At 33.5% G+C, this 57,656-nt stretch overlaps 5 protein-coding genes and 1 long non-coding RNA gene across 6 annotated transcripts; 2 read left to right on the forward strand and 4 right to left on the reverse strand.

Annotated features, from left to right (window-relative positions):
• Window positions 1-1,031: 1,031 nt before the first annotated feature.
• Window positions 1,032-3,962, reverse strand: LOC127245759 (signal peptidase complex subunit 2). Its single transcript, XM_051266781.1, has 5 exons — window positions 3,763-3,962; window positions 3,479-3,630; window positions 3,030-3,111; window positions 1,371-1,513; window positions 1,032-1,287 (listed from the first exon to the last, which is right to left on the reverse strand). The coding sequence occupies exons 1-5, from the start codon at window positions 3,865-3,867 to the stop codon at window positions 1,191-1,193; spliced, it is 579 nt and encodes a 192-aa protein (XP_051122738.1). The 5' UTR covers window positions 3,868-3,962; the 3' UTR covers window positions 1,032-1,190.
• A 1,033-nt stretch (window positions 3,963-4,995) lies between these two features.
• Window positions 4,996-5,740, forward strand: LOC127245908 (uncharacterized). The gene is made up of 2 exons (XR_007837536.1): window positions 4,996-5,048; window positions 5,264-5,740. It is a non-coding gene; the product is annotated as an uncharacterized LOC127245908 (long non-coding RNA).
• A 370-nt stretch (window positions 5,741-6,110) lies between these two features.
• On the reverse strand, window positions 6,111-9,064 carry LOC127245777 (laccase-4-like). The gene is made up of 6 exons (XM_051266811.1): window positions 8,912-9,064; window positions 8,687-8,838; window positions 8,345-8,589; window positions 8,136-8,264; window positions 7,117-8,037; window positions 6,111-6,451 (listed from the first exon to the last, which is right to left on the reverse strand). The coding sequence occupies exons 1-6, from the start codon at window positions 9,008-9,010 to the stop codon at window positions 6,321-6,323; spliced, it is 1,677 nt and encodes a 558-aa protein (XP_051122768.1). The 5' UTR covers window positions 9,011-9,064; the 3' UTR covers window positions 6,111-6,320.
• Window positions 9,065-10,947: 1,883 nt separating this feature from the next.
• Window positions 10,948-12,493, forward strand: LOC127245912 (glucan endo-1,3-beta-glucosidase 13-like). Its single transcript, XM_051267062.1, has one exon. The coding sequence runs from the start codon at window positions 11,104-11,106 to the stop codon at window positions 12,307-12,309; it is 1,206 nt and encodes a 401-aa protein (XP_051123019.1). The 5' UTR covers window positions 10,948-11,103; the 3' UTR covers window positions 12,310-12,493.
• Window positions 12,494-12,932: 439 nt separating this feature from the next.
• LOC127245923 (probable sugar phosphate/phosphate translocator At3g11320) lies at window positions 12,933-15,956 on the reverse strand. The gene is made up of 4 exons (XM_051267080.1): window positions 15,001-15,956; window positions 14,495-14,598; window positions 14,179-14,407; window positions 12,933-13,437 (listed from the first exon to the last, which is right to left on the reverse strand). The coding sequence occupies exons 1-4, from the start codon at window positions 15,448-15,450 to the stop codon at window positions 13,291-13,293; spliced, it is 930 nt and encodes a 309-aa protein (XP_051123037.1). The 5' UTR covers window positions 15,451-15,956; the 3' UTR covers window positions 12,933-13,290.
• Window positions 15,957-33,680: 17,724 nt separating this feature from the next.
• LOC127245818 (proline transporter 2-like) lies at window positions 33,681-37,574 on the reverse strand. Its single transcript, XM_051266894.1, has 8 exons — window positions 37,485-37,574; window positions 37,184-37,373; window positions 36,423-36,647; window positions 36,242-36,336; window positions 35,690-35,879; window positions 35,484-35,608; window positions 35,195-35,410; window positions 33,681-34,577 (listed from the first exon to the last, which is right to left on the reverse strand). The coding sequence occupies exons 2-8, from the start codon at window positions 37,308-37,310 to the stop codon at window positions 34,200-34,202; spliced, it is 1,356 nt and encodes a 451-aa protein (XP_051122851.1). The 5' UTR covers window positions 37,311-37,373; window positions 37,485-37,574; the 3' UTR covers window positions 33,681-34,199.
• Between the last annotated feature and the right edge of the window lie 20,082 nt (window positions 37,575-57,656).

Genomic DNA, 57,656 nt, shown 5'->3' on the forward strand with positions numbered 1-57,656 from the left:
CAAACCCAACCAAACAAACTACCGTTATTTTTCAATCCTACAGTTATTTTTATACACCAAAGATCTCGTATATTAATATCTAAAGGTTAACATCTCAAACGATTGAAAAAACAAAAAAACTTATTGATTTTAGTATTATTTATTACACTTTTACTTTTTCTCTGAAGAATACTTTCAACTCCCATGTTGAATTAATAAATTTTAATTATATTAATTAGATAATTTAATAATATAAATAAATATAAATAATTTTTATATATTCAATTATGTGCTGAAAATATTTTTTAACACTCCCTACCGTCTGGTAATGCTTCCTAAAATATTGCTGTAATTTATATTTACCCATTTTTATTTCAGTTATTAAAAACATTTTTTTTTAATTATTTTGCATAAAAATACATAATTCGACTAATTCAATTCATTTGCCTACTTACTGAAAGGATGTATTTGTATTCAACCTGCACTCCACACGGTTCTATGTAAAGATATATTATTTTTTTTACAAAGAAATATTATATTCAAATCAAATATTCAATTTTAAATAAAAACCAAACAGATTCAAAGACACCACAACACAAGTAAGAATAATTCCATCATCATTGAGTTTGTTTGATTTTGATTTAAAAGTTTTAAATTTTAGTCCAAATAATATTTTAATGTGATATTTAAAAAAGCCAAAATTTTCTTCCTCCCAAAATTTTCAAAACTCAAAATAACAAACGAACCAAAACACAAATCATGAAAATGTTACGAAATTTCAATTTCAATTTTTTTTGTAATTATTATACAACTATAAAAATACAATATTCTCTCACAAAAAACCCAAAACCAAACACATACTTCACATCAAACAATGGCCTGTAATTTAACCTCCATGCCATTTTAACACAAAACATTAAAATCAGCACTGTAATTTAACCATTATTTTAAAGCCCCCCAAAAAATCAAATTCAAACCAACTCATATCACAAAACATCTCACACACCCACCCAATATGATTCAACCAGTAATAAATCAATTCACCCAAGAAATTGTTAAAATTCAAGAAATTGATTTCAAAATCCATTCAAATTCTCAAGGGGTGTCATTAATCTCTTACAAGGAATAACTAAGTCTTAAGTCCTTTTGTGATTTTGGTTTCTATCAAATGGGAGTGATGCATATATGTGTATGCATTTTATGTTCGATTTCTACTTGCTCTTCTTACCTTCTTTCGCATAGTCATCGACGAGGCGTTGCACGTCCTTCCAGAAGAGACCCTCGACCAAAACTCCATCTTTGGTGAACCTGCAAGAACAGTATGCATGAATAGATAGGATTAGTAACCACAGCGCTGAAGAAGATGATCATCGGGAGAGACAATAGATTACCACTTGGTCACGCTTTTGGTGAATTCAACGGAAGGTTTTGCAGATATAGATTCGGGATCTGCGCTCGCAATTATGAGGGTGTACATGTCGGAGAATCTTGGGAGTTTGGAAGTCACGACCAATCCAGTTGAGTTGAACGATCCCTGTTGAAAGAGTTCGACCAGAATGTGTTAACTCTAGTAGAAGTGGTAAACCATGGTTAACCATCAGTAACACCTAAACATGAGATGCAATATTATCATCAACAAATTTATGTCATGGAAATTTATAGAACTTCTATTTTGTGTTTTTCCGCACTTCCCGACATCTTAAACATGTGACAGTTTTGGTTATGAAAAAATTTGCAATCACTAGAAAAAACACATTTGGGAAGGTAAAAGCTATAAACAGTATGATGAAATCAGCTATGTTAGCAAAAACAATAACACAAATCAGTGGGCTTAAGGAAGAGTAGATTACTAATTTCCGAAAAAGAATGTGACAATCAAACACTTAATAATCAGTGAGCAGAGAAATTCTGATGCAGTACAAACCATGGATAAGTTTATCATTACTTATCGTATTAGATTTATTAACAAAAAATCAATCGATCATCTCTCAACCCTTCCACATTTCATTCAGTTAAGGTGCCATGGCAATAATAAATGATGTAACTGCATAATTATTCAGACATCAAAAGGTAACTATTTCAAGAGACCTCATTCTCAAACATGCAGAATAAGTAGGGACTGTCTTAGCTTTTTTTTTAAAAAAAAAAAACAAAAATTGTATAGCAACGGCTGAACCCAAGAATGGGCACTGTCTCAACGTTTTTTTCACTGTTATGAAATAACAACCAACCAATATTTTAATAACACAAGAGAGACACAAATAATAATAAGCTCAGGCTCTGTTTTTTTTTTAAGGTCGTGCTATTCATCAAAATCCATCACTCCTTTGCAAACTATCAAATCGAACACCTATTTTTCATTTAATATATTAACAAATAAATCAGTTTTTACATTAAAAAAAAATATCACATCAAATGCTTATTTATGTCCCATCAACCACTATTTGAATTCAAACCCAAAACCCAGATCCAAACCTTAAAGGAACATAGTTTCAGAAGGCGTTGAACGTGTGTCTCTTAAACAAAAGCAGGTGAAAATATTTATACCATTAAGTGCATTATATAAATATATATATATGGTATATAAGTTGAGAAGATTCCTACGAGGGATACCATTGTGAAAAGTTCAAGCCCAAACTTACGATCTTATGATCAATCCAACGGAAGTTGCTTCGTAGTGATGAAATAAATCATTTTGAAAAGGAACAGACAAGCCAAGGGATTGATGCCATCATAAATCAAAACAAATAACTGTAGAACATTTTCTCCTAACATATTACATAATTAAGTACTTAAACAATTCACATAAATAAAAAAACCTCATCATTTTAGCGGACACTCTAATTCAATAAAATGCACAACAATGTTATGAAAACATCTACTTTGTCTTATAGGCCAGTAATGAAATAACACAAACCAAACAATCGCAGGAAAGATTGTATGCAGTAAAAGCATCAACAACGCCATTGTATGATTCAAATTTCCAAAGTGTAAGAAAATAGAAAGATTATGAATGCCATATTTGCGAAGAGAAAAGAACAAGAACCCACCAGTGGAGGATAGGTAAACAGGATGGCATTCTTCTCCTTCAAATATACAATCAGCTGCAATACCGCATTCAATACAACATACTTGCCAGCGTCAAGGTAAACAAACAACATACTTTTTAGAACACAAATCATCAAAAATAACACTGATTAGCATCCTTACTATCACAGATTTGTACACAGCTAATAATGAAAAACTAACCCCAGATTTCACTACAGTTGGAAATTCTCCTGCAATTTTCACTGTGCACCAGTTATATATCAATCCATTTTTTATCCATAGTCAAAACATTCATTTCTACAGTTCACTCACATCGTGATTTAACAAATATATACAGATAGATACATATAATTATAATTAAGAAGGTTAAACAATATAGCTTTGAAAACTTTTTCGCTCAAAAGCGTCGTTTCAGATTAAGAACTAAGAAATAAAACAACGAAAAGGATATAAGGCGATGCAACCAATGAGAAAATTCCGATTCTCAGGAAACTTCTTATTATAAAACTGTGCGACCAGTGCAACAACAATGACGATCGTCCCAACCAACAACCGAAAATTGCTCATCCGCACATCTTCCGGATATCCTTTGCTGGTCACGATCTGAGTCCACAGGAAGCACAATTCAACACATAAAACATAAGAGAAATACCAAATCAAAAGGCGAACATTCTGGAAACTAAAATCCCCACGATAACCCCGGGCAAGTGTGAATCCGTGCGAAACGGCACTAACCTCGGTGACTGATTCGTCGAGAGTGTGCTTGATGGAATTGTGATCCAACAGATTTGTCTTCTTCTGGCCCTTCTTTGAATCCACGTCTCCGCTCTTCTCCGCCATTTTCGATTCTCTCTCTATATCGGAAGTTTTCTTTAGGGTTTTCGGTCTGAAAATACGGGATTCCACGGCGAGAGACTCTCTTGATTATATAAATGAAGAAATGAGCGAGGACTTGGGTTGGTTGTCTTGTACGGTCCATGATCCGTTTTAAGACGGGTCGGCCTCCTATCTATTTTATTATTATATTATATTAAAAATTAATTTTTATATTTAAAATATTATATTTATATCAAATTAAATAATTATTTCAATTTAAAATTTTAGTATTTAAAACTAAAATTTAAAATTAAAATTTTCTAAGTAAACACTCCAATTATTTATGAATGTATTTTTATATTTAATATGAATATAATAATATAAAAAAATATTATTTTATATTAAATTATTGATTTTTAGTGAGTGAATAAATTATGTATATTTATAGTGGCAGTTTGTTACAATTGATTTGTCCATTTTGGATGTGTTTGTTTGAGAAATTTGTTTAGATTTCCACTATTCATCCTATTTTTTTTTCAAAAATATCAAATCAAACATCTATTTTTCATTTTTTATATTATACTAAAAATTAATTTTACATTCAAAACATCACATCAACACCTATTTATATCACATCATACAACTATTCAAATTCAAAATTTTTACTATTCAAATCTCAACTCAAAATCCAAATCTTCAAACAAACACACCCTTTATTTTTTTTTATGACTCTGAAAGTACTCCATTTTAATTTTATGTAACATGTAATTAGTAAATAATTAAAAAATATATTTGTAAAAATAATTATAGATTAAAATTAAAATAATTAAATAGTTTAATTTAAATAAAAATAATATATATAAATTATGAATTTTTATAGAACATGGGAGAATATACAATTATTTAGATAATTGTTTTTATATGAATTGATAAATTTATTTTTTTTTATAATAAGATAATGATTAAAAATGATAAATAAAATAGAGATAAAAAAAATAAAATTTATATTTAAAAAAATAAAATAGGACTTTTTAGAATTGCCAAATAAAAAAAAGACATTAATTTATGAACTGATGGATTAATTTGTATGGCGGACGCCTCTCTCAATCAAGGTTCACAGAATTTTTTTTTTTTTTTTTTTTTTAGTTTTTTAAACCTTAATTTACAATTCCGAACGGAGTTTTTCGCCCACTCTCCTTGTCACGGTGAGTTTTTCTGCAACTCGGATTTACTGTAATGGAAAGCTCCGTTACGGTTCTGACTCGGGCGAGAACGTGCAACGGGGGCGGGGTTACTGTTCTCGTGGCCTCTCCCGCCGTCTCTCCAATTCTCTGTCTCAAACTCTCATTCTCATGGCTTATATATTCTTCTCTGCTCTGCCCTCTCTAAAACTTAATTTCTAATTCTGTTTTTGCAACAGTTATGTCGCTGATTCGGAGCACTTTTCGGAGGATCTTCTTCCGGAGTAATGTTTGTGAGGGGAGAAGGAGACGCCTGATGCCTACATGTACATGTACATGGCGGAGGTGCCAGGTGTAGAGGCAGAGGATTTGACAATTGAGGTAAGGGTACTTTTGTGCGGATCTACGGTGAGCAGAGTTGGTGCGATGAAGAGGCTACTACCTGGTATCTTCTAGAAGAGGATAGCAGCAACAGAAAACTTTTCACAGAGTTCTGGCTGCCAATTTGGATGCAGGCTTCCTCAATCTTTCTGTCCCCAGAGGCAAAAGTAATGTGAAGTTTATCGCCATCCCCGTTCATATGGCGTGATTAGGTAACGATTTTGACTTGGAAATTTTCATTTGAATGAACTTCAATTGTTACTTCATTTTTTTGTTATTGGTAACTTGTGCATGATATCTCTCGGATTTGTATATGTTCATATAATGTTTTAGCATCTGTTTATCTAGTCTAGCAAATCGATGAGAAAATGTAGATTTGAAGGTTGCCATGGATTGCAAATGTTATCAACTTCAATGTAACACCATTATTATAGCTTATGGTTTTACCTAATTATTAGTATATCTTACTTCTTAATCTGAATTATTGTTTAGCCTTCTAAATTTTTATTTTTTTTGTATCCAGATGTGTGTTTTACTGTGGGTAAAAATGAATATGACTATCCGTTAAATAACTATGTTAAGCTAATATGTATTTTTGTTGTGCATTTGATTGAATAAATCACATCCTCATTTAAAAGTTTAAGTTATTAGAGATATCTAAAGCAATCTTATAAACTTGCTAGATTATTAAAAGTATATAGCTTCACAATTTTCATAAACAAATCAAGAAAATACATTTCTTTCATAATAATAACAATTATTATTATCTTCTTCGCTCATTAAAGGAAAAAAAAAAAAAAAAAAAAACCTCTTGCCAAATTATATGTAAGCTTCGCTAATAATAATAATAATAATACTGCATTTCTTGAATTGAATTGAATTGAATGGATGGATTGATGATTAATTACTATCTTCTCAACATTTGGGGAGATCAAGAGGAGGATCTATGATAGATTGATTTGGGCCCTCTCCATTTTCCACTAAAAATGCCATTTTCAGACCCCATGTGGTGTGCACCTCCAAATGACAATGTAGAAACCAAACCCCTGCAATACCAACCCAAATCCACATTAATTAATTAATTAATTAGTTAAGAGGATTGATTGGTCCATAATTAGTTATTTCATTGTGCCTAAATAATTTGAAGTAACACTAATCATTTAGAAACCATAAAGTTCCTTGCATGTTTTTTAAAACATTACACAAAATTATATTTTTAGAAGATTTTATGTAATATTTTTTTACTAATACTAAGAGTTACGGGAAATGATGTGAAATCTTTTCCTTATGATTTAAAAATTGTATATGTTTGTTTGTGGCTTTTATTTTTGTATTTAGATTTTTTTTACTAATAAAAGTTTGAATTTAAATAATTGGTTAATATAATATTAATTTGATATCTTTAGGTGTAAAATTGATTTTTAATATAATGTAAAAAAATTGTTTACTATGGTATTTATATATAAAAACAAATAAATAAATAAATAAAAATTCACAGGAGAACACATCTAAAAGTTTATTATGTTCTCCAAGAGTTTTAAGATTTAGAAACTGCATAAAAATTCTTATTTTCAGGAGATTCGATGGCAATGTTTTTTAAAATACTGAGAATCCGCTAATTTTGTTAAATTTTTTCTAAAACATAAAGATATTTTTTTAAAAAAATCTTTTTTGTGCAAAAATTATATTAAATAAATAAGTACAAGTTTACCTGGATTGTCAGCTCTGAATCTGATTGCAGTCCATCCTCCAGTAGGAACACTGATTGTGTTCCTTTCAACAGGATCAACAAGATTGAACTTCTTAGGATCATCAACAGGATCATAGTTTCCCAAACCTTTCCCAACAACATAGAAGTTGAACCCATGGAGATGAGTAGGATGGCTCTCAGGTGCTATAATGGATGTCCCCTGCAACACAATCTGTACTGTAGAATTATACCCCAGCCTGTACACCCTGGTGCCATTCTTCGTCTGCATGTTCGCCGGCTGAGCGGCGCCGGTGTAGTCGAACGGCGTCGGAGGGCGCGGCGGAAAGTCGTCGGTGTAGACACCGCTTATGTTGTAGTAGTGAGCTTGAAGAAGAGCTGTAGTAGGCATAACAAAGCTGACATTGTTGATATCGGCCACGACGCGCGTCCCGTTGGTGCACGTTGCGCAAGGGTTGATCCCGACGCCGATGGCGAACACGAGGGAGTGGTCAACGCTCTCGGGGACGTCGGCGGGGTACTTTCTCGAATCGAGGCTTCTGAGGGAGTCCATGAACTTGGTTGTCACGGGGGTCGCGTTGCGGGGGGGCAGGACGGTGACGTCGGTGGCGGTGAAGGCGAGGGTGCCATTGTAGCGCAACGTGCCGGTGGCTGTCACGTTGTCGGTGGCGACGATGGTGTCCATGAAAGGGGAGATGGCGATGAGGTAGTTCCCGGTTCCTTGGTCTGCCGTCAAAATCGCGTTCGTCGTCTGCCCGGGGGCGATGAATATCGTGTCGGTTTGGAATGGCTTGGTGTACGACGCGTCGACCTCGACCACAGTCAGCTGGTGCCCGGCGATCTTGAAGAAGAGATCTTCGTTCACGGCGGCGTTGATTATGCGCAGCATATACGTTTTGCCATTTTCGACGTGGAGACTGTAGCCTGCATTTCAAGAATCGAACGAATTGTTAAATGACCGTTAAATGATCGTCTGACCTAAAAGAGTTTACTTGAATGACGATTTCTTGCAACTTAAGAACCTTGAGAAGGGCAGTTTTGGACAGGGCCAGGTAGTCCCATGATTGTGTGTGCATCGGACACATTCGGTGGGATGCCGAGCCGCATCGCCTGGTCGATGACTGCTTCGACGTCGGATTTCCACCATTCTCCTGCATAAAAAAATGGTAGAGAAACTCAGATTTTCAGACAGGGGAGATGATTGTTATGATATGAACACAGCAATCCAAACCTAAGACGATTATCTTCTCCTTGTCGGGTTTAGGGAACGGATAAGGCGTGCCGCGCTTCGGAAGAATGACAATGGCACCGTGAACCGTTGCTCGTTGCCAGTTTATATGAGAATGCCAAAGAAGTGTGCCCCTCTGCCCTGTGAGGGTGAATTTGTACACATAGCTCTGCCCTGTCTGAATCGGGCATTGGGTGATATACCCCGGCCCGTCCGCCCAACCTGTTCGTAGCTGCCTAACTCCATGCCTGCATTGTATTCGAGCAAAAAGATTGAAGATAAAAAAGGCTAAGTATACTAAAATTGGACAAGATTTAAGGTTGCGGCGCAATCTTAAATCCAGACCAGTGGATCGTAACATTGTCTTTGACATGGTTGACGACTCTCACTATCACCGTGTCATCCTCCCTCGCATAAATAGTCGGCCCGGGAAACTTCCCGTTCACTGTAATTATCGACTTGCTTGTACATAGCCTCGTTATGTTCTTCTGCACAACCTGCACATCAAGCGAATACTAAATCATGTAAAATCGCCAAGCTAATCAACACGCGCTGTCATTACATACTTACATCGAATTTGTAGTGGCGAACTCTTGACTCAACACATGCCAAATACAAGAAAGTCGTCGATATTAAGATCAAGATCAAGGCAAGAATCCGAAATCCCATCTCTTTTACTATATTTTCTCTTCTTCCTAAATTGCCTCTATAGACAACAATGATGTCCGACCTTTTAAACATATTCCAAAGGAAGAAATCTCTTCGATGTAATGTCGGTTTTCATGGTTAGGTGAGTGAGTGTTCACTAGACATCCATGCAACTTTTTGCTAAGATTTCTTGCATTTTACACAAAGTAGTTATGCGTCCAAGTATATAGTTTGAGGAAGGGTGAGATTATGCTTTCACAGACATTTTTTGACTAATTCGAGCGGGAAGAGCGCCATGATAGATATATCTCCTCTGTATTCTAGAAATTCAATTCAATTCATCTACTAATGTTCAAAGTTGAGTTATTTACTGAATCTGTCATTTTCTAATCATTGATTGAATCTTACATGGAGATCTTCAGAGTTTTCTGCAATAATTTGACCTTTTTTTATCCATGCTGTTAATGATCATATCAGGTTAATTTCTTCATCTTTCCATGAATGTAAGTAAATGTGATCTACATTTATACTGTACACCTTCCTGCCTACCTCTCTATGAAGTTGGTAACTGTTGCTTTAGACTCTATAGTATGTATGCATATTGATTACATTAGTTGAGAAATTGTTTTCATTAATGGAAAAGAAAGAAAACATGCTGTAATTTGAAGATCAAATGTATATTATAAGCAACAGTGCTAAAAAGTATATGGAAATTCTGTCTCTTTTCTCTGTGTTCTAAGAAAAATTACTTCTAACTATAATTGAACTTGTGATCATATTATGCTTTGTGTTTCCCAACATTAACATTTTGAGTTTGTGTCCAGATAAGATTAATAGATTGAAAAAACAAAATGGAAACAGAATAATTAACATAGCTTTACCTGCACAAGAAGCAGGACCGCGTGTTCGCCAACCATTAGTCTCACGTTTGGGCATTCGTTTACGTTTGGAGCTTCGACAGGTTCTTTAATGGCAGCCGTCACACCTACAAGAGCTCGGATTTTTTCGAAAATAAGGAAATGCATCAGATGCCGATCAGTAATGAGCCTAAAGTGTCTATTTTAACCAATCACCATTTTAATTAGTATTTAGTAATATATTCATGGAAAGATAGGTTCATCCATCTATCCTTATTCGATTTCGATTCATTCAGCCCATACTGGATTTAGTATCAAGTTCATTTTGAAGAAAAAACATATTTTCTCATGGACGTAGTAATTAATCAGACGGATTGACAATAGAAAAGGATATTATAGTTAAATGTAGAAAAAACAATCATAGGTAGGAAATTGACGAAGGTCAATAACTAGCCATGGCAGCTCTGCAATTTCAGGAAGAAGAGCATACGATTAATGTCTATTTCAATTTAAGATTAGTTCAGTTCCTCGATGATCGTATATCTATCATAAGTGAGAATATCAATCTGCAGTTCCTCATGACAAACAGGACGGACATTCTCAAGAAGGAATCGTACCTCGGATGGAAGCTTGTTGAAGAGCTCCTTCGATCATACGCGTCTGGAGAGCAAATTCGTCCGGAATCTTCCTACGATCAATGTAACAAAATCCTTCGCCATTTCTGGAGAGCATTTTTCTATCAAAATCAATCAATCATCAAACGATACTCATCGAAATGACGCCAATCTCGCACCTGATTAGCAGAGAAGAATTCTCGACCAAGCATGAAACACCTCTCAAGCCTCAACGCATCTTCAAAAAAACACCAAAAGTTTCACACAACACATACACATAAACAAACAAAAACACTAAATTCAAATCAGACCTTGGAGAGAGCCTCAGACGAGCACAATCCACCATTCCTAATAATAACTAGAACAGTAAAAACACCATCTCCATGCTCACCTCCTATTTCCTTCAGCTACTTACACTTCAGTAACTACTTTTGAACGGACGAGATAAATAGATAACCCAACCAGATATCGACACGTGGCGCCTAGTGTAAAAAAAAATCTACTGCTCCTCCCGCACAGTATAATTTCCTACTTTCTCCTCCAACGCAGAGTAACTGAATTTGGCGCCAAAAATGTCTACCACTAAACCCTTAGTACTGTAACCTAAAACCGCCCATTTTGCAGAGAGAACTTTTCCGGCAAGATGCCTACTCGATTTTTCTGCGCCGCGGCGGCGGCCGCCGCCGCCGCCGTCGTCTTCGCGCACCTCTTCTACTCCATCTCCGCCACCACCGTCGGCGTCACGTACAATCCTTCCGCTCCGAACCTGCCGCCGCCGGAACGCGTGATCTCGACTCTCATGGCTCTCCGAATCTCCGCCGTCCAACTCATCGAGCCGACCCCCGCCGCCGTCCGCGCCTTCTCCTACACCAATATCAGCCTCCTCATCTCCGTCCCTAACCGCCTCATCCCCACCTTCGCCGCCAACCGCTCCTCGGCGGACCTCTGGGTTCGCTCCTTCGTATTACCATTCTACCCTCGCACTCGAATTTCCCTAATCTCCGCCGGCTCCGACGCCATAACCTCCGTTTCGATCACCGATCCGACCGTCGACACCTCGACGGTGCTCCTCCCGGCGCTGCGCAACCTCCGCCGCTCGCTCATCGATTTAGGGATTCGAACCATCCCTGTTTCCACGACCTTCTCTTTTATCGACGTTATGACGACGGCGTTTCCGCCGTCGGCCGCCGAGTTTCAAGAACCGATCGGATCTCTGATCATCCGCCCGCTGCTTCAATTCCTGGACGAAAGCAACTCATCCTTCCTGATCAATTTATATCCGTACAACGTCTACAGAATCAACTCCGAGATTCCGGTCGCCTTCGCCCTGTTTCAGGAACATCCGTTCAATTTCCGGGACGACGTCATCACCGGAGTGCGGTACCGGAACCTGTTCGACATGATGGTGGACGCAGTGATAGCAGCCATGGCAGTTTCCGGTCAGGAGAACATTCCGGTGATCGTGGCTGAGACCGGTTGGCCTAGCGATTCCGAGAGCCAGGCCGGAGGGAATTACGCCGAGATGTACCTGAAAGGTTTGGTTGCGCACCTGAGGTCGGGGATCGGGACGCCGTTGAGTAAAGATGGGGCAGCTGAGGCCTACATTTACGAGCTGTTTGACGATGAAGGCGGAACGAATTCGACGGAAGAGGCGAAGGGTAAAACTGCGGCTGCGATGAGCCGAGGCTCCGGGGCCGGGGCCGGACAGCGGTGGGGGATCTTGTATCCGAATATGACATTGAAGTATGATCTTCCTTTCTCTGGTTCGTTGAGGGCTCTAAGTTTGGGTAGCAAAAGATTGTTGGAGCTGTCTCTGGTGAGTTTTGTGCTGTTCTTGTTTACAGTGTGAAAATTTGTTGGCTTTTTTGCTAAAAACTGCAGAATCGAATAGAATTTCTTAGTGTATTAAGCTGATGGTTTTTTGTGATTCTTTGATTGATTGGATAGTGTCACTGATTGCTGCTGTTGGTAGTGATTTTGTTAGAATTGGGGATTGAATTTTGCAATTTGAGTCTGATTTGACAACTTTTTCATATGAGGAAAGAATGTAGTTTGGTATCAGTTGCTGGATTTGTGTATATATGAATATCATGGTAGATTACTTTTGTTTTTTCATTGCTATTATAATGGAAGTTTGCCCACGATGTTATTCTTGAATATTGTTGATGGGATTGATGAATAATGTGTGTATATATTGTGTATTGAAATGCAGTTTGATAGTTTTTCTAAGTACAAGAAAATTAGAAATGCACTTTATATCTTCAAATTGGATTTGAGTGGTATTGTCACTTCATTTTCAACCATTGTTAAGATTGTTAATTCAAATTCTTGGTAATGTTGATTTTTTCTCATCCATTCAATGAGCTTAAAGGGATCAAGAATGGCAAGCAATTAGTGGGCACAAATCTATCTGCAAATGCACAAAACTACACAACAATTGGAATGACTAATCACAAACATATAGAGGAAATCTGAAGAAAGATGATGGCTTTCACTAGTAGAAAAAACACAAAGCAAAAAATAATTATAATAAGATGGGATACAAACTGGGGATGTTTTTGAGTGATTGGTGAATGAATATGGTGATGATAAACAAAAGAACTTCCACTTTTGTAGTTCAATAACAGAATGTAGTTAAAATCCCTACTAAGTTTGCTAATCAAGTGTTGCTTTACTGGTACAGGTTGAAGCCTTAGTTTCTTGGCTTCTGGACAGGCCAAAATTAAGTCTCATGGAACAAAAAAAATCCTTAAAACGTACAATCGATGAATTTTACCTTCATTACGTATTTATATATATATATGAATCAATCGAACATTGGTCCATGGCCTCACTTACTTCGCTTCTTGGCTTCGCTGTAGAGGATGACACCAAGAACTGTTAAACTATATCCAAGCATTCCCGTAACCGAGACAGGGTTCCGGAAAATCAATATTGAAACCACCACAGCTACAGCGCCTTTTGCGTTCCCTAAAACCTGGAGTGAATATTAGCAACCAAGATTATATTCATAGATCAGCAACAATTCTATTTACCAAGTCATTGAAACAAGTGTCTCAAACACCACGAATCTTTTAGTGCCATTAAAGGTTTACACGAAATGTTACACAAATTTTACTCCATGTTTCCGCAGGCTTCCATCATAACTCTATAGCAAACAGACTAAATTGACTAAGTTATCGCTACGCACTCGACACCTAATATAAAAGCATGTAGCCAAGTAACAGAAATAACATATTTTTTCTCTATGTCCAGTCAGTCTTCAAATATCACATTCTTAATATGGAGTGTGTTGGCATCTGATGTTTTAATACAACGATTCCAAATTAAGTAAAATAATGACAAAGAATGACCAAAGTTAATCGTGGATTTCAGATAAGAACATCAGATATAAAAGCTGGACTAATTCAGACTCAGCACACTTATTGTCCGATTATTGAAAGAAAAAAAAATGTGTGCATTATATGACATCTTCGCTCATCTCCCAACCATACTTAGACAGCAAAATGCGACAATTTTCATTCAAAAAAATCACGTCAATTGTTCCCATCAGCCCGTCAACACCCCCATTAAATACCATTCTTTACCAATAATAAAAGAAGCAGATCAAATTGACATTGATCAAATTAAAATGGATCAAAGCATTTCTCCCCCTCCCTTCGATCCCACAACCTAAACATGGACGGCATATATTTAGTACATTAGCAAGAAATAATACCTGGAGAGTCAGGGCACTGGTGTGCTTTGTGACCAAAAAATTGGTCAGATTTACGAAATACGCAAGCGCAGAGTTGAAAAGCAGCAGCCAAATAATCCTTGTGTCTTCTCTTGCCAAAGCCAATGTGATACCGACAACATTTTCTTCCATCAAAAGTGTTGCAGGTAGTAGAAGTACTACGGCAATGGGAGCCATATAAAGAAGTAGGTTCATAGAATTCAATTTTTCCCTTCAAAGAAAGGAAAAAAGTTTCAGAATCCTTATCTGATCATTTGAAGCCGAATAACAGAAACGCCACAGTTTATAGAATTATTACCCCTCCGAAGAAAGCAAAATACCCTGAACCACCGATTTGAGAGCTCTTGCTGCTGTTGCACCGACACACATGATAAATCCAAATAAATGGAAACTAGGCTCGCCCTGAAAAGGCAAGAGATCGATTAAACAAAGGTTAAAAACTTTTACTGCCTTCTAACATAAGAATCGTAATTACAGAACTACCAAATATAGAGCAATTTACAAAGATAGATGATCGGCTTAGTTAGAAATAAGCTACAATTGCTAAAAATGGTTAATGCCGATAATTCGACATCATCACACCTCACAAAATTCAGACAAATGCAGCCTCTTTTAAGTAGATCATCAAAATTCATCGGTAGATCAATTAACAACAAGAAATTAAATCGTCCAAAACCTCACCAATCAAAACAGCACATTCCATTTTTCTTTGTTGGTTTTCAAGAGCAGAGAACAAATCAATCAAGCAATCAATCAATACAAATTCAAATTCAGATTCCATAACAGAGCAAGAACAACACATACCCCACTGGCAATGACGACTCCAGTAACAACAGGAATCAAGGTCACATAGGTCAACCATGCCTCCCTCTTGAAGGTCATCAAGTAGGCAAACACTGCAGTGAAAAAAGGAGTGGTGGCGCCGATCGCCTGATTGAAGCTGACAGGCAAATACTTGAGCGAAATGTTGCCGCTGACGACGGAGGCGCAGAATATCATGCTCAGAGCTGAAATCTTCATGAACTGAACCCTAGATCTTATCGTCTGCATCGGCACCATCTTCATCCACGTGATCGCGATGTAGCTCAGCAACGAACATGCCGTCATGTGGCACATCGTCAGAAAAATCGGGTACTTGAACCCGTAGTTGCTCAGCAAATACTTGTTCAGAAGCAAAACCCCAATGTTCGATGAATACCACGACGCCACTAGCCCGATCGTGAACAATCGGCTCGAGGGTTTCATCGCTGACATCGCCTACCGAATCAACTCCAAAAAAAATCGAATTCCGCAATCGACAAATGCAGTCGCGAACGGATCTCCGCTAGAATCGACTCCAGGAATCGAGCGAGAGGAGGAAACCGAGGGATCTGAGCTCCTGCTGCTGCATTCGCCAAATCCAACGGCTCAGATCCACCACAATCAAATCCACTAATCCCCAATCACAAAATCGAACCCTAAACCCCCAATCCGGCGCAGAATTTCTTCCGAAGCTCCAAGGAACCGACCTCCGGCCGGCCGACAAAGAATTCCGGTTACGAACAGGATTCAGACTGAGCCAAACTCCGATCAATTATCAACGACAATAATCAAACCTACAGAATTTATGCTCCTCCGTCCGTCCCTCCTCTTTCTGCTGCAGATAGAGTGATTGATTGATTGATTGATTACCCAATGATGAAGACGAAACCCAACCAAATCGAATGGAGTTTTGGAGGATTTGACTTCACATTTGTCTTTATTGCTAAACGGCGTAATTAATTGAACTAAATATATGTATTTCTGAGGGTAATTACCCAAGAAGAATTGCCAGCTGGAATTTTTTGCATAATTTTAATAGGTTAGGGAACGAACACTCCATCACTCCAAATCACTTATAAAATACTCCCTCCTTCACATTCACATAATATGGATGTATGGCCGTAATCACGGCAATTTAGGTAAAGTATAATTAATAAGTAATTATTAATAAAAATAATTATAGATTAAAATTAAGATAATCAAATAATTTAATTAAAATTGAAAAAAAATAAATTTTAAATTTTAAAATATGATTAAAATATATAATTAATTTTTCATAAAAAGAAATGAGAAATTATGTGGACAAGAGAGGTAAATACTTTTTCTATTCGCTTGACAGCGTAGAGGAAAAAAATAATAATAATAAAATTATAGTACAAATATATATTAAAAAAATTAATATTAAATATAAAATAATAAATATAAAGCTAATAATATTTTATTAAAAATAATAATATTTTTGTTTGATTCTAAAAGTTTCGCTATTATAATAATTTGTGCAAAAACATTATACAATTCGAATATTTTTAATATTAAGTATAATGATGTAAAAGGTAAATGACACTTTATATCCGAACAAATAGAATATATTATTATTAAAAAAAATACAAAGATTTAGGATGTTTCTAATTAAGATAATAGAATAGAAATAGTATAGAATGAAATTGTAAAAAATAAATTAATAATAGAAAATTCACTTGATATATGCTAAAAAAATAGAAAAATGAAAATACAATACGTAAAGAAAATATTGAAAAAAATAAATTAATTGTTCATTAAAAAATAATAAATTGGATAAAGAAAATATTATTGTATTTTTAATTTGATAATTTATTTTAATAATAATCTAAATATGATAATTTATAATATTTTAATAATATAAAAATCATAAAAATTAAATACTAGTAATAACCATAACAAATAGACACAAATGAAATCATAAAATATAAATTAAATAATTAAATACACACTTCACTGTTTCAATTTTATTTTTAAGTGTACTTTTATGTAATGTAGTTTCAATTTTTTTTACCGAATAACAAATTCAAATTTACATTATTTTCTATAAATATATATGTAACAATCAAAATTAAATAGAAAGTGACATTCGACTGTCCATTTGGTTAAATTTCTACGAAAGAAAAATCACTTTCATCTAATGTACTTAAATTCTCTTCATTATTACTAAATATAAACTATTTATACCATAAATTTAATTCAATAAAATTAATTCGAAATAATAAATTTACCTTTTTTCTATTAAATTACTCCCTCCGTCCCATAAAATATGGGACAATTACTGTAGATACGAGAATTTAGGTAAAGTATAATGAGTAAATAATTAAGAAGTATATCAGTAAAAAAAATTATAAATTAATATTAAGATAAGTAAATAGTTTAATTAAAATTAAAAAAAAATTATAAAATGCGATTAAATGCATAATTATATTTCCAAAAATAGAAATGACAAATTATATGGGAGGAACGAAAATAAAAAATAGGGACAAATTATGTGGAATGGAGGGAGTAATTCAGTTAGGCTAAGTAATCAACATAGGCGACTTAGTCAATATAATATTCCAACAACCGCGTTGTAATTAAATAATTAATATATATATATATATATTAATAAATGAACTGATATTTATTAAATTTGTGGGATCTATTATTTTTGGACCCATTGAAGCTCATATGATGTTTTCTCAAATCATATTCATAATTATGGTTAGGTGTAGATATAAAGTTTTGGAATTTTAGAGCTTTAATTTTTATTTAGATAACAAAATAGTAAAATATTTGAGCAATATTCTATTAAATAAATAAACATTGTTGAATAAAATATATCAACCCTCTCAAACCAAATATATAAGACCATCTGCAACCCATAACTCCATTTTTCAGATCTACAGTACATTTTTTTTTGCAGGGTCTTTTCTTCAACTATACCCTTTATTTTTGCATGGTTAAAAAAAAAAATAGACAACTATATAAATAAATAAATAATTTATAAATAAATAGATAATTGTATAAAAAAAAATGCAAATCAGTGCAAGGTGAGTTGGAGCAGTTTTTTCTCTTCACCCTGCAAAAGTAGGGAAAACCTCCTCCATTGGAGATGGCCGAATACCAAGGTGCATTCTAAAAAAATTGAAGGCATAGATAAGCCTATTGAGCCTTTCAAAATGATCGGTGTCGAAATTTCAACCCATGACCTCACGATCACAAATTCACTGTCTACACCGCCCTACATATATTTTAATGTTTAATAGATTTTTTTATTTTTTTATTATGAGATATGAGAATTATGAAAATGAATAATGTTTATTATTTTTATATTGATTTCTTTTGCTCAAACTTTTTAAATTTTGTTATTTGAACTATATGTTTATTATATTTTTTCTTATAAAATATTGTACAAAATACTATTTTAATACCAAAATCAAATCATAATATTTTTAAAAAAAAAGATTAAAAAGAAAAACACACAAAGAAAAGGTCAGCATTTGTGTAGTTGTGAAGCCAAAAAAACAAAGTCAAAGTCTCGTGGCCAAGAAAAATTAAAAAAATTAAAAAAAAATCCATGGCCATGCTTTATGCTTTTTTTATGACTTTGTTGATGTAATTTTTCAACAAAAATAAAGTAAAATTCAAAGATATAGAAAATATCCTTAAACTTGATTAATTAGTGCCTGAGATTAGGAATCTCTAAACACTGTATGGTACAGAAAATAAACTGGAAAATAAAAGACTGAAATTTAAAGTGGTGATCCCCAAATCTGACTTTGCTTTGTTGAAGTTGATTGAAGATGCCTTGTCAAATGATTATCCAAGCCTTTAAATATTCTCTGGGAAACCGTACCGAAAACCGTCACCCGAACGGTTACAACGTCTCCTTCCCAACCGTCTTCCAACCCTTCTCATGCTGACACGCGTCCCCAGCAGACCAAAATTATCCCTATATTTCACTCTTTGAGCCGACCACAGACCTTCCGCTCTTTTGGCCCGACTGCCAATCTACAATAGTATGGGTCCGACCGCCAATCCTCCCGACTTGCGAACCATCTGGCTTGAGGTCTTTCCGCCTTGAGGACTTCCCGACCTGAAAACCTTCCGACTTGAGGTCTTTCCGCCTTGAGGACTTCCCGACCTGAAAACCTTCCGACTTGAGGTCTTTCCGTCTTGAGGACTTCCCGACCTGAAAACCTTCCGACTTGAGGTCTTTCCGTCTTGAGGACCTCCCAACCTGAAAACCTTCCGACTTGAGGTCTTTCCGCCTTGAGGACTTCCCGACCTGAAAACCTTCCGACTTGAGGTCTTTCCGCCTTGAGGACTTCCCGACCTGAAAACCTTCCGACTTGAGGTCTTTCCGTCCTGAGGTCCTTCCGTCCTAATGACTTTCCGTCTTGAGGACCTACCGACCTGAAGACCTTCCGACCTGAGGTCCTTCCGTCTTGAGGACCTACCGACCTGAGGTCCTTCCGTCCTAATGACTTTCCGTCTTGAGGACCTACCGACCTGAAGACCTTCCGACCTGAGGACTTTCCTTAGTAATAAACCTATTTTCCTTGATTTCCTCATGGTGCCCTTCAGTCAGTTCAATCAACTCTATTGCCAGGCCCATTCTTCTTTTTACCTTGGGCTTTTAACCTAATTCTAAATTTCGTACGTAACAACTTGCCCGCCGCCAAGGGACTTTCAAACGCCATTTAACAATCAATGTTTGGAAGTTCATAAATCACCACCCTCTTGAAAAACTCCCTTAGCAACTGCACCAGTTACTGCAACACTCCTGATTAACTTCCTTCTCCGCAATACAAGCTTTTGTGAATCACAATCCCAAAACACTCTAACCATGGCAAATCAATACATTCCTGCCCTTCCCTTCGAAGGAACCCTCCCGGAGGGCCCATTTTCAGCCTCGAAAGTACTAACTCCGACGATCCGTCCATATTGCACTACTCCTGAAGATTCAAATCGGATGAGGGAAGTCTTGGAATCCCGAAATTCCTTGGCTATCAACAGCCCTAACTACCAAGCAGTTCGCATTCGAGACAGCATCAAAACCCATCTCACAGACCCAAAAGATCCTTACCGCGCTTGGTATCGACGGGTAGCAGAACACTTCCAGACCCAATGGCGTTCCCAAAAGATCGACCAAGCAATACTACTGTCCACCATGCCTATCAACCTGCATGAGAAGGTGCTGTTGGCCATGTCTGCCTTCTGGAATGCGGAAAATGGGACTTTCCTCTTCCCATCGGGCCCCTTTGGCCCAACTCTTATGGACGTTGCAGTGATCGCGCATCTCCCAGTCGTGGGTGAAGACCCTGTAATGGGAGCCCTAGATGGGCAGGAGCCATCAGAAGACCATCCAGGGTGGTCTTTACAAGGTGTGAAGGAATGGGGTTGGACAAAGTTCGCAACCGACCAGCAAGGGGCTCCAGGGACCCCTGTAACCGACCGGGAGCATACTGCCTTTATCCTTTTTTGGCTTTGTAGGTACGTCATTGTTTCCCCTTCCAAATGTGTTCTTCCTTCTCATCTCGACCTGGCCATTCATATCACGTCAGGTCGGTTCTTTTCCCTTGGCACCCTGTTTTTAGCCAATCTGTTTGAGGGACTTACTAGAGTTAGCCTTCGTTTAACAGATAATGATAATAGGAAATTAGACACTGCCGCGTCGGGTCCTTTTTGGTTTTTAGAACTTTGGTTCCGGCTCTACTTCCCCAACGCGTTTAACTTAGGATCTCCGCCCACTATGCCAACAGCTGAAAAACATTTGGGATTAGCCCTTAACCGACTCTGCTCAGGACGCAATAACCTCCAATCTTCCGATCCAATAATAATCGCAGTTTTAACAGATACCCGCAGTAACTCTCGATTTTCTATGTATAAAAAGTATGCGGGCTATGCTCCCGACCATTTTTGGCCTTTTCTAGTACCAAATCCGCTTCCGACTCCTGAGCCTTGTCCTCATTCCACTTATCCTTTTGCCTGGGACGTTGCCCTCAAACCCAGGTCTCTTTTTAGTAGCAAAAAACTTGATAAAAGGGGCAAAAAACCTTTTACACTTTTAATTATGAACCTCAATTCATGGCGCGCCAGTTCGGCTGTTGCCAAGGTATCCCTGGACCCGTCGCGTGTCCGCATATAATTTTTCAAAGCCCTGACCGACGAGTCCTACCGAATTCAATCCCTTCTTATATCTCCCAGCTCACCACGTATATAATTTCCAATTCTTATATTCCTTTCCGCTCCAACCCTGAGACTGTAGAAACATTCAATGAATGGTGGTCGGTTGTATGGCCCCTGATCTCCCCTAATGAGGGTCGGTTGCTGAACATACTCCTTCCCCCCCAAGGATTGGTTCTAGGGGCGGCTAGACATACTAGCACTCAACAACAAACAGCCGCCCCGGGGACCGGGTCTAGTGTTCCAACGCGAAAAAGGAAGGCGTCCCGGCTGCCAACACCCCCGACCTCTGGGGCCGACCAGCAAGCACCAGCGGACCTTGGAACTACGAGGACGTCCGCAAGGACCCGATCCCGAATAGGTAATTTTTTCCTTACAACCGTGAACCAATTCACTATATCTTAACTTTGATGTCACTCATTTCATTCCTCAGAACCGACTTTGGTAATACCGACCACACAAGCAACACCAGTCCCAACCGACCATTCAATCGGGCCTTTGGTCCAGACCCATTTGCCAATGAGCAGTCGGGCGGAGGACCCGACGAGGAGGCAAACTCTTCCTCCCGTACCGAGGAGTGGTCGGGCCAGGCACCCGACCAGGAGGCAATCTTTACCAGCAGTGCCTATAGAACCAGTAAGTTCTCTCATCAGCAATACTTAGGATTCTAATGATCAACCTTGATATATTTAACAACAAACATTTCCATGATTTTTCACAGACACCTTCACCCATCGGATCAGCAGCAGGGGTCTCTTCTGACAGCGAAGGAACTACTTCCCAGATGGGTCGACCGCCATACATAGCATCAGACTCATCCATGTCAAAGGAAGAACCAGCCGCCCTCGCCGAAGCTGACCCTCAAAACGACATCCCTGATGCTGCTGATCCCGAAATCGAAGGTGCCCCAGAGATCCCGGCTGCAGTGGCTCTAGATGCAGCCGCTCAACCTGCAGCCGCCCAACTAGCAGCGGCGCTTCCTCCAGCCATCGAGTGGCAGGCAGAAGAACCACCTATGGCAGCCCAACCTCCAGAAATGGAAGAAGTGTCTTCGTCCGATTCGGAGACTTCTGTGAATTTGGTAAGATCAAAACCAATCCATGCTACAACGTTTCTTTCAGAAAACACTAACTGTTTTATATACTACTTTCCATAGGGACCCAGGTCGGCACCTCAGCGACCATTCGCAGCAGCCGACGAGTCGGCTGCTATTATACCAGCTGTCTGCCCTACTCGACCGACCTCATTGCTGCCCCCCTCACTGACAGCAGTCCGCCCAGAGGTAACACATATCTTATCTGAACAAATTTGCACCTCCCTTGGAATACTTATTGACATTGTAGGCCTTGCAGGGGCCTTCGGACTTAGCTGTCCTATCGACTGTTCCGGTTCCGGCGGAGGCCCGAACCATATTCACTGAGGCCATTAACCATCCCCTGTCAGAATTGAGATCCGACTTATTGGACAAACTCATTCAGACAGTTGGTGGCCTTCTTTTTTACACTCCAACAGAATCGCCAGCCGTCCCCATTCTGCATCGGCTGATGGAAAGACTTACAGAGCTCAAGACTGAAGTGTTAGTCATTGGACTCCTGTCAACCGAAACCCCCCAGCCCGACTTTGATCAAACAACGCTGGAGAATTCTTTGGCTAAGACCCGAGAATCCCTTCAGCAGACTACTGGAAGGCTGGGTGGTCTCCTTAGCACGAAAGCTCAAGTCGATGAAGCTATTCAGAAAAAGGAGGCAGAATTGCGGGAGCTGAGGAAAGAACAGTCTACCCTGGATAAGCAAATTACCAATGAACAGCGTCTGCTTGAGAAGTATACCAAAAATGAGGCTGAATTGGATCAAGAGCTGAAAACCCAAGCCCGATCCCAATTCATCATAAGATATCAGACGGCTGCCAATACCAGAAGGCTATCCAGGGATGAAATCAAATGGACCCATATAAAAACTGCCCTAGGGGCACTGTTGTAATACTTCCCCCTTTGTAACAACAACTGACTTAGTAATCCATTTTGTTTTTCTTTCTTCTCTCAAAACAAGGATCACCTTTCAATTTCCAACTTTGTAGGAATCGAAACAAACTCCTTCTTTAAAAGAACATTGTTTCTCATATTTTAAGAAACACATTCCAAGGCATATTTTAAAAATCAAAACACTTGAAGTTCTAACAAACATGGCGAATGACCGACCTCATGTTCCATCAAGCAACTGGGAGGGTGTTCTTCAACCCTTCTTTGTAGGTAATCACCCTATTGGAGGCCATGCAGAAGACTTGTTACATATACTCAAGCAACTAGACTTCAAATTCCGATTCTCTCAACGAGGAAGAAGAACCATTCATCGCGTCATCCGCCTGATGGAAAAAATCATTGAGGGGTATGAACCTCTTCGTGACATCCTTGGTCGCATTCCTGATCTCCATCATCACATGGAAATGATCGAAAATCACGCAGCAACCATACTTCCAGACCTTGGTTGGGATAATATATTTTCCAATCAACGAAAAGTTTTTTCAAGATTGCGCACCATTGTTGACCGTGAACATCAAGCCCTAACAGAAATGCAAGCACGTACCCATCAAGATCTAGACGACATGCAAAGCCAATGGGAAAGGTACCGACCAGATTTGGAAGATCTTATTGAAGAAGAACCAGAGCTAATATCCACTCACTGGGATGAAAAGTCTGATTCAGAGGCAGAAAATTTCTCACAAATACATGATGACTAACCGAAGTGAACCTTTAAATAGGTTCGAACCCCACAAATGGGTTCTGAGAATAATATTTTTGCTTCAGGCAGTTTTGTTATCTGAAAAGGCAGGATAATACCTCTTCAGATATTTAGCATTAATACAATCATGTACTCTCTTACCTTCATGATTTACAATAATGAAAGCACCATTCCCAATATCTTTTTGAACAATGTATGGTCCTTCCCAATTCGGTGACCACTTTCCCAATTGGTCAGTCTTCTTATATGTAGGAAGAATGGTCTTCCAGACTAGGTCTCCTTTTTGGAATGTCCTGTGAAGAACTTTCTTTCCATAACTCCTTGCTCTGATTTCACTCTGTTTCACACTTCGACCTATTGCATGGAGACGGTTAACATCCAACTCCTCCAACTGTTGCAACATAAGTTGTTGGTATTCTTTTGTAAGACCGCCACCAGTAAATTCTGTTCGGCCAGATGATACTCGGATTTCGGCTGGTAAAACAGCATCTTGGCCAAACGTGAGTTGGTAAGGTGAGAACCCTGTTGCCGTATTTTTGGTATTCCTATGTGCCCATAAAGCCTGAGACAATAACAAATGCCACTTTCTTGGGTTCCCTTCAACCATCTTCTTTATAATCCCAATAATAATCTTATTTGCTGCTTCCGCTTGTCCATTGGCTTGGGGATAATAAGGTGAAGAATGATGTAATCGAACACCGAATTCTGCCAAGAAACTAGAGAACTTTTCCCCTGTGAAAACCAGGCCTTGGTCGGTTGTTATAGACTGAGGAATACCATATCTGTAAATAATTTGGTTCAAAACGAAGTCTATCACTTCTTTCTGATCCACATTTTTCAAAGCAACTGCTTCTACCCATTTGGTAAAGTAGTCAGTCGCGACCAAAATGAAACAATGATGTTTCGATGAAGCATGATGTATTTTACCAATAATATCCATAGCCCATGATTTAAAAGGCCATGGTTTTGCCAAGAATTGTAATTCGGTTACTGGCAAATGGTTTAAATTTCCATGTCTTTGACATTCCTGGCAGCCCTTGGCAAATTGTATGCAATCTTCAAAGATCTTTGGCCAGAAAAAACCCAAACGATGAATGGCCCATCTCATATTCAGACCTGCCCGATGAGCTCCACATATCCCACCATGTACTTCCGTCATCACCTCTAGAGCTTCTTTAGACCCCAAACATTTCAAAAGTAAACCTTCAAATGATCTCTTATACAAAATTCCATTTATCAATTGAAAACGCAAAGCCTTCAATTGAAAACATTTCAAAAGTAAACCTTCAAATGATCTCTTATACAAAATTCCATTTATCAATTGAAAACGCAAAGCCTTCAATCGTGTCGCAACTGAAACACTTGCACCTGGATTCTGTAAATACGTGATAAGCTCTGTTCTCCAATCGGGCACTGTTTCACTGGTATCTTTGTGTCCGACTGTAACTAAGCCGTCGGGCTCCTGTCCGACAGTAACTACGCAGTCGGGCTCCTGTCCGACAGTCTCCTGCCCCACCATAACTTCGTAGTCAGTCTCCTGTCCAATAGCCTCTTGCCCGACCGTAACTTCGCAGTCGGTCTCCTGTCCAATAGCCTCTTGCCCGACCGTAACTTCGCAGTCGGGCTCCTGTCTGACAGCCTTTTGCCCGACCGTTCGGTCACATATTGGGTCTGTCTTTTCTTCTATGCCCGACTTGACCTCCGACCACATATCCTCCAGAATTCCTTTACAGGCCCTTTGAGCCAACTCATCAGCACGTTGGTTTTCTTTCCTCGGAATGAACTCAATTATTACTTCTGAGATTTTCGTCAGTAACCGACCCACAATGTCCCTGTATCTACGAAGATGAGGGTAATTGCAAACATATTGATTGTTTACCTGGTTGACTACTAATTGAGAATCCCCCCTTATTATTACAGACTGGACCTTCCTGGCTATTAAAGCCTCCAAACCCAAAATTAAAGCCTCATATTCTGCCGAATTATGGGTCATGGCTTCCAATCGTAATTGTAAGTTGATCTTTTGACCATCAGGTCCTTGCAAAAAGACCCCTGCCCCTGATTTGTTTCCAGAGGTAGAACCATCAAAGAACATCAACCATGTTCTGGTACTTATATAAGGCACCCATCCGACCTGTAGATTATCCAGATTTGATGAACAACTAAAAGGTCGGACACTATCACAAAGAGAATACCCGACTGGTGAGAATTCTGCTAAGAAGTCGGCTACTGCTTGTCCCTTGATTGCCCTCAGCGGGGAATGTTGAAGATCAAAAGGAGCCAATTTGATGGCCCACTTCATGAGTCTGCCCTTCATAGTAGGTCTCTGCAAAATTAGTTTGATGAGATCCACCTTTGATATGACCTCAATTCTTCTGGGCAGCAAATAATGCTCGAGTTTAGTACAAGCGAAGACCAATGAATAACACATTTTTTCTGGCATAGTGTAATTCAGTTCTGGTCCTGTAAGGGTTTTACTGAGATAGTAGATTGCCCTTTCCTTCCCGTCATCACCATCCTGCGCCAATAAACAGCTAACCACTTCATATGTATTTGCCAAATAAAGTTTGAGTGGCCGACCTTGTTTAGGAGGCATCAAGACTGGAGGGTGAACCAATGCCTGCTTGATAGCATCTAAAGCCGTCTGTTGATCGGGACCCCATTCAAAAGCATTTTTTCCAGCTTTCAACAATTTAGTGATGGGTCTGACCTTGCCAGCAGCATTAGAAATGAAACGCCTCAAATAGTTCACCTTACCCAAAAGACTTTGGATTTCTTTAACCGTCTTGGGTGGCCGACTGTCAAGAATGGCTTTAGCCTTATTGGCATCGATTTCAATTCCTCTTTCATGAACTAAAAATCCTAAAAAACTCCCGGCTGATATTCCAAAAGCACATTTGGTTGGATTCATCTTCAACTTGTACTTCTTCATTCTTTCGAATGCCTCTTCAAGATTTCTCAAATGTTCATCAAAACTGGCAGATTTAACAATAACATCATCAATATACACTTCCATAGATCTGCCAATTAAATCATGAAAGATTGAATTCATGGCTCTTTGGTAAGTTGCCCCTGCATTCTTTAACCCGAATGGCATGACTGTCCATTCATAAATACCTAAAGCCCCTGGGCACCTGAATGCTGTCTTAGGAATGTCTTCTTCTGCCAGAAATATTTGGTTATAACCTGCATAACCATCCATCAGACTAAGGATTTTATGTCCTGCTGCTGCATCTATCAACATGTCGGCCATAGGCATCACATATTCGTCCTTAGGAGTAGCTAGATTCAAATCCCTGAAATCGATGCATATCCTAATCTTACCATTTTTCTTGACCACTGGCACAATGTTAGCCAGCCACTCCGCATAACGGCAAGGCTGGATAAAACCCACTTTGAGAAGTTTTTGGATTTCTTCCTTGATTTGAGGCATTAGATCCGGGCTCATTCGCCTTGGAGGTTGTTTGTAAGGTTTACAACCTTCTTTGATAGGCAATCGATGCTCTATTAGACTTCTTGTCAAACCAGGCATCTCTGAATAATCCCATGCTAAACAATCAATGTTGTTTCTAATAACTTCGAGCATCATTGTTTGTTGCTCTTTAGACAAATAACCACTTAACCTGATCACTTTTGGAACCAATTCGGTTCCTAAATTAAACTCCAATAATGGGTCTTGTGATGAAGCTGTTGGTTCTGTTTTTTCTAATAAGTCGGGCCAACGAAATTGTTCATCTTCTTGGAGGTGAACATCCAGAATCTCTTTACTATTTTCTGCTTTATGTAATAACTGCTTTAAATAGAACTTATTAATAAGAGAACTACATACTTCTAAGCTTGTATCATCCATAACAAACAAATTATATGGGAATGGGTGTGGCTTTATCATGAGCCATACAATAAAGGTGTTCTTTTAATAGAACATCGAGTTCTGGCCAGTAACTTTATAACCCTTGTTTGGGTATTCCCTGGCCATATACAACTGAGACATCGGAGCCAAATGACTGGAATAAAACACTGACTCTTCAACTTGTTCTGATACATCGAATGGGTTGTCATTCGCTTCCATTTTGAAGACCTGATTTCCTTCCCAGAACATTAATTGTTGGTGCAGGGTTGAAGGCACACATTGAGAGGCATGAATCCAGTCTCTTCCCAGCAAGAGAGAGTATGTAGTATCTGCGTCCACAATAAAGAAAACAGTGGAGATCTTCTTTGGTCCGACCTCGATTGTGGCAACCATCATGCCCTCAGGCTTAGTCGGCTGCCCTGTAAAACTTGTCATTTCGAATTCCACAGGAGACAGATCATGAATTCCTTTCCCTAGCTTCTTGAGAGTCTTCAATGGCATAACATTAAAAACTGCTCCATTATCCACGAAAACCTTTGTGATTGGTTTCCCACAAAGATGAGCATTAACATACAGAGGCTTCAAATGGGAGATCGCACCCTCTGGAATAGGAGGAAACACAATCGAAGGTGGCTCCGGCTGAGGCTCAGAATCTGAAGTCTTTGCCCACTCTGTTTCCTCTAATTCATCATCTGCCAAGAATGCCCATAACGATTCGTCCATAGTATCATCTACCAGACTCGCCCATATCGGTTCATCTCTCATCTGATTAATCTCTGTCATTCGACAAGGGATTCGTGGTCCCAGACGAGATTTAACAGATCTTGAACTTTCCTCTGTAGTTAGAGCTTCTTCCTTCGTCTTGTTCTGAGGTTGAAGCGTCAAAGATTCTATACGGAAATCTTCAAGAGATGGATTGATGTTGATCCGTTCACAATGTTGGCATCTAAAACCTTTAATTATTTCATCTGCCATTCCTTTACCTTTCCCCTGTCCCGACGAACTTCTTTTGGTATGGTCGGAAGCGCCTAATCCGTCATTCGGTTGCTTTCCTGACCAGACCCGACTGGACCGACCAATTGGAGACTGAATGGCTGCTCCCTGCTCGTTGGTCGTTTGTTCTGTAAAGACCCGAATGGACTGATCTCCTGCCAAATGGTCGACTGCTTTTTGTTCGTCGGTTAGTTGTTTTGCTGAAGGAACTCGTTTCCCATACTTTGCAGCATACCTGCGTTTGGCATTGCGAATCTGTGTACGATTCATACCTGGGAAACGAGGATCTATATCAACTGGTAAAGGCTTTTTATTTCGAGCCCAATTGTTCCCGACTGACCCTGTTTTTCTGGTCGGGTGGTCACGCACTAAAACCTTTTCTTTCACCTCCACGTTAAAAGAACCGTCTGGATGGTCCCATTTTTCAGCGACTGGCCTTTCAACAACTTTGAATCGTTCTTCCGGTCGGCTGCTGTTTGGCTGATTTCCTTTCTTTGTTCCGGGGCTTGCCTGAGTTCGTTCCCCTGTTTGCCCATTATTGGCCGAACTTTTCCCTGTTTCCGAACTTGGTTGGATGTCAACCATTGCCGTTGTTACTTTCGGAAACGGTTGCTGGTCTACACCTAGAGTGATGTATTTGAGCCGACCTGTCTTGATGGCCTTTTGAATTTCCTTTCTGAAATGAATACACTGACTTGTATTGTGTGTGAAAGAATTATGCCACTTACAATATGGTCTCCCTTTGATTTCTTCTTTAGTGGCCAATCTTTGCCCCTTTGGAATACGGATCTGCCCATCAGTCAGTAGGATATCAAAGATTTCATCAGCTTTCGAACTATCAAAAGTCGGTTGCTCCTTTCCTTCAGATCCTGGTACTGGCTTCAATTTAGGGCATACATAAGGTTTTCCAGAAAGGATTTCGGCTGCCATCTCTTCTGATTGATTAAAATCAAAGTCACATGTTTCTGTTCCCATACTCGCCATATGTTGGCCTCTATTACGCCTGTTATGCTGATCTTCCTCTCTGAACAAAGACTCTAAACGTCCTGCCTTGGATGCAAGACTTGCCAAATCCTCCACATCCAGGGCAGTGAGTGCCTTTCTTAAACGAGTATGCATATTCCGGACCACTAAATTGGTCATCTCTTTCTCACTGATTACCGTAGGACATCGTCCTTTCATCAATCGCACCCTTTCAATAAACTGTGAAGCAGATTCTTCTGGAAACTGTCTCAATTCTAGTAAATCAGTTAAAGAAACAACTGGTAAAGGATTGAAGAATCTAGCGTGAAATGCCATCTCCAGTCCTTCCCATGTCTGAATTTGTCCAGGAGGCAGACTTACAAACCACGAAAACGCCGTTCTAGTAAGAGATAAACCAAACAGCTGTAACTTATAAAAAGGGTTATTGCCAACTTCTCCTAATTGTGCTGTGAACCGACCAACATGTTCTATGGTGGAAGATCCGTCCTCCCCTGAGAATGCATGAAAATCGGGTGGTCGAAAATTCCTTGGGAGAGGGTGTTCATTAATGATCCTTTCTGGGAAAGGTCTCTGATATGCAGGGCGGTTAGCTATCTGAGGAGTTAATCCATACTGATCCCTTAATATATGTGCAATCTCATCAGGATCTACATGAAAGCGTTGATGATCAGGAACATGGAACGGATCCTGCACAGGAATATGAATAGGATCATGTATATATCCTTCGGGCCTGTCCTCCCTTGAATTGTTCGGCTGCGGATTGGTAACCCTTGGTCCCAGTGGAACATTGTTGGGAAAAGTCAAAGGAGATTTTCCCCTATCCGTTCGGTTGGGATTTGTGGCACTTGGGAATGTACTATCCACGAATGATGGCCCTGCGAAATTTGCCTGTAGTCGGGACGGTGACACTCCTGGTGGCGTTTGAGTGGGTTTAAGACTAACCCTTGACAATGCTTGATCTATCATGTTCTGCATCAGACTCTGTTGCTCTCGCAACATGTTCGTTTGTTGCTCACGCAACATATTCTGCATAACCAAAGTGTGCTGGTTGTTCATTTGTTGAACATAAGACCACCAATCCGTTGGTGGTTGTGGGATTTCCCCGGCATTTGGCACAATAGGTGGTGGAACGGATTCTCCCACCGGTGCCGAAGATGATTGCGGTTGTGAACCTGCCATAACCCTTCCGATGATTCGGCCGGATCTAAGACGTATGAAATTATCGCCGGAATTGGAATGAGCAATTTTGTCTTGCTCCCACTGTGGTCGCCAATTTGTTGATGTAATTTTTCAACAAAAATAAAGTAAAATTCAAAGATATAGAAAATATCCTTAAACTTGATTAATTAGTGCCTGAGATTAGGAATCTCTAAACACTGTATGGTACAGAAAATAAACTGGAAAATAAAAGACTGAAATTTAAAGTGGTGATCCCCAAATCTGACTTTGCTTTGTTGAAGTTGATTGAAGATGCCTTGTCAAATGATTATCCAAGCCTTTAAATATTCTCTGGGAAACCGTACCGAAAACCGTCACCCGAACGGTTACAACGTCTCCTTCCCAACCGTCTTCCAACCCTTCTCATGCTGACACGCGTCCCCAGCAGACCAAAATTATCCCTATATTTCACTCTTTGAGCCGACCACAGACCTTCCGCTCTTTTGGCCCGACTGCCAATCTACAATAGTATGGGTCCGACCGCCAATCCTCCCGACTTGCGAACCATCTGGCTTGAGGTCTTTCCGCCTTGAGGACTTCCCGACCTGAAAACCTTCCGACTTGAGGTCTTTCCGCCTTGAGGACTTCCCGACCTGAAAACCTTCCGACTTGAGGTCTTTCCGCCTTGAGGACTTCCCGACCTGAAAACCTTCCGACTTGAGGTCTTTCCGTCTTGAGGACTTCCCGACCTGAAAACCTTCCGACTTGAGGTCTTTCCGTCTTGAGGACCTCCCGACCTGAAAACCTTCCGACTTGAGGTCTTTCCGCCTTGAGGACTTCCCGACCTGAAAACCTTCCGACTTGAGGTCTTTCCGCCTTGAGGACTTCCCGACCTGAAAACCTTCCGACTTGAGGTCTTTCCGTCTTGAGGACCTACCGACCTGAGGTCCTTCCGTCCTAATGACTTTCCGTCTTGAGGACCTACCGACCTGAAGACCTTCCGACCTGAGGTCCTTCCGTCTTGAGGACCTACCGACCTGAGGTCCTTCCGTCCTAATGACTTTCCGTCTTGAGGACCTACCGACCTGAAGACCTTCCGACCTGAGGACTTTCCTTAGTAATAAACCTATTTTCCTTGATTTCCTCATGGTGCCCTTCAGTCAGTTCAATCAACTCTATTGCCAGGCCCATTCTTCTTTTTACCTTGGGCTTTTAACCTAATTCTAAATTTCGTACGTAACAGACTTATATATATATATATATATTTATTAAAAATATTGTATTCAATAATGATTTTATTTTATTTTATATGTAAACAAACAAAAAAGGTCACATGTTTTATCACAAAATTTCAATCACTTGACTTTCCCACTCTGCAAATTCAACGCTCAAATCGTGGTACATTGTCTATATGCATGACTTAAGAAGTTTATACTTACCCGGTTAGTATAAATGTATCTATATATCTTTTTTTTTTTTTTTTTTTTTTTCAAATAAATGGTAGAATATTAGTATTACAAATTTGATATAATAAAAGAGATGAATATACAATTTTTATCTCTAAAAATATTTTGTAATATAATTAAATTATGTTAATATAATAAAACTTCCTACTTGAAGATTGGAGTTATTAAAAAAATAGTGTGATAAAATAGAAAAAATAATGGCAAATCATTTATTATTTATTAAAATATGAATAATGAAATTGTAAGTAAATAAAATTATTTACCGTAGATAAATTATGTATAAATATAATGCTACAATAAAAAAAAATAAAATAAAATAAAATATGTCATTATAAATATATTAAAATTGCAAAAACAAATCGATTGGTTTTGTACTGAGGGAATACTATTTTGTCAATCCTAAAAAATTATTAAGTCAAATATATATATATTTTATGACAAGTCAAATATATATTTATCTTTACAAACTATCGTATCAATTATTTTAATTCTTTAATTATTTATAAAAAATTTCTATATCTCTGAATACCAGAGCCCAAACCATTTATAAATACTCTGAATTTTGCAGTACTTCTCAAAAATTTTGAAAAAAAAAAGAAGAATGGGAATGAAGGCAGCCGTGTATCTCTTCTTCCTTGGAGCTGCTGCAGTCATGCTGCTACAAAACTCGGCTATGGTCGCCGCCGTGGAAGGGCGGCGCGAAGGCGGCGGAGGCGGAGGTTTAATGGTGGTGGTGTGCCTCCGGCACCGCCACCAAATCATGAGAAACGAAGTGAGGCTTGGAGGAAGCCGCCGTCGCCGGAGTACCAAAAGCCGCCTCATTTTAAGACTTCACGGCTGCCGCTTCCGCGGCCGCCGTCGCCGGTGATGAAAGCGCCTCCTCATTTCGAGGACAAGCCGCCACCGCCGCCGCCGGCGGCGGTGTATTAGTAAGGACATTGGTGGAGTTTGGCTTTGTATTTAATTATATTTTATTTGGTCAAATTTGTTGCTTTGGTTTAATCCGTATGTGCAATCTATTCTATTGTGTCCCATTTTACTGTAACATAAAAAAACAAAAAAAAAAAAGAAAAACTCGAGCACGATACAGAATTATTACATAAATTAAAAAGCCCTTAGTTATGTAAGAAATTTACATTGTTTATAATAAATTGTTAAAAGACGAAAGAAATATACGGTTATGTTAATTAAACATCATAATGAATTGACCCGATCAGCATGAATCCACCTTCATAGGTAAGCCAAACTCGAGTTGAAGAAATCATTAGTAAAAAAGACTTAATCCATCAAGATCAAAGAAGATAAACAATTTAACGTCGATACTAAGGTAATATTCCGACAAATATATCGAATCTTCCATACTAAATCCACACAAATTCAAAAAATAACACAACCAAATTTATTACATATATTTCTTGAACCTGCTCAATTCATGGTGTCCCAGATTCAGACCAACTCCATTCTTCCTGCAAGCAAATCTATAACGAACACAAGCAGACACTCTACGCCGAGTTTCGACGAATATTCGACACACAGACAGCGCGCTGCGCACGACAAAAACTATAGATCGGCGCAGCACAGAGATCGATCGATCAGTCGAACGATCAAACGAACCATTTTTCGCGAGTCGAAAAGCTGTGGTTCTTCGGAGAGAACAGAAACATTACAAGGTCAGAAAGGAGACATTATAAGAATACAGCAGCTGCATTTGTTGCCCTCTGCTTTACAATGGATAAGTGTTATGCAATAAATACTTCCCTTCAATTTTCCCTATCAGTTATTATCCTGAACCGATCTAAAACTCCGAAACGCTAAACAAACTTATATATCGGCGAAAAGATTAAACGTCCGCGAATCTTTTCCGATCTCTCTGACAGCGGCGACGGCAGTCGCAGCCGCCAGAGAACCGAAGAAGATGACGTTAAGCCAGTGCCAGGTCTTCTGGACCGGCGAGAGCTTGTCGCCTTTCGCGACGAGGTACATGTGGTTCGCGAGAATGAACGTTAACGGGAACGTACTGATCGCACCCGTCAACGTCATGAAATCGCCGAGGAACGGCAGCATGGCGGAGACGAATGCGGTGACGGCGATGTACCCGCCCCTGACCAAAACACGGAACGTCAGGTTGCGTACGGCGAGAGCGCTGCCCTTGATTTCGAATCGGGTGTCGAGGTACTCGTACATCGGGCTAGCGAAAATCTGACAAAACAAGAGCACGGTGAGCGTTAGGGGTGTAAAAACTAAACCCGATCCGAAAAATCGAACCCGTTCGACCTAAAATTTTTCAGGTTCAGGTCTGCGTATTTCAGGTTTGTAAAAAATTGGATCAACTCGAATCCAAAACGAAAAATATTTTGCCGTATTCGAATCAAGTTTCAAATTGACCTGATAACCTAAACTATAAATATCAAATGAGGTTTCAGATTTCGTATTTCGAGTTTACCTGAAATTATTTATTATATTATTTTAATTTTTAATATTTATATTATTAAAAATAAAAATAAAAATGAATTTTTATATTAATTTAATTTTTTTAAGTTTTCGGGTTCATGTCGTTTTTGTTCGGGTTTGAGGTGACCTGAAACTAATTCAGGTCAATCTGCACCCGACCTGAAAAAATTTGTGTCGTGTCCTATTCGAGTCTAGAGTTTCAGCTCAAATCTCGGGTTCAGTTCGGGTCGGGTTCGGGTTTGACAATTTTTTTTACTCTCATAGCTCAACCCGACACGAACACGACCCGAAAATACGAATTGACACCCCTAGTGAGCGTAGTAATGGTGATGATGGTCGGGAGAGGGGATGACGACGGAGCTTACGTGTAATGAGATGACGGATTGTAAGAACGCGGCGATGTTCGCCACGGTCTTCAGCCAGATCGGACCATGGAGGTCCTTGAGCAAGTATTCGGACGTGTTTGATCCGTATGCCCAGTAGCCGGCGAAGATTATTGCATACATCGGCACAACCCCGGCTGAGAACTGAAAGTAGAGCGCCTTTAGCGTGTTCCCGACCACCGGTTGCCTCACCGTCGCCTGTCAAGAATATGAACAAACGATGAACAAATCCCGTAAAAAGTTATGTGTATATATATATATATAAGGGGACCTGAATTTCTGGAAGCATTCCAGTGTTGAAGGAGAAGACAAGATTAGCAGTTGCACCGATAGAGGAGAAAATCTTGTCGGATTTCGAACCATGAATGGTGTAATCTCTCGGGGGAGTTTCGATACCTATGAAATTAACCGATAATCATTAGCTACGCGGGCGAAGATTATACAAAGAGTTAGATTTAACCTGGAGAAGGATAATACCATTTTTCATGGATAGAGCAAATCCAATAACAATGTAAAGCAGGCTAAAAAGCGTCGAAAATCCCAGCCAAATGCGCATAGCGGACAAATGAGGAATTGAAATGGCAAACAAACCACAAGCGACTCCAGCGATTGCGATGAAGTATGGAAGCTTCAGTTCATTGTCTTGTCGGAAAAGGGAATAAACAGCCTGTGTAATAAGCAGCAGCATCACAGGAATGAGTTTAAAAGCCTTGAAACTTATACCAAACTAAAAAATGTAAATTATCATATAATCTCCATAGATTTGTAGCAAAGATCATCAAGCTAACATTTTAAAAAAGGCAGAGTATATAAATTATAATGGTAGCTGCAACAGATAAGTATATGGATATGTATACGTATACGTATATTTATATGCATATACCTGTCACAAAAGAAATTTCCATGGATGGCTACAAAATGATCCAATGGAAGGTTAAATAAAAACAGGCTGTGTAGATGAGTTCAGACCATAGGCAAACCTGGGAAGGTTTCTGGAACAACAAAGGAGGTTGAACAGCAATGTATTACCTTTAGTGAATGTCCAGCTAAAATGATAAATCCAACATTGATCAAATAAAGATTCACATACTGCAGTCCCCAGGTAATATGGTAGGCTTTTCCACCTGCATCACACCACCCCACAGGTCATTCGACATGTTAGTTATATCCAGAACATTATTCACTACAGTATATAATCGTTTTATCTCACCGTATATGTACCCTGCAAGGTCCCTGTATCGGATATGCCTCTTTCCTCCATGTTCATGGAGCTTGGCTACTAGCATGTTTGCATATAAAGACACTAAAGTTGCTAGAACAAGCCCAATTGCGCCGCCTACCCAACCCAATGGAACCATGACAGTGCCGGGATACCCGAGAACGTAGGCACTATTTACCCCCGTTGTAAGAACAAACGCCACTTGAAACCATGAATCTGTATTTGAATTGCAACAAAAACATGTTTTAACTACTAAAGAAGTAGGATCTTTCTCTCCTATATCTAACAGAAGTAGAACATCGAAGTAAGAACATCTCAGGCATTAAGGATGCTAAATTCTGGAAGTTAAAGTTCTATTTTAGCAAATAACACATCCTCAAGAGCAAATTTGTTCGCATAGTTCAGAAAAAGTTTTGCAGAAACGTAGAGCACAGATCATGAATCGATAAATCTACTCTGTTAATGGCAACAAAGTGGTTGACATGGAAATTAACTCCTCAGCTCCATAACGCTCAGTCTAATCGAAGAACTTATCGAAAACAATCACGGTTAAAAACAGAATAATCGAATCTGAACACACTCTCCCAAACACCACCGACAAACTCATCCACCAAACGAGACCAAACAAATATCCACGGAATTGCACAAACCAAACCGAACAAACCAAATGAACTCGCACAAACGGAAAATGAAACTTCCGAAAACAAAAAAAACCTAAAAACGTCAAAATCAGCGTAAATAGAAAACGAAACCATTGCTAATCTGATGTGCGGTGTCCGGTATCTGAACAGGCATGTGATCGTCGGAAACAACCTTTCCGACTTCGCCTGATTTCGCTCCGGCGTCATAATCCCTTCGCCCAGCCTCTACCCCGGCCATTTCTTCCACCGACTTCCCTCTCGATTTCACCACCGGTCACAACCAATCCCCTTTCTGCTCAACCTGTACTCCACAATATCATCAAAGAAACACCATCAATGAACTGCCGCAATCACCGCCTACAAATGCATAATTTGATAATCGCATCACAATCGAAGATTAAGAGCTTTTTACCTGTTAATTTACAGAGCGAATGAGAAGAGAAACTCTGAACGGCTATTAGCCTTCTGCGAGAATTTTAGGAAGGGCGGGCACTCCTTAAATATAGATCATTTTGGGCGGTAGTGATTCTCTGCGACGCGGGTACTTCTTTGTAATTTACTCCGCCTATCTCTAGCCGTCGATGTCACTTGATTGGTACATCTGCGGCTCAGATTGCGCCACGTACATACGGCGTTTGACTCTGTGGGCCACTTATAGTCAACGCTTTCAATTAAGAAAAGGAATCTGGTCGACATTGTCATTTTTGTTTTTATTACAAGAGAAATTATTCCCTTTTTTTAATTGCGTGAGATAATTTATATCCGCAAATTTTGCTGATTATTTTTGCCACTGTTCACGTGCTTATTTCTAAAGTTTTGGCAAGTATTTATTACCAATAATTTCTATATACAAACATATATATTAAATAATATTAGTTTTTAATATAAAATGTATTATCAAAAATTAATTTTTGTTGTTATTTTAAATTTTTGAAAATTCAAATTCTAAAAAAAAATAAATCTATTTTTAAAAAATCTACTCCCTCCGTCCCAAAAGAGACGTCTTGGGTGCTGCCACGAAAATTAAGGAATAATACTCCCTCCGTCCCGTCCCAGATACTGCTACATTGTAGACACGGTATTTTAAGGTATTTTAAGAGGGATGTAATTAGTAGATAATTAAGAATGTATTAGTGAAAATAATTATCCTATAATATAAATAATTATAAATTAAGATTAAGATAACTAATTAGTTTAATTAAAATTTAAAAAATTAAAATTTTAAAATGAGATTAAAGTGTGTAATCATTTTCCAAAAAAGAAAAGTGACATGGTATGTAAGACGGACATAAACGGCAACGTGGAAATAGTATCTGGGACGGAGGGAGTAGTATTTAATTAAAAGTGAGTATAAAGTAGAATGTAAAAGACTAAAATGTCCTTACTTTTCGAAGGATTTTAAAAAGTTAGATTAGAGTAATAATTAAGGATAGTTTGAAAAATTATGAATAATTTTGTTATAAAATAAGGACCACATTTACTAAATAAAAAAATAAATAAATTGTTTTGAAACGGACGAAAATAAAAAAATAAGATAACATTTTGGGACGGAGGGAGTATTATTATTACTATTAAATTATATACTTCTTTTATTCATAATCAATGAGTTTGTTTATATAATATTTTTGAACGGAACAATAATTTATAAATATTATTAAAAGATACTAATATACATATACATATTAATACAATATATACTTATATATATTATTTATTCACAAAAATTAGCAATTTAATACAAAATATTATTTTTATATTAGCAATATAATTTTTCATACCACCTATAAAATTTAATTATTATTAATAAAAATTAGCAATTTAATACAAAATATTATTTTTTATATTAGGAATATAATTTTTCATACAACCTATAAAATTTAATTATTATTAATAAAAAATTTACAATTGAGTATATTATCATAAAAAATCATTTATATTATTATTTAATTATTTTGTCTATTTTTAGGGGTAAATTTAATATTCATACAATCTTTATACTATACAATCAAAACATATAAAATAAAAAAAATAAATAGATAAATGACAGATGGAGTATAAAACTCAATATGATATGTTACAACTGAATTTATTCTGATTTATTGGGTCACGATAAAATAAATAATTGAGGTAACATATACAGTGATAATATAATAAGATAATATATAATAATCATGAATCATTCGATAGCATAATGTTATCAAATACTCCCTCCGTCTCAGATACCGTGTCTGCCATAGACAAGAGGGGTGTAATTAGTAGATAATTAAGAATGTATTAGTGAAAATAATTATCATATAATATAAATAATTATAAATTAAGATTAAGATAACTAATTAGTTTAATTAAAATTAAAAATAAAATTTAAAATGAAATTAAAGTGTGTAAACATTTTTCAAAAAAGGAAAGTGACATGGTATGTGAGACGGACAGAAACGACAACGTAGACATGGTATCTGTAAGGAAGAAAATAATAATTAACTCAATAAAAAAATTTTATATTATTGACATTAATTCATTTAGATGGTCTTTATTTTTTATAAAATAAGTTCTTTTAGTTATTTTTTAAAATTTATATTCTTCAAAGTTTTACTTACTTGAAAAAATATATTATTATATATAGTATTATATTTAAATTAAATTTTTATTAAAAAAAATATCACTAACCAAAAAGACTTCTAGTATTTGATTAATTAAAATTTGTAATCTAATTAAATTACAACGTATTTATTGAATTGTATTATAAACGTCAAGTGTTTTAGATTTTTTTAATAATACAATTTTTTTTATTGATTCATGTGTATATTTGGTTGAATCTTGTTACTATTTTGGATTTATTTATTAAGTATTTTTAATTATACGATTTTTCACAAAAATTAATTATACCGTCCAAATAAAAATGTACATTCAAAAATTTTTAAAATATTATAATTAATAAATATATTAATAAATGATGAACACTTTAAGTGAGATAAAATATTAAAAAATATAAAATGTGCAAAATATTGAATTTATACACTTTATCAATTAACCAAAAAATTAACTATTCAACATTAAATATTAAATTTGTTCACTCAATTAATTTTTTTTTACACGATTTTTTTTATATATAATATTTATATTTTTTTTGTTACAAAAGTAAACAATTCAACACAAATTATTATGTTTTCAGTTTCGGATGAAAGTATCCATTTGAATTTTTATAATATATTGAAAAATGAAAAATAAAATAATAGTATTTTATTGGTTAGTTTAGACGTGTAAAATAATTTTGACATTTTTATCCTTTATATTATATATATATATGTGCGTAATATAAGTTTGTAATTTATATAAAAATAAAAAATTATTTTGAAAGCACAGATCTCATGCTTATCCGGTCAACCTAATCAACATAGGTTATGTTATAACATAGAATACAATATTTTATAACCCAACATATGCGCATATGTTGTATTATGTGGAAATTAATGTTATTCACCTTTATGACATTTGCTAATCGATCGGATTGTGATCCAACATCTTTATTTTGATATTAATGTGTGATACTATAATAGAAAACGATATTTTTAAATGGACAGACAAAAAATAATAAAAATATCTCAAACTAAAATACTAAACAAATAAACTCATAATTTTTAATATAATTATTGCACCTCATATATATAAGAAAACAAGAAAAAAAAACTATATATATCCACCCAAAAACAAAAAATTAACAAAAACCTTTGTTAACTTAAAAAAATAGTTACGTTGGTATACTCCATCCGTCCCATGGGTGTATTACTGTAGACACGAGAATTTAGATAAAGTATAATTAATAAGTAATTAAGAAGTTATTAGTAAAAATAATTATAGATTAAGATTAAGATAAAGAAATAGTTTAATTAAAATTATAAAAATTATAAAAATTAAAATTTAAAATGCTATTAAAGTGCATAATTATAACTCAAAAAATATAAAGAACAAGTTATGTAGGACGGACGAAAATAGAAAATATGAATAAATTATGTGGGACGGAGGGAGTATAATTTATTGAATAATTATTGCAAGTAATGATGCCTCAAATAAATATAAATAAAATGAAATTAAAAAAAAATGAGTTTGTAGTAAAGATACACTTAAATAAGAATAATCTTAGAATGGAATAATTTTATTGCCTAAATTGGTATAAATATTTGGAATAAAATAGTTAAGGCCCATACGTATTTGTTGTGTTGGCGAACATTCAATGCATGTTTGGATTTATTATATATTATTTCTAAAATAATATATATATATACACACAATAACATGTTTATCCAAATATTTCAATTTTATAAAATGACAATAAACTTGGACAAATTAATTAAATACTTGTTTCGTTGAGTTTTTTGTGTTTTTTGTTTGTTTTTTATTTTTATTTTTATTTTTTAATTTGACTTTTGTATTAAATAATGATTGGAAGTAATAAGTATATGCAAAGTAGAAATTGTATTATATTTTTGTTAAATCTTGTTTTTTTTTTTTTAATTTTCAATTACTGTTATTTAATATTCCCTCTGTCCCGCATATTATGTACATATTGTCGTTTCTGTGTGTCCTATATTCCATGTTACTTTTCTTTTTATGGAAAATGATTACACACTTTAATCTCATTTTAAATTTTTAAATTTATTTTTTTAAAATTTAATTAAACTAATTAGCTATCTTAATCTTAATTTATAATTATTTATATTATAGAATAATTATTTTCACTAATACATTCTTAATTATCTACTAATTATACATCTCCTAAAATACCGTGTAGACAGTGTAGCAGACACGGTATATGGGACGGAGAGAGTATAAAAAATACAACTTTGTCTTCTGATAATAACGCTCTATTTTTATTTTTTATTTTTCAAAATAATTTTCACATTATTTATCAATTTTTTATATATAAAAAAGTAAAATTATCATATTTGAAACATTTTTTTGAAATATTGTTTTTTATAGCTATTAAATTTATTCTTACTTTGTAATCCTATCTTTTTAATGTATTTTATTACTATGTGTTATTTTAACAACAAAAATAAATATATATTTTTTTAAAAATATTAATATATCATACATTATTCATTATTTTTATATTTCTTTATATAATTCTCTATACCTCGATTTAAAAAAAAATAAAATAAAATACATCTTCAATTTATCTTAAAACAAACCCGCTAAATATTGATTGAAAGTTCCTCGAAGGTTTATAATTAATTCTTAGAGTTTGAAACATTAAAAATTGAATTAAAATAATAATTAATGCGATATAAATAGATATTTGATATTACTTACCTCTTGAAAAAAAAAGTATCTCATTGCATTTTACATATCAATTTTTTAATATTAGTATTATATTGATATGCAGTATAAATATAAAAAATGACAAAAATATTTTTATTAGTATTATGCAATAAAAAAATAATGAGACTTATATAATATATTAGAAACTACAAAAATATTTTTAATATTAGGTGGATAATACAATTATTTTTTTTAAAAAAAATCTCATTTTGGAATATATAAAAATAAAATATAAAAAATAAATATTTTGTTAAAGAATTGATGGAGTATAATAGTTTGAATAAAAAATTAAATTCTTTGTACTATATTAAATAAAATAATTATATAAATGATTTTTATTTTTATTTTTGTTTTTCTATATGAGATTAAAATGCAATTAAAACTATTATAAATCAAATTAATTTTTTATTCAAAACATCGCATATATGAACTAACTTTTACCTCAACTTGGTTAGACGGATCAACCCAAAACCATTTGATTTGGTCCAATTTTAAGTGGGAACCGATTGAAAATTTTAGTATAACAGCTGATCCGACCTATAAAAAATATTTCCAATCCATCTAAACTCATAATCCATTATTATATTGGTTTATTATCAATATATTTATTTTACATTTATTATTAATGCATTTAATATTAATTAATAAATTTATATTCATATAATAAGCTTATAATGTACTTATTATATATTATTAATAGTTTTAATCATTATTATTATTATTTTTTTTATGTATTAACCCGATCCGAGTTGGTTCGGATGGCATTTTCTTAACTTGGCCACATTAAAACGGGTCAGGGTCGGGCTGAATTTGTCTACCGAGCAATTTGACTTTTACTTTAAATTTTATAGTACGATTATATTTCATTTGTTCCAAAAGAATAGTCGCATAAGTTTTGAACATAAATTTTAAAAAATATTAATATCAAATTGATTATGCTAATAGGACTGTTGTTTTTAAACTGAGTAAAAATAATTAAATAAAATGATTCTTTTAGGGTAGATGGAGAATAATAATACATACACTATTTTTACAATTGGTATTTTATTTTAGCTTTTGTAATTTTAATTTTTTTTTATCATTTTAAAAATAATTTTATAAAGTATATTTAAGATAGTAAAAAATGTACAAAAAGGTTATGAAATTTTCTAAATATCTCAAATTAGTAATAATAGTTAAAAATAAAAAATAAAAATAAATGAAGATAGTAAAGAATAAATAATTTAGTAAAAAACAAAAAGGAACAAAAGTAAATACAAATTTTTTCCTAAAAAAATATACAATACTATACATAACTAATAGGAGAGGAAGACGGTCTTCTTTTGGAATATTTTTAAAATATTGTAGCATTCATTAAAAATCTTTATAATAATAATCAAATTAAATATTTTATTTTAAATTTTAATAAAATTTATTTTATATTTAAAGTATCAAATCAATGTTTATTTATATTAAGCTATATAATTATTCCAATTCAATTTTTTTACTATTTAAATTTCAATAACAAAATCCAAAGCCTAGTGTTATTGACATGATGAACATGTGCTAAATGTCCTCAAATGTTATTGCTTTTGTCATTCAATATCGAAAATATCTCATTCTCTTTAAAAAACAAAATAAATTATTAGTACATCTATTTTTATTATATAAAAAAAAGAACAAAATATTTATTATTATTCATTTATATTAAAACACATGTACAAAATTACAAGTATATTGCCACACATGGTTCGCTTAGTGTGACTTCCTCGTCGGACCTAGTTTGCAAGGTATTAGGTTCGGCCGGGGTTTACTCAGTGCGCACTTTCGAATAGTGATTGCGAATTCCCACGTTATCCAAAAAATAAATAAATAAATAAAAGAGTAAGTAACATTTTCTCCCACGTATTTTGTATTTATTCATTTATTTTTTCTGCATATAGTAAATTTAAAAATATTAGTACTATATAAATAATACAATAGATGAATGAACAGAGAATTATACTCTTTAAAATTTTAATGTATTTATATATAAATTGATAGTTGTTGTAATAATATATAAAAACAAAATATTTAAGTTATATTGCAAGTACAAGTACTTAAAAAATGAATTGGTGATTGATTTGGAAAGATTAAAATGATAAAATTGAAAAATTGATTTCAAATGAAAAAGAATATATAATAATAATAAAATTATACATTTTTATAAGAAAATCGTAGAATTTATATAGTAAAAAAAAAAAAAAGTAGCGTTACATTCAGTCCTATTTTCCACTCCAATAAAATTAAATAAAAAGAATAAAAGCATGCCAAAATTCAACTAAAATACTATTTTTATTTTTTTTTTCTTTCAAAAATTCAATTATAATTTTTTACTTCTTTTATTTATTCTTACTTTATAAGACACTTGGGTCTGACAAGATATTTTGTCTGCATAAATTTATTGGGACATTCTAATTTATATAATTTGTTTTTTTCTTAAAAGGAAATTTATGATAATCTTCACGTCATTCAAAAAATTTGGACCACAATAAATTTTAAAAAAAATATACATATATTTATTGGAACCACAATTATTTTATTTATTTTGTGAATATTATATTTGGACCACATTAATAATTCAAAGACGAAGTAAAGTAATCAATAATTTGACTATAGTCACGACATTCAATTTATTTATACGCACACATCATAGTCCTCAATAAAAATCCCATGTTCAATTAAATAAATTAAATGGTAGCTCAATATCCGAAATACCTAAACATTTATTTAATGTTATATTTTAAATTTATTATTGTAGGTGCCAAATTAAGTGTCAAATTTATTGGTAGGATATTATTGGGCATGATCAATTATTATTATTATTATTTATTATTTTACAGATATGATCGTAAATTTTAGGCTATGTTTAAATGGAGATTTGTGTCTTATGAGAGGCCGTGTGTATTTTACGTGATTTGAAAATATATACTCCCTCTGTCTTATAACAAAGTATTTATTTTTTCATTTTAGTCTGTCCCATAACAAAATATCTATTTTTTTTTAGTAACTGTACTATCTACCTAATATTAGAAATACCCTTACAACTTACAATATATTACACAAATATCATTACATTTATATCACACGTACTAATAAAGTTATTTTAATTATTTCTACTCTATTCTTACTATATCTCAATATAATATTAATATTTTTAAAATTACGTGCAAAAAATAAATGAATATGAAACGAATGGAGTATTATTAATAATAGTGTAAAAAATATTTAAAAGTATTTATGTAAACAAATGGTTTTTGTTTTTTTTTTTTTTTTGTTTTTAAATATAAATCAATATAATTTAATATACGATTTTAGATATAGATATATTACTTCCTCCGTTCAATTTCTATTGTCCTAAAATATATTTGCACGATTTTTTAGGTGATTATCTTTTTGTTATGAATTGACAAATTTGCCCTTAATTGTATGGTAGATATTAAAAGTAATAAATGAATGAAGGGTAAAAATGTAAAATTTGTGTTTAAAAAGAGAAACAAGACAATAGTTGTTGGACGTACCAAATAGGAAAATATGATATTAGTTTATGGACGGAGGGAGTATTATATATAATAAAAGATTTTTTTTTAAAAAAAAATACTATTCAAATTAAAATTTAAATAAATATTCTTCAAATCAAATTCCATTTGTTTAGTGTTTTTGGCCAATGTCTTAAGGTGTATTTTTTAAAGTTAATTTAGATTTGAGTTTGAGCTCTCAAAATGATAAAATATTTATTTAATTAAAATTATATTTGATGTGAATTGTAATATAAATATGTGTTTAGAAAATATATTGAATAAAAAAATATTTTTAATATATTAAATATAAAATAAATGTTTAATTCAATAGTTTCTTGAAGGAAAAAAAAAATAATGAATAGAATGTTAACCATTTTTTTTATTTATGTGGAAAAAAAAAAAAACATATTAGTACGAGATGGGTATATCAATTTTCTTTTAATTAAAGTTTTTTGACCATTTATTCATGATTTTTTTTTTTTATTTGATCATGTGTTATTTTGTCTTGATTTCATTTATTTTTTATTTTTATTTATTGAAAATATACTAATAATATAGGGTTTGTTCATTTTATATTATAATTAGATTGATGTACTTTTATGTTATGTATGAAAATTTGTGTTGAAAATGTAAAATAATATTGTGTGTTGAAAAATATTTTTTAAAAAAATAAGTAAAGAGTATATATTATTTATTGTGTTAATAATTGTATAAGGGTGTGTTTGTTTGGGGGTTTGGATTTTGGATTGGGATTTGAATAGTAAAAATTTTGAATTTGAATAGTTATATGATGTGATATAAATAGGATTTGATGTGATGTTTTGAATGTAAAATTGATTTTTAGTATAATATAAAAAATGAAAAATAGGTGTTTGATTTGATGTTTTTGGGGGGAAAAAATTGGATGAATAGTCAAAATCCTTCAAAATCCTTCAAACAAACACACCTTTAAAAAACTAAGTAAACAAAACTCTACTATTTATTTAAAAATTAAATATTAAATATAATATTTTATATTTATATAAAAAAATACATATATACCAAGGTCTAAATGTACTTTCTTCTTATTCTCTTTTTTTAAGAAAAAAAGTTTATTAATTTTTATAAAAAATATATTATTTAATTTTACAAAATATTACTTAAAATCTATATATATACAAAATGAAACTCAAAAAGAACAATCTATTATCCTCATTTATTAATTTGATGTACAAAGGGATTATTTAATAAATGAATTAGGTAATTGGACGTTGACTTGGGTGTCGGCCGGAATTTACCAACCAAATAGTGACGGCGTTTGGTCGGTAGTTGACGCCGTGTAGCGTTGTCGTTAGTTGCCTTCACCCAGACGTCTGTTACCTTGTGAAGCACAGCCGGCCAGCCAGCCAGCCAGCCACGCCGCTGCGCCGGTCCCAGTCGACTCTGCCACTTGCCTGTCTGTCTCTCTCATGCAAATCTGTGATATATATACAAGCCGCGGCTGCGGCTCCACTTGCATGCGCTTCATTTATTTTGCATGGAAATCATAAATGAAATATAAATTTAGGCTATATTTATAAAATATAATACTTCATTCGTCAGCCTTTTTTTACTTTATAATATTTAATATTAAAAATATTTTTATATTTATATAATTATTTTGTACAAACATTTTTTTTTATATTTATATAATTATTTTGTACAAATATTTTTTTATTAGCATTATAAGAAATTAATGTAAGTATTTTTGTAATTTTTTATTAATTTATATTATATTTTGATATAATAATTAATATTTAAATATCACGCAAAAAATAATAAGAATTGAAAGCAGTAAATAAAACCTTTAGAATCGGATGAAGATAATACTAAATAATTGTTTTTTCACTATTTATTTTTGTTTTAAAAAAATAAAGAGTGCATTTATCTTAGTGATGTGATTTTAGATTTGATTTGAAGTAGTAAAATTTTAAATCATACTCTTTTTAGTCTTTTTGGTATTTAATCAATACAAACACTGACAATACCAATTATATATACATCAACCACATTATATATAAGTCAACAATATAAACTACATTGTTGAAAAAAAAATAATATATATAAACTATATGTTTATATAATACGAATATAATAATTGAACTGGTAACATATAACATCAATTTATACCATTTTATAACAGCAGATAACGTATACTACAATTGATTTTTGTAACAATAATTCACACAAGATATATTCATCAGACAAGTCACTAACATAACACATATATAAGAGAATCAACAATATATGTGTTGGATCCTAAAATTCGAATGTTTCAAGAATGTTCGTCGATTTATCGGTGTAGGTTCCGGAAGTACTCCAAAGAGTCTGTCCGTCGTCGGATTGGAGGCGGCTCCTACAATGGAGCCTGCACGGCTTTGATTTTACACGAGGCTTCGAGTCTAAACGACCGATTTCGATGGATTTAAACTAACATCTACTAAAACTCGGATAAATATACTGGAAAACGGATAAAAATATGCTAGAAATATAAAGCCATATAATTCGAATTAAAATGCCTAAAAACGAAACTAGAACATGAAAAAAAAATAGAGAAAAATATGAGTTGATCTTCTTGTGCGTGTGTGTGATGTGTTTTTTTCTAGTTTTAATCCCAAGATAGAATAACCGTCTCTTCTCACTAAAAATGGCAGTTCCACTTATTCCTCCGTTACTCTCAACCGCCTGGTAACCTTCCACTACTACCTCCAATTGCCTAGTAACCTCGTTCCACTGCCTTCAACTGTCTGGTAACCTCCTTTCATCAATTCCCTGGTAACCTTCTTCCATCAGCTTTAACCACCTTGTAATCTCCTTCCATCAGCTCCCAACTGCTTCTATTGCCTTTGGACCGGATCCACCTGCTCTGAACTTCTTCTATTGCCTCTGGACCAGATCTGTCGCTTACTCCGACTTGTTTCTATCGTACTCCTAGCCGGTCCACGGGAATGTATCCCCAACAACCTTAAGTTAAATGAAATATTCGGTTTTCCTCTTGTTGGCTTGTTCCATGGAGCTTTTTGAATAAAGTATGAAAGTGCATAGGCCCTCAACTAATGTTAAGTATGAAATTATTAACCCGGGGTCAACGGAGGTAGTGATCCCATGGAAGCTGTTGTTTTCTATCTTGTGGAGGCAACCTTCCTCTACTTTGTGGAAGCACCGCAGTCCAATGGAGGTAGTTGTTTTCAACCCAATGGAGACAACACTTTCTGACCTTACGGAAACATTGTTCCGGGATGGAGTCTCCATAGTTCAAGAAGTTGCTGCCCTAAGGTCCATGGAGGCCGCTGCTTTTGGCCCTGTGGAAGCAGCAGTCTTTGGCTCCGAGACTTAAAGCTCCATTGCTGTTGAGCGGCTCCGTGGCCAATAAGCTTTGGCACTACTCTTGTCTTTGAGCTTCTTTCTCGTTTATGTGCTTTTGGACTCATGTCCAACAACATGCGAACATTCTATACAACATTTATGGTTTCTTCTCTATATTTTCTAATCAGAATTATATTTTAAATATAAAATTAATTTTTAATATAATATAAAAAAATATGTATTTGATTTATTTATTTTTGAAAAAAAAAATCAAATACTAATAGCATTTGGATTAAAAATCCACGAGCAAAAAAAAAAGTCTCAGTAGTTTATTAAAATTTTATACTTTTGTTCCGATCCAAATGGATTATTTAAGATTTTGTAGTACGTAGATGAAAAAATAATAATAATATTTTATTAATTAATGAAAATATGTAAGGTAATTTTGACATTTTTTTTTTTGTATTTTATATATAAATTAACTGTATATGTAATAATATATTTATAATTTATATAAAGGTTAAAGGATATATTCGTCTTAATATTTAATTATTTTTACTATAATATTGCTTATAAAATATATACTTTTAAATGAGACATATAAAAATGTAAAAAAAATATTTTCAAAGGTAATTTTGGTTCAACGAATTAGATTTTTACAACATATGAACATTAGTATATAATATATATTACTGTTATCGAACCAAATCAAATCTTTAGTTTCGGTAAAAAGGATTGAAAATAACCTTTTTAATTTTTTTTTATAATTTTATTTAATATGAAAGTTGATTCGTGACTTTAAGAATGAAAATAATTAGTTAATATTTATTATTAATTATACATGTGAATGATTTGTAGTTTAAAATTTAATTAATTGAAAGCACTGAGGTAACCTTAAAACGAAAGTGACACAAAGTTGATTCTTTTGTAAAATAATAATAATAATAATAATAAATGAAAATAAGAAGTGAGTTTAATTGTGGTTTTATTATTTATTTTAATATTTTTATATAAAATAATTATTGAATATAATAATTTGTATAAAAAATAATGTTGAGCATAATTATTATTATTTTTATTTTTATAATAGGCATCAACTATATAATATTTTATTTTATTTTTTAAAAATACACAAAATCAATTTCAGAAAAAAAAAAAAAAGGAAATAGAAAAGTCAACAAACAAACAAACCCTTAGCCACTAACTATTGGTAGAGATAAAAAAGAAAAACTTTAATAAATTAAAAAGGTAAAAATCAAAGTAACACAACACTATCTTCAGTCTCAACTTTGAGGGGCATTTGGCATATCATTTGTCAATCAAATTAATATTAATTATTAATAAATAAATCAATTAATTGTAAATTAAATGATTCTTCAATAGGAAAAATAAATTGGTACTAATTTAAGGTGTTTATATATATATATATATATAATTGATATCTACATATTTATATTAAAAAATAAAATATTATAATTGATATCTGCATATTTATATTAAAAATCAATTATTAAAGTTAAATATTATAATTGATATCTACATATTTATATTAAAAATATTAATAGAAGTATAGATAATAAAACAAACACTACTTGATATTGTAAAGTCAACTAATAATAATTATTCTATTCATTTTATCATTTATATTTCTCATTCTCCAATATATATATATATATAAGCTCGTATCAAATTATTATTTTAAAAAATTTATAAAAAATGAAATTATATAACTACTGCGATTTTCTATAAAATTCATTCAGAATGTTGACTCGGTATTTATCGATGAAACAGTTTTTCATAAATATTATTAAAAAAATACAAATATGCACATGTTAATATAGTATATAAATAATTCACTCATGAAAAGTAAATCATTCAATACATAATATTATTTTTTATATTACCAAGACAATCTCTCATAGCAAAAAAAACAATAAAATCAATTCATCTAAAAACGCTAAACAGACTTATTATTATTATTTTTTAACAAAAATATTACTCCATCAGTCCCAGATATTTGGGTTAGATACGATAATTTAGGTAAAATATAATTAGTAGATAATTAAGAAGTGTAGATTAAGATAATCAAATAGTTTAATTAGAATTGAAAAGATTTTAAAATTAAAAATTTAAAATATGATTAACGTGTATAAGTATATTTCCAAAAATAGATAAAACAAGTTATGTGGGACTAACAAAATTAAAAAATAAGGATAAATTATGTGGAACGGAGAAGTACATAAAAACTATTTTCATTTAATATATGTAATTATTTAGAATGAAAATTAGGAATTATTATAATATATAATAATAAAAATTAAATAAACAATACAAACAAACGAACTCAACTTTATAATAAATATCCATATATATATATATATATAATATTCACCAATTTTGATTGATTTAAAAATAAATTGAAGTATTTTCTAAATTACACATTCAGCTGGATAAATAGACTACACAATGAGTCACTCTAATATATATATATAAATACATACAAAATATAAGAAAGTAGAATGAGATTGAAGGATGGCTACATGACCAACTTTAACAAACAAATAAATAAACAATAAAAGAGGCAATTAATTTTGTTCCACATATATTATTAAGATCTATTTTTTATTTTTTTTTATTTTATTCTAAACTTAAATATAATAGTTTGATGATCCAATGAAAATAAATATGTGATGATATTCCCACTTTTAGGTTTTTTTACTCATATATATATATATATATATATAAATGCTCTATTTCTTGTTGTTTATTTATTTTTATGTAGTTTAAATTTATTTGTTTAGTGTTTTAGTTAGAGATATTTTTTTAACTAAAGTATTAAGAATCGTATCGATAATATAAAAATATAGAATGACTTAATTATCAAATTTAATCTTTTAAATAAAAATAAAAATTAAATAATATATATTTTTAGTATCTTAAATAAGTTTGATAAGAAACGAACTCATAAGTAAACATACAATCTACATTAATTCTCATTAATTATTAATTTTTTATATATATAAAAAATACAAATATTATCGTGTTTGTGTGTATGTGTGTCACTAATGCACTCCAAATTTGTTTTGTATTTTCTTTAAATTTAAATGTAATTTGGGTTTTGAATTAGGAAAATATTTCAATCATCAATATTCATTGTGGATGATTTTTTTTTTTTTGTCTGTAATAACTTTTCACTGAATTATTGCAATCTATCATTGGTTAGGAGCATTTTTCTTTCTACAATAATCATATTTATCCATATTATTATTACTCCCTCCATCCCAGAGAATATGAGACTATTACAGTAGATACGAGAATTTAAGTAAAGTATAATTAGTACGTAATTAATAAGTGTATTAGTAAAAATAATTGTAGATTAAGATTAAGATAAGTAAATAGTTTAATTAAAATTAAAAAAAATTATAAAATTTAAAATTTAAAATGCGATTAAAGTACATAATTATATTTTCAAAAATAGAAAGAACAAGTTATGGGGGACGAACGAAAATATAAAATAAGGACAAATTATGTGGGACGAAGGGAGTATTATTATTAGTATTTTGAATAGTAACACATTTTTTTTTATTTAAAATTTTATTCAATTTCTTTTCTTCTTCTTCTTTTTTTTTTTTCAACACACATCTGTTCCTTGATGCCGGCCGAAAGATCGAAATATTTTTTGCAATTTTATAAGAAAAGTTGCCCGATTTTATTGCCCAATATTTTCAATCACAATTGGAAGGATCCAAAAGTATATTCGGTGCATATATATATATATATATATATATATATGCAATAATGATAATATAATGTAACATTTGATATACAAAATATTTAATACTATATATTTTGGGTAAACTGTTTTTTTAATCCTGTAAGTGGAGCATGTCGCAAACTAATCTCATAAGTGAAAATTTTTCGCGGTTTTAGTCCTCCAGCACCGGAGACGTCCGCGTGGCTCACCTGAGGCCATGTCTCCGCCAGGTCAGCGACACCTGGCGAACACGTGGATTTTATTTTTTATTTTATTTTTTTAAAATTTATTTTTAATTTTATTTATTTGGTCCAATCAAAATAATTTAAAAAAATAAAAATAAATAAAATCCACGTGTCCGCCAGGTGTCGCTGACCTGCCGGGACACCTAACGGACACGTGGCTTCCGGTGAGCCACGCAGTCGTCTCCGGCGCCGGAGGACTAAAATAACAAAAAATTTGCACTTAACTAGTTTGCGACTGACTCCACCTACGGAACGAAAATAATTATGAGTTAAGTTACTGAAAAAAAAACAATTTACCCATATATTTTTAAAACTAATATGTGAAATAATAAAAAACTTTAATTAATACTATGCCAATTGAAAGCCTCAAATTTTCTATTTTATTAATTAAAATACTATTTTTTAACTATAAAAATAAACACGTACTTTTTATTTTTATCTATTTTTTAAAAAAAATTTCGTATCTAATCAGATAGACATAAATTTAAATAATAAAGATATATAATAATATTGTGGGTGCGTTTGCTTTTAATTAATATGTAACCATAATTTTCAATAATAATAATAATATATATTTTTAATAAAATACACATCTTAATCATATTTTTATAATTAATAACAAAATTTTAAATATGGACAAAACCTATGATTTAAGGCAGTGGAGGCAGAGGGAAGCTCTAAGGGGAGACAGTGAATGACACGTGGACTATTAATGTTTATTTGTTTGTTCGAAAGTTTGGATTTTGGATTAGAATTTGAATAGTAAAAATTTTAAATTTAAATAATTGTATAATGTAATATCTTGAATGTAAATTAATTTTTATTATAATATAAAAAATAAAAATAAATATTTAATTTTATATTTTTGAAAAAAAAAATCGAGAATAATGAAAATCCTACAAAAATCCATCAAACAAACACACTCTAAAATTACTCACATGATTGAGGTTTCAACCCATAGGTTTATATTGTCAAAATTTTATAAATCAAATATTCTTTTATTTTTATACTAATGTATAATGACATATATATATATTTAATTATTATTATTTATTTAAAACATCATAATATCTATTTTTTTATATATTAAATCATAAATTATGTTTTAATTTACACTTATATGTCAAATAATTGTTTCAATCAATATATATATATATATATTATTCTTAAAATATACCAAAATATCAAAACATAACCTAAAAAAACTTTATTTTTATTTTATACTCCCTCCGTCCTACGTAATTTGTCTCTATTTTCTATTTTCGTCTGTTCTACATAATTTGTCATTTCTATTTTTGGAAATATAATTATGCACTTTAATCGCATTTTAAATTTTAAATTTTATAATTTTCTTAATTTTAATTAAACTATTTATTTATCTTAATTTAATCCATAATTATTTTTATTAATATAATTTTTTAATTACTTACTAATTATACTTTATTATTGTATGTTCATGCTTACGTCAGCCTCTGAATAGCAAAAAGCACATGTTATTAGTCACGAGAAATTATTATTCAATAATATATATATATATATATATATTAATTAATTAATAAATTAAAGATAAAATGAAACCCCCCACATTCGCAACATCACACACGCATATACCCACAATGTATAGCAATGAATACATCCACTTGCCGCACACGCATATTACAATATTTTTTTAAAAAATATTCCACACGTTCATGACCCGCAACTTCTTGGGAGGAGAGGCATCAAAGCTTGCCCAATTATACAAGGAGCTTGGAGATAGAGGGTTTCTCTGGGCTAGATACAGTTTTCAGGTTGGATATTTTTTAGATCAAATTAGATAGGATTCATTATTAATTTTGTCCTATATTTATCTCGCTGGTAAAATATATCACACATATTTGCAAAAGTCGTTATTTTTATTATTTGGCCGTGCGTGGTATGAATATTATGCGCGGGAGTGACTTTTGTAAACATGTGAGATATATTTTGCCAGCAACATAAATACATGACAAAAGTGATAATAAAGTATAAGTGTGAGATATTTTTTACAATTTTCTCTATATTTTTTTTATTTTCTTTAATTTCTATTTAATTTTCAAAAAATTATCAAAAAACTATTTTTTATATATATATTTTTTTGGTACTTTTATCACTTTTTAATATAATACTTATGTTTTTAAATCTCCGTATTTAGATCAAGTATGCTAATTTTATTGAAACGTAAAAATCATTTTAATATTATTTTTATACTTTTTTTAAAGATAAAATTAAAATTTTTACATGATTACTAATGTAATTTTGAATTAATTAATAATATATATGTAAAATTTATATGGAATCCACTTGTAACAATAATAGAAATAGAAGAAAAAGATAGTGGATAATGATTTAAATAAAAATTGTATTTTTTTACTAAATACTTCTTCCGTAGTGCAAATATGTGCTTATTTAATCGGACACGAATTTTAATAAAAGTGGGTAATAATTGTTAATTTTTCTTTTTATAGTAAAGAATAGTACAAAAATGGAATAATTTTTTACCTAAAAAAAAATGAGAATATTTTTCGATGACAACCCAAAAAAGAAAATAAGCATAGATTTGAACGACGGAGGAAGTATAATATCAGCCTACTTTTGATATACAAACTAGTAAAATGCACATATTTGATATGATATTTTATAATAGAAAAAACATATTTAATATAACATTTTATTGAAAAAAATGCTAACGATATAATTTTTTAAAAATTCTACAACAAAGTCTTTAAAAATAAAAAGTAAAATAAGTTGAAACCCATGATCAATTTTTAACCCTTTTCACTTTAGTTCCACCATCGAAGGATACATACATATTTGTGTATGCATGCACATCCCACCTTTGCTCTCTTTCTAATTCAATTCTTTCTTGTGCCCTATATATATATATATATGGAAATAAATAAATAATCAAATCAAATCAAATTAAATTTCGTTTTATTTTTGTATTTTGAATAAAATAAAATAATTAAAATTGAGACAAGATGGCAAACACTATTATAACAATTTGAATACGTAAAGGAATAATCGTGTACAAACATGTTGTGTCTCATGGATGCATGCATCATCATCTTTCATGTGCAAATAAAGTTAATTATATTAGCCAACTATCATCACCACAACTTATCAAAATTAATTTAATCAAAACCTAAAAAAAATTAATTTAATTTAAAATAATTAAGCATGTTTATCGTTAAATGTACCTAAATGTGACATTTGGATTTGCGTTATAATTGTCACAGTGGTAAATTATGATGAATTCTTGAAATTATTTTGATACGACAGCCCATTTGTCGCATCGTAATTGGATGTCGTCGCTCCACTTAAGAGTAATTTTAAATTTAATTGAAATAATTATATTGGGATTAAATTAATAGAAGGGGGAAATTTTTTAATTCAGGCTAATTTAATTTAATTTGGGTAGCTCCTATGTAGCTCCACTTTAGACAAAAAAGTGAATTTGTGACTTTATGCTATCACAAATCACAATACAAAAAAGCAAAGCAAAGGGATTTGGGGTTGAGTGTCTAATGTGCTAACTTATTATTAGCGTTTGTTTTTTTTAAGATAAGTGCTATGGGAAATATACACTTGATTTTCATTTATCACTTTTTATTAGAAACCCCTTTTTTCCCATTTAATTAAAAAACAAACAAATAAATAAATAATAAATCATTATAATATGAATTTTGTTTTTTTGAAGTGGGCTTGGCCCAATATCTGTATTTGGGCCGGAAACGATATAATAAATAAATGTATTTAATATATATATTTATGTATATATATTGTATTTCTAAGGAAAGAATTGAACGGGTGGTTTTAATTTGAAAATGGCGATGAATGAATGAATAAATAAATATATATTTGTATTGGTGAGAAATAATAATAATAATAATAATAATAATAAAAGAATTAGAAATGCCACTAATTAAGTAATGATAGTGTTTGACTAGTAAAAGGCGATGAAAAAATGCAAGCACTTGACGTATCTATATATATATATATATATAGTGTGTGTGTGTGATGGATGTGTGTGTAAGCGAAGATAAGGTGGTGAATCACCACCATGAACACTAAACATCACTATAATTAGAGCATATATTTACTATAATTAGTAAACTAACAATTCTCATTAACTATAATTAGCAACTATCTTTACTATAAATAGAAAATAATGGCTTTAATTATTATTTTTCCTTTCTTTAATTTCTTTATTATAGGATTTATAAATTTTTCTCCACTCACAATAACACTCACCCACTATTAACACTATATATGGCACAGATCTCATATCAAATCAGTATTGGATTGTCGTATATTATGCATATCACAACATATTTATATTACAACATATGTTAGCATTAACATATGTTGTGCTATATAATCAGTGA

The sequence above is a fragment of the Andrographis paniculata genome, unplaced genomic scaffold (assembly GCF_009805555.1).
Source record: "Andrographis paniculata isolate CXL003 unplaced genomic scaffold, ASM980555v1 Contig25END, whole genome shotgun sequence".
Lineage (NCBI taxonomy): Eukaryota > Viridiplantae > Streptophyta > Magnoliopsida > Lamiales > Acanthaceae > Andrographis > Andrographis paniculata.

Excerpts from the sequence above, each read along its gene's own strand:
- LOC127245759 (XM_051266781.1), bottom strand. The coding sequence starts at position 3,867 with ATGGCGGAGAAGAGCGGAGACGTGGATTCAAAGAAGGGCCAGAAGAAG. Across the intron at positions 3,631-3,762 it reads TCGACGAATCAGTCACCGAG|ATCGTGACCAGCAAAGGATA; the intron begins GTTAGTGCCGTT and ends CTGTGGACTCAG. Across the intron at positions 1,288-1,370 it reads ACCAAAAGCGTGACCAAGTG|GTTCACCAAAGATGGAGTTT; the intron begins GTAATCTATTGT and ends CTGTTCTTGCAG.
- LOC127245777 (XM_051266811.1), bottom strand. The coding sequence starts at position 9,010 with ATGGGATTTCGGATTCTTGCCTTGATCTTGATCTTAATATCGACGACT. Across the intron at positions 8,265-8,344 it reads GGAGAAGATAATCGTCTTAG|GAGAATGGTGGAAATCCGAC; the intron begins GTTTGGATTGCT and ends TTTTTTATGCAG. Across the intron at positions 8,038-8,135 it reads CCAAAACTGCCCTTCTCAAG|GCTACAGTCTCCACGTCGAA; the intron begins GTTCTTAAGTTG and ends CTTGAAATGCAG.
- LOC127245912 (XM_051267062.1), top strand. The coding sequence starts at position 11,104 with ATGCCTACTCGATTTTTCTGCGCCGCGGCGGCGGCCGCCGCCGCCGCC.
- LOC127245923 (XM_051267080.1), bottom strand. The coding sequence starts at position 15,450 with ATGTCAGCGATGAAACCCTCGAGCCGATTGTTCACGATCGGGCTAGTG. Across the intron at positions 14,408-14,494 it reads ATTTTGCTTTCTTCGGAGGG|GGAAAAATTGAATTCTATGA; the intron begins GTAATAATTCTA and ends CTTTCTTTGAAG. Across the intron at positions 13,438-14,178 it reads CCAGTGCCCTGACTCTCCAG|GTTTTAGGGAACGCAAAAGG; the intron begins GTATTATTTCTT and ends TATTCACTCCAG.
- LOC127245818 (XM_051266894.1), bottom strand. The coding sequence starts at position 37,310 with ATGGCCGGGGTAGAGGCTGGGCGAAGGGATTATGACGCCGGAGCGAAA. Across the intron at positions 36,337-36,422 it reads CCTTGCAGGGTACATATACG|GTGGAAAAGCCTACCATATT; the intron begins GTGAGATAAAAC and ends GGTGTGATGCAG. Across the intron at positions 35,609-35,689 it reads TGCTCTATCCATGAAAAATG|GTATCGAAACTCCCCCGAGA; the intron begins GTATTATCCTTC and ends TTAATTTCATAG.